The 64,368-nt window shown below is 48.3% G+C and overlaps 1 protein-coding gene across 1 annotated transcript; it reads right to left on the bottom strand.

Moving 5' to 3' along the window:
* Positions 1 to 7,109: 7,109 nt before the first annotated feature.
* LOC141264137 (uncharacterized) lies at positions 7,110 to 54,845 on the bottom strand. The gene is made up of 7 exons (XM_073676447.1): positions 54,657 to 54,845; positions 39,026 to 39,152; positions 37,957 to 38,085; positions 24,946 to 25,044; positions 24,522 to 24,689; positions 14,173 to 14,316; positions 7,110 to 7,845 (listed from the first exon to the last, which is right to left on the bottom strand). Exons 2-7 carry the CDS (start codon positions 39,104 to 39,106, stop codon positions 7,711 to 7,713), a joined length of 756 nt encoding a protein of 251 aa, XP_073532548.1. The 5' UTR covers positions 39,107 to 39,152; positions 54,657 to 54,845; the 3' UTR covers positions 7,110 to 7,710.
* Between the last annotated feature and the right edge of the window lie 9,523 nt (positions 54,846 to 64,368).

Genomic DNA, 64,368 nt, shown 5'->3' on the forward strand with positions numbered 1-64,368 from the left:
AATTTTACAATCAAAAAGTCAAATAGCGCTCCTTCCCTTCCGAGCCCTGCCGTGCGCCCAAACAGTATTTTTTCCCCAAATATTGGGTATCTGCGTGCCCAGGGGAAATTGCACAACAAATTTTGGGGTCCATTTTTTCTTGTTACCCCTGTGAAAATAAAAAAAATTGGGTCTAAATTAACATTTTTGTGAAAAAAGTTAAATGTTCATTTTTTTCTTCCACATTCAAAAAATTCCTGTGAAGCACCTGAAGGGTTAATAAAGTTCTTGAATGTGGTTTTGAGCACCTTGAGGGGTGCAGTTTTTAGAATGGTGTCACTTTTGGGTATTTTCTGTCATAAAGACCTCTCAAAGTGACTTCAAATGTGATGTGGTCCCTAAAAAAATGGTTTTGTAAATTTTGTTGGAAAAATGAGAAATCGCTGGTCAACTTTTAACCCTTATAGCTCCCTAACAAAAAAAAATTTTGGTTCCAAAATTGTGCTGATGTAAAGTAGACATGTGGGAAATGTTATTTATTAACTCTTTTGTGTGACATATCGCTCTGATTTCAGGGCTTAAAAATTCAAATTTTGAAAATTGCAAAATTTTCAAAATTTTCGCCAAATTTCCGTTTTTTTCACAAATAAACGCAAGTGATATCGAAGAAATTTTTCCACAATCATGAAGTACAATATGTCACGAAAAAACAATCTCAGAATCAGAGGGACCCGTTGAAGCGTTCGAGAGTAATTACCTCATAAAGTGACAGTGGTCAGAATTGTAAAAATTGGCCCGGTCATTAACGTGCAAACCACCCGCGGGGCTTAAGGGGTTAAACAATTTTACCACCTCAACTCAGCAAATTAACTTTCCCCTGTTCCCTCCTTCTAAATATTATTCAGAATCTGTTCCCTTCTATTCATCTCTCTGCACACCCTCCATGCACATGAGAACTGCACTCGATACTTGATTATTGCACTTAAACATACGTGCTGATGACCGGATCATGCAGCCTTATATGAAAATCTCTATTTAATATAATTGCTAGACCTATAGCACTTTTCACCTATTGTGTCCCCCCCATTTCATTGTAGAATGTAAGCAGCGAGCAGCCGGACCCTCACTCCTAATGTAACTGTTCATTGTCTTACCTTGTATTGAATTCATTGTATGTACATGTCTCCGCTTAATTGTAAAGTGCTGCGGAATATGTTGGCGCTATATAAATAAAAATTATTATTATTACTCTCCCCAGTCCCACAAGTTCGCTGCCTCGGGGTAACCCTGGACTCTGATCTCTCCTTCACACCTCATATCCAAGCCCTTTCCACTTCCTGCCGACTCCAACTCAAAAATATCTCCCGGATCCGCACATTCCTCAACCACGAATCTGCAAAAACACCAGTGCACGCCCTCATCATCTCCCGCCTCGACTACTGCAACCTCCTGCTCTGTGGCCTCCCCTCTAACACTCTCGCACCCCTCCAATCTATCCTAAACTCTGCTGCCCGACTAATCCACCTGTCCCCCCGCTATTCTCCAGCCTCTCCTCTCTGTCAATCTCTTCACTGGCTCCCCATTGCCCAGAGACTCCAGTTCAAAACCCTAACCATGACATACAAAGCCATCCACAACCTGTCTCCTCCATACATCTGTGACCTAGTCTCCCGTTACATACCCGCACGCAGCCTCCGATCCTCACAAGATCTCCTTCTCTACTCCCCTCTTATCTCCTCTTCCCACAATCGCATACAAAATTTCTCCCGTGCTTCCCCCCTACTCTGGAACTCTCTACCTCAACACATCAGACTCTCGCCGACCGTGGAAACCTTCAAAAGGAACCTGAAGACCCACCTCTTCCGACAAGCCTACAACCTACAGTAACCACCGCTCCACCATCCCGCTGCACGACCAGCTCTACCCTCACCTACTGTATCCTCACCCATCCCCTGTAGATTGTGAGCCCTCGCGGGCAGGGTCCTCGCTCCACCATACCGCTGCACGACCAGCTCTACCCTCACCTACTGTATCCTCACCCATCCCCTGTAGATTGTGAGCCCTCGCGGGCAGGGTCCTCGCTCCACCATACCGCTGCACGACCAGCTCTACCCTCACCTACTGTATCCTCACCCATCCCCTGTAGATTGTGAGCCCTCGCGGGCAGGGTCCTCGCTCCACCATACCGCTGCACGACCAGCTCTACCCTCACCTACTGTATCCTCACCCATCCCCTGTAGATTGTGAGCCCTCGCGGGCAGGGTCCTCGCTCCACCATACCGCTGCACGACCAGCTCTACCCTCACCTACTGTATCCTCACCCATCCCCTGTAGATTGTGAGCCCTCGCGGGCAGGGTCCTCGCTCCACCATACCGCTGCACGACCAGCTCTACCCTCACCTACTGTATCCTCACCCATCCCCTGTAGATTGTGAGCCCTCGCGGGCAGGGTCCTCGCTCCACCATACCGCTGCACCACCAGCTCTACCCTCACCTACTGTATCCTCACCCATCCCCTGTAGACTGTGAGCCCTCGCGGGCAGGGTCCTCGCTCCACCATACCGCTGCACGACCAGCTCTACCCTCACCTACTGTATCCTCACCCATCCCCTGTAGACTGTGAGCCCTCGCGGGCAGGGTCCTCGCTCCACCATACCGCTGCACGACCAGCTCTACCCTCACCTACTGTATCCTCACCCATCCCCTGTAGATTGTGAGCCCTCGCGGGCAGGGTCCTCGCTCCACCATACCGCTGCACGACCAGCTCTACCCTCACCTACTGTATCCTCACCCATCCCCTGTAGATTGTGAGCCCTCGCGGGCAGGGTCCTCGCTCCACCATACCGCTGCATGACCAGCTCTACCCTCACCTACTGTATCCTCACCCATCCCCTGTAGACTGTGAGCCCTCGCGGGCAGGGTCCTCGCTCCACCATACCGCTGCACGACCAGCTCTACCCTCACCTACTGTATCCTCACCCATCCCCTGTAGACTGTGAGCCCTCGCGGGCAGGGTCCTCGCTCCACCATACCGCTGCACGACCAGCTCTGCCCTCACCTACTGTATCCTCACCCATCCCCTGTAGACTGTGAGCCCTCGCGGGCAGGGTCCTCGCTCCACCATACCGCTGCACGACCAGCTCTACCCTCACCTACTGTATCCTCACCCATCCCCTGTAGATTGTGAGCCCTCGCGGGCAGGGTCCTCGCTCCACTATACCGCTGCACGACCAGCTCTACCCTCACCTACTGTATCCTCACCCATCCCCTGTAGATTGTGAGCCCTCGCGGGCAGGGTCCTCGCTCCACCATACCGCTGTACCACCAGCTCTACCCTCACCTACTGTATCCTCACCCATCCCCTGTAGACTGTGAGCCCTCGCGGGCAGGGTCCTCGCTCCACCATACCACTGCACGACCAGCTCTACCCTCACCTACTGTATCCTCACCCATCCCCTGTAGATTGTGAGCCCTCGCGGGCAGGGTCCTCGCTCCACCATACCGCTGCACCACCAGCTCTACCCTCACCTACTGTATCCTCACCCATCCCCTGTAGACTGTGAGCCCTCGCGGGCAGGGTCCTCGCTCCACCATACCGCTGCACGACCAGCTCTACCCTCACCTACTGTATCCTCACCCATCCCCTGTAGACTGTGAGCCCTCGCGGGCAGGGTCCTCGCTCCACCATACCGCTGCACGACCAGCTCTACCCTCACCTACTGTATCCTCACCCATCCCCTGTAGATTGTGAGCCCTCGCGGGCAGGGTCCTCGCTCCACCATACCGCTGCACGACCAGCTCTACCCTCACCTACTGTATCCTCACCCATCCCCTGTAGATTGTGAGCCCTCGCGGGCAGGGTCCTCGCTCCACCATACCGCTGCATGACCAGCTCTACCCTCACCTACTGTATCCTCACCCATCCCCTGTAGACTGTGAGCCCTCGCGGGCAGGGTCCTCGCTCCACCATACCGCTGCACGACCAGCTCTACCCTCACCTACTGTATCCTCACCCATCCCCTGTAGACTGTGAGCCCTCGCGGGCAGGGTCCTCGCTCCACCATACCGCTGCACGACCAGCTCTGCCCTCACCTACTGTATCCTCACCCATCCCCTGTAGACTGTGAGCCCTCGCGGGCAGGGTCCTCGCTCCACCATACCGCTGCACGACCAGCTCTACCCTCACCTACTGTATCCTCACCCATCCCCTGTAGATTGTGAGCCCTCGCGGGCAGGGTCCTCGCTCCACCATACCGCTGCACCACCAGCTCTACCCTCACCTACTGTATCCTCACCCATCCCCTGTAGACTGTGAGCCCTCGCGGGCAGGGTCCTCGCTCCTCCTGGACCAGTCAGCGACTTCTATTATGTAAGATTATTATTGTTTGTGCTTTGTACACCTCATTTTTCACATGTAAAGCGTCATGGAATAAATTACGCTATAATAATAAATAAAAATTATTATTATGTGGTGGAATGACTTTTGCATTTTTTTTTATCAAAATTATGTTAACTAAGTGCCTGATATTAATTTCATGTGCTATTGCTGTTTATTCATTATATATAGGGTATTTTCTTATGTTTCTTTCTTGGGTATAGCATTAAATATGTACACTACTGTGACCTAGTGATGAAATCTAGTACTGCAGGCTTGACACTGCGATTTATATTTATAATATATATATATATATATATATATATATATATATACAGTACAGACCAAAAGTTTGGACACACCTTCTCATTTAAAGATTTTTCTGTATTTTCATGACTATGAAAATTGTACATTTACACTGAAGGCATCAAAACTATGAATTAACACATGTGGAATTATATACTTAACAAAAAAGTGTGAAACAACTGAGAATATGTCTTATATTCTAGGTTCTTCACAGTATCCACCTTTTGCTTTGATGACTGCTTTGCACACTCTTGGCATTCTCTTGATGAGCTTCAAGAGGTAGACTACCTTCCCGGCTTCCCCGGGGGACTATAGACCGGTGGCCTTAACATCGCATGCGATGAAGTCCTTGGAGAGAATAGTACTTGCTCACTTGTGTCCGAGGGTGATGGCGCATACTGATGCTCTTCAGTTTGCGTACCGGCAGGGACTGGGTGTGGACGATGCTGTAGCGTCTCTGCTACAAACAGTACATTCCTTTTTGGACAATGATGGAACCACAGTGCGTGCTTTGTTCTTTGATTTCTCTAGTGCGTTCAACACATTACAGCCACTCTTACTGCGAGGAAAGTTGATTAAAATGGCGGTGGATGAGGGACTTGTGAATTGGATAATTGACTACCTGTCGGATAGGCCACAGTTTGTTAGGTGGGGGACGGCTACATCAGATAGTGTACTGAGCAGTGTCGGAGCCCCGCAGGGAACAGTGCTGTCGCCATTCCTCTTTACATTGTACACAGCTGACTTTCAGTATAAATCAGACCGTTGTCACCTCCAGAAGTACTCGGATGACTCTGTGATAGTTGGCGGTATTGGGAAGGACCAGGACGAAGAGGAATATAGAAGGGTGGTTGCGGACTTTGTAGTATGGTGCCAGGCTAACCATCTAGAACTAAATGTTAAGAAAACCAGGGAGTTGGTGATGAGCTATGGAAGGTGCAAGAAGGTATGCCTACCTGTTACCATTGACGGTCAGGATGTGGAGATGGTGGACAGTTTCAAATATTTGGGGGTTTACCTGGATAGCAAGCTAGACTGGAAGTGCCACATGGAGAAGGTCTACAAGAAGGGGATGAGTAGATTGTACTTCCTAAGGAAGTTAAGGTCTTTTAATGTGTGTGGCAAAATGCTTGAGGTGTTCTACCAATCCATTGTGGCTAGTGCCACCTTTGCGGCAATAATTTGCTGGGGTAACAGTGTGCGTGTTGCTGACGCCAACAAGCTCAACAAACTTATAAAGAAGGCTAGCGCGACGGTGGGCCTACAGCTTGGGACTTTTGAAGAGGTGGTAGAGGATAGGATTAAGAAGAAGTGCAGAGCTATAATGGGCAACAACACACACCCGCTTTATGAACTGTTTGCGAAACAGAAGAGCACATTCAGCAATCGCCTAATACAACTAAGGTGTAAAAAGGAAAAATACAGGAGATCGTTTGTTCCAACAGCTATGGGGGTGTTTAACAAATGTCTGAAAAGCAATGTCTAAAGCATTCCAAATGTTTTGTTATTATATGTGTCATGTTCGAGATCTGTGTTCTGCTGCTGTGATACCGCAATTTCCTCCGGGATAAAATAAAGTATATCTTATCTTATCTTATCTTATATAATAGTGTCAGCCCTGCAGTACTAGAATTTATCACTAGGTGACAGTATTGTAGATATATAATAGTGTCAGCCCTGCAGTACTAGAATTTATCACTAGGTGACAGTATTGAAGATATATAATAGAGTACAAGCCCTGCAGTACTAGATTTTATCACTAGGTGACAGTATTGTAGATATATAATACAGGGGGGGGGGGAAGACAAGGGCAAAATACACAAATACCTGAAAGTATATGAATAAATTGCACAGTGCATAAAAATAATAATAAATAATAAAGGGTATTTAGTTAACATAAATTTTGATCAAAATAATGCAAAACCTATCCCGCCATGTCACGGCAACCCTTATGGGACAGTCCTAACTCTAATATTACATCACATTATTTTGATCAAAATTTATGTTAACTAAATACCCTTTATTATTTATTATTATTTTTATGCACTGTGCAATTTATTCATATACTTTCAGGTATTTGTGTATTTTGCCCTTGTCTTTTTTTTTCCTGTCCAATGGCCTTATGTGAACATGCATTTACACTTTGCATGCACATCAATTTATGTTTCAGTTCAGACTCCCAGTTTTTTTCAGATATATAATACAGTATAAGCCCTGCAGAACAAGATTTTATCACTAGGTGACAGTATTGTAGATATATAATACAGTATAAGCCCTGCAGTACTAGAATTCATCACTAGGTGACAGTATTGTAGATATATAATACAGTATAAGCCCTGCAGTACTAGAATTCATCACGAGGTGGCAGTATTGTAGATATATAATAGTGTCAACCCTGCAGTACTAGAATTTATCACTAGGTGGCAGTAGTGAAGGAACAACACTAGCATTTCATTGTATAGTTTATTACACATCAGGCCGGTGATTATCAGGTCACATGACATTGCGGCGGCCGCGATGATTATCGGTAGTCCGTTATTCGAGGGTCGCTCCTCCGCTGTTCTGGGTCATCTGCAGCGTCTGTGCCTTACGGTATTTCCTCCTTTTTTCTATCACTGATGAGCGGGGTCATGCTGCTGTTTATGGATCTCCTGTTTATTACCTCGCTGTATTTGGAGCGTATAGTGGTGTCCGGGGTGAACGCTCCGATTATTCCTGACTCATTAACCCATTGATAACTGTCAGGTCTGGTGGATCCGTCGGCGGCCGCCTGCTTACTGATGGTTTCCCTGTGACAGGAGATGACGGAGAGAATCTGCTCACAATGTCAGTGATAGAAAGCTGGAGAGTCAACGGATGAAAGAGAAGAGAGAAGGCGGCGGAGCCCGGGCCGCGGAGCTGACAATCTACAGGAGAGCCGGATCTCACCAGCGCTACAGATCTGAGTACACAGAGATCCGGGACCCCCGGGAGCCGAGAACGGCCGGAGCCCCCAGACACAGAGAGGATATAAGTGATACAGAAGATCTCAGCACAGAGGCGGCGGCGGCTCAGTCCTCCTCGCTGGAGCTGTCCGGAGCGGCCCCCAGCGCAGATCTACAGCCAAGATGGCAGCAGCAGCTCCCCGTCCTGAGCTGTACGGGCTGCGGCCGACCCCGCGACCTGTGGCGTCTGATCACTGGGACCTGGAGAGAAAACCTACAAGCTTAGATACACGGCTCAGCAAACAGTATCACACAGGATAGGATTAGATACACGGCTCAGCAGACAGTATCACACAGGATAGGATTAGATACACGGCTCAGCAGACAGTATCACACAGGATAGGATTAGATACACAGCTCAGCAGACAGTATCACACAGGATAGGATTAGATACACGGCTCAGCAGACAGTATCACACAGGATAGGATTAGATACACGGCTCAGCAGACAGTATCACACAGGATAGGATTAGATACACGGCTCAGCAGACAGTATCACACAGGATAGGATTAGATACACAGCTCAGCAGACAGTATCACACAGGATAGGATTAGATACACAGCTCAGCAGACAGTATCACACAGGATAGGATTAGATACACGGCTCAGCAGACAGTATCACACAGGATAGGATTAGATACACAGCTCAGCAGACAGTATCACACAGGATGGGATTAGATACAGGGCTCAGCAAACAGTATCACACAGGAGAGGATTAGATACACGGCTCAGCAGACAGTATCACACAGGATAGGATTAGATACACAGCTCAGCAGACAGTATCACACAGGATGGGATTAGATACAGGGCTCAGCAAACAGTATCACACAGGAGAGGATTAGATACACGGCTCAGCAGATGGTATTACACAGGATAGGATTAGATACACAGCTCAGCAAACAGTATCACACAGGATAGGATTAGATACACAGCTCAGCAGACAGTATCACACAGGATAGGATTAGATACACGGCTCAGCAAACAGTATCACACAGGATAGGATTAGATACACAGCTCAGCAGACAGTATCACACAGGATAGGATTAGATACACGGCTCAGCAGACGGTATCACACAGGAGAGGATTAGATACACGGCTCAGCAGACAGTATCACACAGGATAGGATTAGATACACGGCTCAGCAGGCAGTATCACACAGGATAGGATTAGATACACGGCTCAGCAGACGGTATCACACAGGAGAGGATTAGATACACGGCTCAGCAGGCAGTATCACACAGGATAGGATTAGATACACGGCTCAGCAGACGGTATCACACAGGAGAGGATTAGATACACGGCTCAGCAGACAGTATCACACAGGATAGGATTAGATGCACAGCTCAGCAGACATTATCACACAGGATAGGATTAGATACACGGCTCAGCAGACGGTATCACACAGGAGAGGATTAGATACACGGCTCAGCAGGCAGTATCACACAGGATAGGATTAGATACACGGCTCAGCAGACGGTATCACACAGGAGAGGATTAGATACACGGCTCAGCAGACAGTATCACACAGGATAGGATTAGATGCACAGCTCAGCAGACAGTATCACACAGGATAGGATTAGATACACGGCTCAGCAGACGGTATCACACAGGAGAGGATTAGATACACGGCTCAGCAGACAGTATCACACAGGATAGGATTAGATACACGGCTCAGCAGACGGTATCACACAGGAGAGGATTAGATACACGGCTCAGCACACAGTATCACACAGGATAGGATTAGATACACGGCTCAGCAGACAGTATCACACAGGATAGGATTAGATACACGGCTCAGCAGACAGTATCACACAGGAGAGGATTAGATACACGGCTCAGCAGACAGTATCACACAGGATAGGATTAGATACACGGCTCAGCAGACTGTATCACACAGGAGAGGATTAGATACACGGCTCAGCACACAGTATCACACAGGATAGGATTAGATACACAGCTCAGCAGACAGTATCACACAGGATAGGATTAGATACACGGCTCAGCAAACAGTATCACACAGGTGAGGATTAGATACACGGCTCAGCACACAGTATCACACAGGATAGGATTAGATACACAGCTCAGCAGACAGTATCACACAGGATAGGATTAGATACACGGCTCAGCAGACGGTATCACACAGGATAGGATTAGATACACAGCTCAGCAGACAGTATCACACAGGATAGGATTAGATACACGGCTCAGCAAACAGTATCACACAGGATTAGATACACGGCTCAGCAAACAGTATCACACAGGAGAGGATTAGATACACGGCTCAGCAGCCGGTATCACACAGGAGAGGATTAGATACACTGCTCAGCAAACAGTATCACACAGGAGAGGATTAGATACACTGCTCAGCAGACAGTATCACACAGGAGAGGATTAGATACACGGCTCAGCAGACGGTATCCCACAGGATAGGATTAGATACACCGCTCAGCAGCCGGTATCACACAGGAGAAGATTAGATACACAGCTCAGCAGACAGTATCACACAGGAGAGGATTAGATACAAGGCTCAGCAAACAGTATCACACAGGATGGGATTAGATACACAGCTCAGCAGACAGTATCACACAGGAGAGGATTAGATACACGGCTCAGCAGACAGTATCACACAGGAGAGGATTAGATACACGGCTCAGCAGACTATCACACAGGAGAGGATTAGATACACAGCTCAGCAAACAGTATCACACAGGAGAGGATTAGATACACAGCTCAGCAGACAGTATCACACAGGATAGGATTAGATACACAGCTCAGCAGACAGTATCACACAGGATAGGATTAGATACACAGCTCAGCAGACAGTATCACACAGGAGAGGATTAGATACACAGCTCAGCAGACAGTATCACACAGGATAGGATTAGATACACAGCTCAGCAGACAGTATCACACAGGAGAGGATTAGATACACAGCTCAGCAGACAGTATCACACAGGATAGGATTAGATACACAGCTCAGCAGACAGTATCACACAGGAGAGGATTAGATACACTGCTCAGCAGACAGTATCACACAGGAGAGGATTAGATACACGGCTCAGCAGACAGTATCACACAGGATATGATTAGATACACGGCTCAGCAGACTGTATCACACAGGAGAAGATTAGATACACAGCTCAGCAGACAGTATCACACAGGATATGATTAGATACACGGCTCAGCACACAGTATCACACAGGAGAGGATTAGATACACAGCTCAGCAGACAGTATCACACAGGAGAGGATTAGATACACGGCTCAGCAGACAGTATCACACAGGATAGGATTAGATACACAGCTCAGCACACAGTATCACACAGGAGAGGATTAGATACACAGCTCAGCAGACAGTATCACACAGGATAGGATTAGATACACGGCTCAGCAGACAGTATCACACAGGATTAGATACAGGGCTCAGCACACAGTATCACACAGGAGAGGATTAGATACACAGCTCAGCACACAGTATCACACAGGAGAGGATTAGATACACAGCTCAGCAGACAGTATCACACAGGAGAGGATTAGATACACGGCTCAGCAGACAGTATCACACAGGAGAGGATTAGATACACGGCTCAGCAGACAGTATCACACAGGAGAGGATTAGATACACGGCTCAGCACACAGTATCACACAGGATAGGATTAGATACACAGCTCAGCAGACAGTATCACACAGGAAAGGATTAGATACACGGCTCAGCAGACAGTATCACACAGGAGAGGATTAGATACACGGCTCAGCAGACAGTATCACACAGGAGAGGATTAGATACACAGCTCAGCAGACAGTATCACACAGGATAGGATTAGATACACGGCTCAGCAGACGGTATCACACAGGAGAGGATTAGATACACGGCTCAGCAGACAGTATCACACAGGACAGGATTAGATACACGGCTCAGCAGACAGTATCACTCAGGATAGGATTAGATACACAGCTCAGCAGACAGTATCACACAGGATAGGATTAGATACACGGCTCAGCAGACAGTATCACACAGGATAGGATTAGATACACGGCTCAGCAGACAGTATCACACAGGATAGGATTAGATACACGGCTCAGCAGACAGTATCACACAGGATAGGATTAGATACACGGCTCAGCAGACGGTATCACACAGGAGAGGATTAGATACACGGCTCAGCAGACAGTATCACACAGGACAGGATTAGATACACGGCTCAGCAGACAGTATCACACAGGATAGGATTAGATACACAGCTCAGCAGACAGTATCACACAGGATAGGATTAGATACACGGCTCAGCAGACAGTATCACACAGGATAGGATTAGATACACGGCTCAGCAGACAGTATCACACAGGATAGGATTAGATACACGGCTCAGCAGACAGTATCACACAGGATAGGATTAGATACACGGCTCAGCAGACAGTATCACACAGGATAGGATTAGATACACGGCTCAGCAGACAGTATCACACAGGATAGGATTAGATACACGGCTCAGCAGACAGTATCACACAGGACAGGATTAGATACACGGCTCAGTAGACAGTATCACACAGGATAGGATTAGATACACGGCTCAGCAGACAGTATCACACAGGAGAGGATAAGATACACGGCTCAGCAGACAGTATCACACAGGAGAGGATTAGATACACGGCTCAGCAGACAGTATCACACAGGACAGGATTAGATACACGGCTCAGCAGACAGTATCACACAGGACAGGATTAGATACACGGCTCAGCAGACAGTATCACACAGGAGAGGATTAGATGCACCGCTCAGCAGACAGTATCACACAGGATAGGATTAGATACACGGCTCAGCAGACAGTATCACACAGGACAGGATTAGATACACGGCTCAGCAGACAGTATCACACAGGACAGGATTAGATACACGGCTCAGCAGACAGTATTACACAGGACAGGATTAGATACACGGCTCAGCAGACAGTATCACACAGGACAGGATTAGATACACAGCTCAGCAGACAGTATCACACAGGAGAGGATTAGATACACAGCGCAGCAGACAGTATCACACAGGATGGGATTAGATACACGGCTCAGCAGACAGTATCACACAGGAGAGGATTAGATACACAGCTCAGCAGACAGTATCACACAGGAGAGGATTAGATACACAGCGCAGCAGACAGTATCACACAGGATAGGATTAGATACACGGCTCAGCAGACAGTATCACACAGGATAGGATTAGATACACGGCTCAGCAGACAGTATCATACAGGATAGGATTAGATACACAGCTCAGCAGACAGTATCACACAGGATAGGATTAGATACACAGTTCAGCAGACGGTATCACACCGGATAGGATTAGATACACGGCTCAGCAGACAGTATCACACAGGATAGGATTAGATCTATGGCTCAGCACACAGTATCACACAGGATAGGATTAGATACACGGCTCAGCAGACGGTATCACACCGGATAGGATTAGATACACAGCTCAGGACACAGTATCACACAGGATAGGATTAGATACACAGCTCAGGACACAGTATCACACAGGATAGGATTAGATATACGACTCAGCAGACAGTATCACACAGGATAGGATTAGATACACAGCTCAGCAGACGGTATCACACCGGATAGGATTAGATACACAGCTCAGGACACAGTATCACACAGGATAGGATTAGATATACGACTCAGCAGACAGTATCACACAGGATAGGATTAGATACACAGCTCAGCAGACAGTATCACACAGGATAGGATTAGATACACAGCTCAGCAGACAGTATCACACAGGATAGGATTAGATACACAGCTCAGGACACAGTATCACACAGGATAGGATTAGATATACGACTCAGCAGACAGTATCACACAGGATAGGATTAGATACACAGCTCAGCAGACAGTATCACACAGGATAGGATTAGATACACGGCTCAACAGACAGTATCACACAGGATAGGATTAGATACACGGCTTAGCAGACAGTATCACACAGGATAGGATTAGATACACGGCTCAGCAGACTGTATCACACAGGATAGGATTAGATACATGGCTCAGCAGACGGTATCACACAGGATGGGATTAGATACACGGCTCAACAGACAGTATCACACAGGACATGATTAGATACACGGCTCAGCAGACAGTATCACACAGGATGGGATTAGATACACAGCTCAGCAGGCAGTATCACACAGGATGGGATTAGATACACGGCTCAGCAGATGGTATCACACAGGATAGGATTAGATACACGGCTCAACAGACAGTATCACACAGGATAGGATTAGATACACAGCTCAGCAGACAGTATCACACAGGATAGGATTAGATACACGGCTCAGCAGACAGTATCACACAGGATAGGATTAGATACACAGCTCAGCAGACAGTATCACACAGGATAGGATTAGATACACGGCTCAGCAGACAGTATCACACAGGATAGGATTAGATACACAGCTCAGCAGACAGTATCACACAGGATGGGATTAGATACACGGCTCAGCAGACGGTATCACACACGCTGTTCTCACCTCCTCACTTGAGCTGGACGCCTCGTACCTCCAGTCGGGGTTGCACCGGGGTGTGGTACAGCGCGGTTCGCTCTTTCTCGGTGTTTGCCGGCGCGGCTGGTTTCCCGCTGTCGTTCCTCTTTGTGATCCGGTTCTGGTTTTTCTCTATCAGGAGATAAAATCACAAATCTCAGGGATTTTCCTGTTTACAGAGATGCTGGAAAGTTTGTGAACCCCTCAGCAGTTCTCAGATTTCTGCATAAATTTGACCTAAAACAACATCAGATTTTCACACAAATCCTGAAAGTAGATAAAGAAATGAAGCGAAACCATCAGATTTTATCGCTCTACTATTAATGAATATGATCCAGGGTCACACATATGTGAGGGAAAAGTAAGTGAACCTTTTACTGAAATCAGAGTCAGGTGGGATGACAATCAGGAGTGAGTGGGCGACCTGTGTTATTAAAATATCAGGGATTTATCGAAGTGTCTCATGCCAGGAACAATGGGGGGGATGTCTGAGGAGCTCAGAAGAAGAGCTGGAAAAGGTTAGAACGCCTTCTCCAAAGAGTATGGCCTCCATCAACCCACAGTCAGTGCACAAATGGAGGAAATAAGACCCTTATTCCCCTCCCAGGAGTGGGCGACCATCAAATATCACTCCAAGAGCAAGGTGCATAGTAGTCCATGAGGTCACAAAGAAACCCAAGGTCACCTCTAAGCAACTAAAGGCCTCTCACATCAGCTAATGTTAATGAGTCTGGACACTGAGCAACAATAGTGAATATTGCAGGACTGCTAGGAGAAAGTCACTGATACCCAATAAGGACATTGTTGCCCGTCTGCACCTGGACAAGCCTGAAGGTACCGGAAAAATGATCTGTGGATGGATGAGACCAGAACAGAGATTTTTGGTTTAAATGAGAGGTAAAGCAAGAAAACAACCGCACTCTTAGATGTGTGACACACGGATCTGGGACGGTTTTTCAGCATCTGGTCAGGACGGCGCCATCACTGGTGGAACAAGGAATGCTGAATATTATCAGCAAATTCTAAAGGAAAATGTCCGGACGTCTGTCCACGAGCTGAATCTCAGGAGAACGTGGGTCCTGCGGGGAGACAACGACCCAAAGAATAAGTCGGAATGAAGGTGAAGTTCTGGAACTTATTCCTATAGAAATGTGGAAGGAGCCGGAGCGAGAAATTCATGGAGAAACCACGAGATCAGAGGAGAAGCTGATTTATAGGGAGGAACAAGATAGAATTCCTCCATCCGATGTGCAGGAATAATCCGCCATCACCGGGGACGGTCAGATGCCGCTATCGATACATGAGGCGTCACACCGGACACTGAGAGCAAGGGGTCACTTACTTTTACCACTCACAGACATGCGACATCGGATCAATGACGGCGTCTAACGTTTGGGACTCGTTTGCTTCATTCTGTTCTTTATTCACTTTTAGGATTTGTGTGAAAATCTGATGAAGTTTTAGGTCAAATTTATGCAGAAATAAGGAAACTTTTGAAGGGTTCACAAACTTTCAATAATCACTGCAAATCACTGGCTGCAGGAGGCGCCATCACCACCCCAATCCTCCTCATGAGTCCACTAGATGGCGCTGCTGCAAGAATTAAAGGTCCACTATCTGATAAAATGTGTTATAAGGGAATGAGGTGTGTGAGCCGGGCCCCGCTGGTCCCTGTAGGGACCACATCCCTCCGCTCTGTGCTCAGCCTCAGAGACCAGTCCTATAACAGCGGGACAGGGCTGACTGCACCCATCATCCAGGGGAAGATCCCTATCATGTGGTCGCATCAAAACCGCCTCATGCTGCGCAAGCAGCCGAACACGACCAGACGACCGCCGGCCCTCGGCCTCTACGGACTCTGGAAGCCGCAGAACATTCCCCAGAGGAGGGCGAGAGCTGACAGCCCTGCAGAGCATTGCACCAACACGATGTGCACAGAAGATTCCCCTGCAACTGCCCTTATTCTAGAAGTGCTGCAGTAGGGTCAGCCTGCAGACCATCGCTCCGCTACACCCTGCAGACCATCTCTCTGATAAACCCTGCAGACCATCGCTCCGCTACACCCTGCAGATCATCTCTCTGATAAACCCTGCAGACCATGGCTCCACTACACCCTGCAGACCATCCCTCCACTACACCCTGCAGACCATCCCTCCACTACACCCTGCAGACCATCTCTCTGATAAACCCTGCAGACCATCTCTCCGCTACAACATGCAGATCATCTCTCTGATAAACCCTGCAGACCATGGCTCCACTATACCCTGCAGACCATCCCTCCACTACACCCTGCAGACCATCCCTCCACTACACCCTGCAGACCATCCCTCCACTACACCCTGCAGACCATCACTCTGATACACCCTGCAGACCATCGCTCCACTACACCCTGCAGACCATCACTCCGATACACCCTGCAGACTATAGCTCCACTACACCCTGCAGAACATCGCTCCAATACACCCTGCAGACCATTGCTCCGATACACCCTGCAGACCATCGCTCCACTACACCCTGCAGACCATCGCTCCACTACACCCTGCAGACCATCGCTCCGATACACCCTGCAGACTATAGCTCCACTACACCCTGCAGAACATCGCTCTGATACACCCTGCAGACCATCGCTCCACTACACCCTGCAGACCATCGCTCCGATACACCCTGCAGACTATAGCTCCACTACACCCTGCAGAACATCGCTCCAATACACCCTGCAGACCATTGCTCCGATACACCCTGCAGACCATCGCTCCACTACACCCTGCAGACCATCGCTCCGATACATCCTGCAGACCATCGCTCCGTTACACCCTGCAGACCATCGCTCCACGACACCCTGCAGACCATCGCTCCACGACACCCTGCAGACCATGACTCCACTACACCCTGCAGACCATCTCTCCGATAAACCCTGCAGACTATCGCTCTGATACACCCTGCAGACCATCGCTCCGCTACACCCTGCAGACCATCACTCCACTACACCCTGCAGACCATCGCTCCACGACACCCTGCAGACCATCGCTTCACTACACCCTGCAGACCATCGCTCCACGACACCCTGCAGACCATCGCTCCACTACACCCTGCAGACCATCGCTCCACGACACCCTGCAGACCATCGCTCTGATACACCCTGCAGACCATCTCTCCGATAAACCCTGCAGACTATCGCTCTGCTACACCCTGCAGACTATAGCTCCGCTACACCATGCAGACCATCGCTCCGCTACACCCTGCAGAACATCGCTCCACTACACTCTGCAGACCATCGCTCCACTACACCCTGCAGACCATCGCTCCACTACACCCTGCAGACCATCACTCTGATACACCCTGCAGACCATCGCTTCACTACACCCTGCAGACCATCGCTCCACGACACCCTGCAGACCATCGCTCTGATACACCCTGCAGACCATCAATCCACTACACCCTGCAGACCATCTCTCCGATAAACCCTGCAGACCATCGCTCTGATACACCCTGCAGACCACAGCTCCATTACACCCTGCAGACCATAGCTCCACTACACCCTGCAGAACATCGCTCCACTACACCCTGCAGACCATCGCTCCACTACACCCTGCAGACCATCGCTCCACGACACCCTGCAGACCATCACTCTGATACACCCTGCAGACCATGACTCCACTACACCCTGCAGACCATGGCTCCACTACATCCTGCAGACTATCGCTCTTATACACCCTGCAGACCATCGCTCCACGACACCCTGCAGACCATCGCTCCATGACACCCTGCAGACCATCGCTCCACGACACCCTGCAGACCATGACTCCACTACACCCTGCAGACCATCTCTCCGATAAACCCTGCAGACTATCGCTCTGATACACCCTGCAGACTATCGCTCTGATACACCCTGCAGACCATCGCTCTGCTACACCCTGCAGACTATAGCTCCGCTACACCATGCAGACTATCGCTCCGCTACACCCTGCAGAACATTGCTCCAATACACCCTGCAGACCATTGCTCCACTACACCCTGCAGACCATCACCATCGGCACCAATGACAAAGTGAGTGGTAGATGGAGGGTCCTTAAAAATGATTTCAGGGACCTAGGTAGGAAGCTTAGGGCAAGGACCTCCAAGGTAGTTTTCTCAGAAATACTACCAATCCCACGAGCCACACAGGAGCGCCAACAGGAGGTTAGGGAGGTGAATAAGTGGCTAAAGAGTTGGTGCAAGGCAGAAGGGTTTGGGTTCATGGAGAACTGGGCCGACTTCGCGGTCGGCTACAGGCTCTACCGTAGGGACGGGATGCACCTCAATGGGGAGGGTGCAGCGGTGCTGGGGAAGAAGATGGCTAATAGGTTGGAGGAGTTTTTAAACTAGAGACGGGGGGGGGGGGGGGGGAACCAAGGAAATGGGTGGGATGTGAGGCAAGCAAGGGGGAAGGGGAGAAGTGAATATAATGAGGGTGGAGAGGGGGGTGGGGATAGTACAGTTAGATCCTTAGAGAAGAATAGGATGCTAAATAACCCCAAAGTTTTCTCTTGCATGCTGACCAACGCAAGAAGCCTGACCAATAAGGCGGATGAGCTGCAGGCGCTTATATCGGAGGAGAGGTATGACATCGTAGGTATAACAGAGACTTGGCTAGACGATAGCTACGACTGGGCGGTAAATTTATTAGATTATAGTTTATTTAGAAGGGACCGGAAACAGGGGAAAGGCGGAGGAGTCTGCTTATATGTAAAGTCATGTCTAAAACCCAGACTAAGGGAAGATATAGGAGAGGGAGAAGAGGGGGTCGAGTCCATGTGGGTAGAGATAGAGGGGGCAAAAAATAATAATAAAATATTACTGGGGGTCTGCTATAAGCCACCCAATATAACAGAGGAGAATGAGAATCTGCTATTAGGACAAATAGACAAAGTAGCAAAACATAATGAAGTGATTGTAATGGGGGATTTCAACTACCCGGATATTGACTGGGAAACAGAAACCTGTAGATCTCAGAAAGGAAAAAGGTTCTTGACAAATATCAAGGATAATTATCTCTCCCAACTAGTGCAGGAACCAACGAGAGGGAAGGCCGTGTTGGACTTAATATTGACTAATAGGCCTGATAGAATAACTGAGGTACAGATAGGGGGGCACCTAGGTAATAGCGACCATAATATTATCGACTTCAAAATGCCCTCCAGTAGGGTTATCAATAAGGGAACAACTAAAACATTAAACTTTAGGAGGGCGAAGTTTGATCAGCTGAAAGAAAACCTTCAACTTATAGACTGGGACAAAGTTCTTAATCAAAGGAATACGAATAGTAAATGGGAAACCTTCAAAAGAATTCTGAATACTCAGTGCGAGAGGTATATACCGTATGGGAATAAAAGGGCCCGAAATAAGAGGAAACCAATATGGTTGAACAAGAACGTAAAAGGGGCGTTAAATAGCAAAAAAGAGGCATTCAAGAGATTAAAACAGGAAAACAGTAAGGAGGCACTAATGTGTTACAAGGAAAAAACGAGAACCTGTAAAAAACAAATAAAAATAGCAAAGGAGGAAACAGAGAGACGTATTGCTAGGGAAAGTAGATCAAATCCCAAACTGTTCTTTACGTATATAAATAGTAAAAGGATTAAATCGGATAATATTGGACCGATAAAAAGTGATGAAGGCAAAATCATAGAGAAAGATGAGGATAAAGCTAATCTATTAAATAATTTTTTTTCGACAACTTTCACAAAGGAAAAAGAACTAACAGGAGAAATGAGAAGTGACAAACTCAATCCTCCACTAAGTATGACAAATCTAACCCAAGCTGGGGTACAGAAACGCCTCAGTAACATTAAAATAAACAAATCACCAGGACCTGATGGCATACACCCACGGGTACTAAGGGAACTAAGTCATGTGATAGACAGACCATTATATCTTATATTTAAGGACTCTGTTGAGACTGGGTCTGTGCCACTTGATAGGCGACAGGCGAATGTAGTGCCAATATTCAAAAAGGGAGCGAAAAGTGACGCCGGAAACTATCGGCCGGTGAGTCTGACGTCCGTTGTGGGCAAAATTTTTGAAGGCTTTATTAATGAGGCAATCATGGAGCATCTTGATGCTAATAATCTATTAACCCCGAACCAACATGGATTCATGAGGAATCGCTCCTGCCAAACAAACCTGATTGACTTCTACGAGGAGGTTAGCTCTCGAGTAGATCAGGGGGAACCAGTGGATGTCGTGTATCTCGACTTCTCAAAAGCGTTCGATAGCGTGCCACATAATAGGTTGGTATACAAAATGAGAATGATGGGGCTGGGGGAAAATGTCTGCAAGTGGGTAGCTAACTGGCTAAAGGATAGAAGGCAGAGGGTGGTTATAAATGGAATATACTCAGATTGGGTAAGCGTCACTAGTGGGGTACCACAGGGGTCTGTACTAGGCCCAATGTTATTTAATATCTTTATTAACGACATAGTCAACGGGATAAATAGTAAAATATCAATATTTGCAGATGACACAAAGTTATGTAAAACAATTAATACAAAAGAGGACAGTGCAGACCTACAGAGGGATTTGGATAAGCTGGGTAGGTGGAGCATTAAATGGCAAATGAGGTTTAGCGAGGAGAAATGTAAGGTCATACATATGGGAAGGAAAAATGGAAGTCACCAGTACTCACTGAATGGGAAATCATTGGGGAATTCAGAGATGGAGAAGGACTTGGGCATCTTGATTGATAGCAAACTAAATTGGAGTGCCCAAAGTCAGGCGGCTGCTGTAAGGGCAAACAGGGTAATGGGATGTATCAGAAGAGGTATAGCTGCAAAGGATGAGAACATTGTTCTTCCACTGTACAAAGCACTGGTCAGACCACACTTGGAATACTGTGCTCAGTTATGGGCCCCAATATATAGAAAGGATATAAATGAGCTTGAAAAGGTACAAAGGAGGGCAACAAAATTAATAAAGGGAATGGAGGGACTGCAATACCCAGAGAGGTTGGCAAAACTAGGACTATTCAGCCTGGAAAAGAGAAGGTTGAGGGGGGACATAATAAATGTGTACAAATATGTTAGGGGACAGTATAGAGACCTTGCCCGGGATTTGTTCAAAAGGAGGGATATTACGGTAACAAGAGGGCACTCACTAAGACTGGAAGAGAAAAGGTTTCAGCACCAGCATAGGAAGGGGTTCTTTACGGTAAGAGCAGTGAGAATATGGAATTCACTGAGTGAGGAGACGGTAATGTCGGATTCACTACACCAGTTCAAGCGGGGACTGGATGCATTTCTAGATACCAGGCAGATTTCTGCATATACTTAAAAATAGAATAAAATAGTAGGTTGATACAGGGATTTATTCTGACTGCTGGTTTCAGAGTCGGGAGGGAATTTTTCCTCAGGTGAAGATTGGCTAAATCATTTGGGGTTTTTGCCTCCTCTGGATCAACTTTAGCAATTACAGAACCTACAGGTCGAACTTGATGGACGCAAGTCTTTATTCGGCTTTACAAACTATGTTACTATGTTACTCTGATACACCCTGCGGACCATGACTCCACTACACTCTGCAGACCATCTCTCCGATAAACCCTGCAGACTATCGCTCTGATACACCCTGCAGATCATGGCTCCACTACACCCTGCAGACCATCACTCCGATAAACCCTGCAGACTATCGCTCTGATACACCCTGCAGACCATGGCTCCACTACACCCTGCAGACCATCACTCTGATACACCCTGCAGACCATGACTCCACTACACCCTGCAGACCATCTCTCCGATAAACCCTGCAGACTATCGCTCTGATACACCCTGCAGACTATGGCTCCGCTACACCCTGCAGAACATCGCTTCAATACACGCTGCAGACCATCGCTCCGCTACACTCTGCAGACCATGGCTCCACTACACCCTGCAGAACATCGCTCCACTACACCCTGCAGACCATGACTCCCACTACACCCTGCAGACCATGGCTTCAATACACCCTGCAGACCATGGCTCCACGACACCCTGCAGACCATGGCTCCACGACACCCTGCAGACCATTGCTCCACGACACCCTGCAGACCATGGCTCCACGACACCCTGCAGACCATGGCTCCACGACACCCTGCAGACCATGGCTCCACGACACCCTGCAGACCATGACTCCCACTACACCCTGCAGACCATGCCTCTGATGCAGTCTGCAGACCATTACTCTAAGGCTGGAGTCACACTAGCATATAAAAAAATCGGTCCCATGTTGATCCAGAAAAGTAGGACGAGGGTCGTGAGATTCTCCTCACCAGCATCCGCAGGACATCAGTATATAATGCGTTTTTAACATCATCTTTTACATTCTGTAATTCTCTATGTAATGTAAGCAATGTTATATTCAGAGATAGATTAAATAGGAAGGATGTCGGTGAGATATATAAATTAGTGCAGTGCGTGTGTAGTTTACTGTACATGTATTTAGCTAATAAATACGGAAAATAAATAAATGAAAAAAATGGCGTGGTGTCCCCCCCTATTTTTAATAACCAGCTAAGGGAAAGCAGACAGCTGCGAGCTGATATTAATCGGCTGGGAAGCTTTGTGGATATTGGCCCCCTCCCAGACTAATAACAGCAGCCCTCAGCCGCCCCAGAAATGGAGCATCTATTAGAGTCGTCATTTCTGACTCTTAGCCGCAGCTCTTCCTGATTGCCCTGGTGCAGTGGCAATCGGGGTAATGTGATTGTGGGGTTGATGTCCCAGGGGTTAGTCATGGAGAGGCGTCTGTCAGACACCCCCATTACTAACCCCGTAGTCAAAAGAAATAAACACACACAGACAAAAGTCTGGAGCAGCAGCCACGGCCGGGTCTCAGGCAACGCTCCCCGAGAACCTGCTGTGACGAGCGGTGACATCAGTAAGGTTACCGCAGTTCACAGCTGGAGGGTCTCACACTGTGCAGCGCGGGAGACAGAATGATGAGTGGTAACGTCTAGCTCTCAAGCTGCCCTCTATGTGACCCGGCAGCAGCAAACTGCGGTAATCTTAATGACGTCACCACTCGCCACAGCAGCCAGGTCTCGCAGAGTGCAACGTGAGACCCGGCAGTGGCTGCTCCAGTCTACTGAGCTTTGGTCTCTGAACAGGACTCCATACACTGGATGAAGAAGACGGGGAACATCGCAGAACCTCCATTTGGACTATGGCGGACTGCCGTGGATTTTTAGGCTGGGACGGGCCCAATAAAAATGGACGTTTCCAGCCTATTAATATCAGTACGCAGCTGTCTGCGTTGCCTTTGCTGGTTATCAAAAATAGGGGGTATCCCAAGCCATTTTTTTTAGGCTTGCCCCAATTTTTGATAACCAGCACAGACAACTCAGACAGCTGTAGGCTGATATTATCAGGCTGGGAAGGTCCATGGTTATTGGGCCCTTCCCAGCCTGATAATATAAGCCAGCCGCTGTCTGCTTTACCTTGGCTGGTTATGAAAAATAGGGGAAATCACACCTAATTTTTTTTAATTAATTAATTAATTGAATAGGTTTAATGAGGCTAAACACCCTTTAGCGCCACATGAAAGGCACTAAAAACTGTTAGTTTATTATATGTAAAGGGTTTACGACATTAAATTGTAACATTACATCTATCTATATATCTATTCTATTCTGACGGTTCAGGCTGTGAATTTACTGCACTTGGCCGATGAAATGTCGGTTTTCCTCTGAGATGGGTGCGTAAAAATCGGACGGCATACGCATGGTCCGTGTGAAGTGTGATTTCTTTCTCGCACGCATTGACTTCAGCTGGCGAGTGCGATCCGATTCTCACATGCTGCGATTTCTTTCTCAGTCTGATCCGAGCTGAGAAAAATCTTGCAGATGAGCACGGACTCACTGAAGAACATTGGTCGGATGTTTCCTCACATTGCACTCCTCCGTATTATACGCCAGGGTGAGCGAGCCCTAATACCGTGCATTCATTGAACTTTCCTTTAAACGCTCTGCAGAGCATTACTCCCCATCACTCTACAGCGCCTCTTCAGAGGATTATTCTTTAGACTATTGCTCCAAATTCCCTGTAACTTCCATGCAGAACATTTCACCAGCCCCGGATGTGGTGCCGATGGAGGGACATGTCCTCCTGTGTTTTGCTCACAAAGGATTTTTTAGACTGATACAATTGTAACGAACTTCAACAAACTAAGAACGTTTCATTCACTGTCCGCGAGCAGAGATCTTGAAATCAGCAAAAAGTGTAAAGTCTATTAGAAAGTTTCCTAACTTGCCATTACACAGGTAGTAAGCAGCACGGGCCCTTAGAATAGAAGAGTATACAGTATGGATCCCGTAGGTGGCGTCTCACCCCGGTCACTGTCGTCACTCTCAGACTAGGGGTCACACTTTGCTCGCAGCAGCCGAGGCACCGGTCATTAATGGAGTTCGGTTCGGTTCCCAGATCTGCCATTCCCTCTGGTGTGAGGAGAATCCTGTTCACCCTGTTGGAGATTTTCGGAGCGGCGGAAGCTTTACCCTGAGCACAAAGAAAAGAAAATCTCAAATAGGAGGGATAAAAGTCTCCTTGCTTTCATCTACATAATGTTTTATACTCTAGTCACACCCAGAGCTGCATTCACAATTGTGCTGCCTTGCTGTTAGCTCTCAGGCTGCAGAACGTCACCCCGGGTTATACACATGTCCCACAATGCAGTGCAGCATCACTATCACAGCTGGGTATCACCTGGTTCAGGTGCGGCCTCCCACTCCGGGGTCTTGTCTCTGTCACTTACTGGGGCTGTCACTCTGTCTCCACAGCAGCCGAGGCAGCGATATTCCCCGGTCCCGGGTGCTACAGGAGGTGGCGAAACTGTGACCACCCCCCCAGCGACCTGCGGAGACGGGAGAAGCTCATCAGCAACAGTTATATGTGTACTGTGTGTTATATGTGTGTGTTATATGTGTACTGTGTGTTATATGTGTGTGTTATATGTGTACTGTGTGTTATATGTGTACTGTGTGTTATATGTGTGTGTTATATGTGTATTGTGTGTTATATGTGTGTGTTATATGTGTACTGTGTGTTATATGTGTGTGTTATATGTGTACTGTGTGTTATATGTGTGTGTTATAAAGAATACACACACACTGCTCAAAAAAATAAAGGGAACACTTACACAACACAATGTAACTCCAAGTCAATAACACTTCTGTGAAATCTACCTGTCCAGTTATGAAGCGACACTGATTGTGAATCAATTTCTCCTGCTGTTGTGCAAATGGAATAGACAACAGGTAGAAATGATCGGCAATTAGCAAGACACCCCCTATAAAGGAGCGGTTCTGCAGGGGGTGACCACAGACCATTTCTCTGTTCTCATCCTTTTTGGCTGTTGTTTTGGTCACTTTTGCATTTTGCCATTGCTCTCACCCCTAGAGGTACAGTAGCATGAGGCAGTGTCTACAGTACAACCCACAGAAGTTGCTCAGGTAGTGCAGTTCATCCAGGATGGCACATCAGTGCGAGCTGTGGCAAGAAGGGTAGCTGTGTCTCTCAGCACAGTCTCCAGAGCATGGAGCAGATACCAGGAGATGTAGAGGGAGCCATAGGAGGGCAACAACCCAGCAGGAGGACCGCTACCTCCGCCTTTATGCAAGGAGGAACAGGAGGAGCACTACCAGAGCCCTGCAAAATTACCTCCAGCAGACCACAAATGTGCATGTGTCTGCACAAACGGTTAGAAACCGACTCCATGAGGGTGATATGAGGGCCCGACGTCCACAGATGGGGGATGTGCTCACAGCCCAACACCGTGCAGGACGCTTGGCATTTGCCACAGAACACCAGGATTGGCAAAGTCGCCACTGGCGTCCTGTGCTCTTCACAGATGAAAGCAGGTTCACACTGAGCACATGTGACAGACGTGACAGAGTCTGGAGATGCCGTGGAGAGCGATCTGCTGCCTGCAACATCCTTCAGCATGACCGGTTTGGCAGTGGGTCAGTAATGGTGTGGGGTGACATTTCTTTGGAGGGCCGCACAGCCCTCCATGTGCTCTCCAGAGGTAGCCTGACTGCCATTAGGTCCCGAGATGAGATCGTCAGACCCCTTGTGAGACCATATGCTGGTGCGGTTGGCCCTGGGTTCCTCCTTATGCTGGACAATGCCAGACCTCATGTGGCTGGAGTGTGTCAGCAGTTCCTGCAAGATGAAGGCATTGAAGCTATGGACTGGCCACCCGTTCCCCAGACCTGAATCCGATTGAGCACATCTGGGACATCATGTCTCGCTCCATCCACCAACAGATTGTCCAGGAGTTGACTGATGCTTTTAATCCAGGTCTGGGAGGAGATCCCACAGGAGACCATCCGCAACCTCATCAGGAGCATGCCCAGGCGTTGTAGGGAGGTCATACAGGCACGTGGAGGCCACACACAATACTGAGCCTCATCAGGAGCATGCCCAGGCGTTGTAGGGAGGTCATACAGGCACGTGGAGGCCACACACAATACTGAGCCTCATCAGGAGCATGCCCAGGCGTTGTAGGGAGGTCATACAGGCACGTGGAGGCCACACACAATACTGAGCCTCATCAGGAGCATGCCCAGGCATTGTAGGGAGGTCATACAGGCACGTGGAGGCCACACACAATACTCAGCCTCATCAGGAGCATGCCCAGGTGTTGTAGGGAGGTCATACAGGCACGTGGAGGCCACACACAATACTCAGCCTCATCAGGAGCATGCCCAGGCATTGTAGGGAGGTCATACAGGCACGTGGAGGCCACACACAATACTCAGCCTCATCAGGAGCATGCCCAGTTGTTGTAGGGAGGTCATACAGGCACGTGGAGGCCACACACAATACTGAGACTCATCAGGAGCATGTCCAGGCGTTGTAGGGAGATCATACTGGCACGTGGAGGCCACACACAATACTGAGCCTCATCAGGAGCATGCCCAGGCGTTGTAGGGAGGTCATACAGGCACGTGGAGGCCACACACAATGCTCAGCCTCATCAGGAGCATGCCCAGGCGTTGTAGGGAGGTCATACAGGCACGTGGAGGCCACACACAATACTCAGCCTCATCAGGAGCATGCCCAGGCGTTGTAGGGAGGTCATACAGGCACGTGGAGGCCACACACAATACTCAGCCTCATCAGGGGCATGCCCAGGCGTTGTAGGGAGGTCATACAGGCACGTGGAGGCCACACACAATACTCAGCCTCATCAGGAGCATGCCCAGGCGTTGTAGGGAGGTCATACAGGCACGTGGAGGCCACACACAATACTCAGCCTCATCAGGAGCATGCCCAGGCATTGTAGGGAGGTCATACAGGCACGTGGAGGCCACACACAATACTCAGCCTCATCAGGAGCATGCCCAGTTGTTGTAGGGAGGTCATACAGGCACGTGGAGGCCACACACAATACTGAGACTCATCAGGAGCATGTCCAGGCGTTGTAGGGAGATCATACTGGCACGTGGAGGCCACACACAATACTGAGCCTCATCAGGAGCATGCCCAGGCGTTGTAGGGAGGTCATACAGGCACGTGGAGGCCACACACAATGCTCAGCCTCATCAGGAGCATGCCCAGGCGTTGTAGGGAGGTCATACAGGCACGTGGAGGCCACACACAATACTCAGCCTCATCAGGAGCATGCCCAGGCGTTGTAGGGAGGTCATACAGGCACGTGGAGGCCACACACAATACTCAGCCTCATCAGGAGCATGCCCAGGCGTTGTAGGGGGGCTCATACAGGTACGTGGAGGCCACACACAATACTCAGCCTCATCAGGAGCATGCCCAGGCATTGTAGGGAGGTCATACAGGCACGTGGAGGCCACACACAATACTCAGCCTCATCAGGAGCATGCCCAGTTGTTGTAGGGAGGTCATACAGGCACGTGGAGGCCACACACAATACTGAGACTCATCAGGAGCATGTCCAGGCGTTGTAGGGAGATCATACTGGCACGTGGAGGCCACACACAATACTGAGCCTCATCAGGAGCATGCCCAGGCGTTGTAGGGAGGTCATACAGGCACGTGGAGGCCACACACAATGCTCAGCCTCATCAGGAGCATGCCCAGGCGTTGTAGGGAGTTCATACAGGCACGTGGAGGCCACACACAATACTCAGCCTCATCAGGAGCATGCCCAGGCGTTGTAGGGAGGTGATACAGGCACGTGGAGGCCACACACAATACTGAGACTCATCAGGAGCATGCCCAGGCGTTGTAGGGAGGTCATACAGGCACGTGGAGGCCACACACAATACTCAGCCTCATCAGGAGCATGCCCAGGCGTTGTAGGGAGGTGATACAGGCACGTGGAGGCCACACACAATACTCAGCCTCATCAGGAGCATGCCCAGGCGTTGTAGGGAGGTCATACAGACACGTGGAGGTCACACACAATACTGAGCCTCATCAGGAGCATGCCCAGGCGTTGTAGGGAGGTCATACAGGCACGTGGAGGCCACGCACAATACTCAGCCTCATCAGGAGCATGCCCAGGCATTGTAGGGAGGTCATACAGGCACGTGGAGGCCACACACAATACTCAGCCTCATCAGGAGCATGCCCAGGCGTTGTAGGGAGGTCATACAGGCACGTGGAGGCCACACACAATACTCAGTCTCATCAGGAGCATGCCCAGGCGTTGTAGGGAGGTCATACAGGCACGTGGAGGCCACACACAATACTCAGCCTCATCAGGAGCATGCCCAGGCGTTGTAGGGAGGTCATACAGGCACGTGGAGGCCACACACAATACTCAGCCTCATTGTGACTTGTTTTAAGGACATTACATCAAAGTTGGATCAGCCTGTAGTGTGTTTTTCTACTTTAATTTTGGGGGTGACTCAAAATCCAGGCCTCCATTGGTTAATAAATGTGATTTCCATTGATGATTTTTGTGTGATTTTGTTGTCAGCACATTCAACTTTGTACAGAACAAAGTATTCAATGAGAAGATTTCATTCCTTCAGATCTAGGATGGGTTATTTCAGTGTTCCCTTTATTTTTTTGAGCAGTGTATATGTGTACTATTTGTGTTATACAATGGTGTGAAAAAGTGTTTGCCCCCTTCCTGATTTCTTATTCTTTTCCATGTTTGTCAGTTAAATGTTTCAGATCACAAAACATATGTAAATATTACACAAAGATAACACAAGTAACACAAAATGAAGGTCTTTATTATAAGGGAAAAAGAAATCCAAACCCACAGGGCCCTGTGTGAAAAAGTGATTGCCCCCTAAACCTAGTAACTGGTTGGTCCCTTAGCAGCAACAACTGCAATCAAGCGTTTGTGATAACTGACAATGAGTCTTTACAACGCTCTGGAGGAATTTTGGCCGCTCATCTTTGCAGAATTGTTGTAATTCAGCCACATTGGAGGGTTTCCGAGCATGAACCGCCTTTTTAAGGTCCGGTCACAGCATCTCAATCGGATTAAGGTTAGGACTTTGACTCGGCCACTCCAAAGTCTTAATGTTGTTTTCCTTAAACCATTAAGAAATCAGGAAGGAGGCAAACACATTTTCATACCACGGTATGTGTACTGTGTGTTATATATGTGTATTATATGTGTCCTGTGTGTTACATATGTGTATTATATGTGTCCTGTGTGTTACATATGTGTATTATATGTGTCCTGTGTGTTATATATGTGTATTATATGTGTCCTGTGTTATATATGTGTATTATATGTGTACTGTGTGTTACATATGTGTATTATATGTGTTCTGTGTGTGTTATGTTTTTCATTTGTGTATTGTATCTTCTACACTGTGTTCCAAATTATTATGCAAATAATATTTTCTCAGATTTTCCCAAATTACCTATATGAATTGCAGTCATTGTAATTTTCCAGTCAAATAACTATTAGAGTACAATTGAAAGGTTTTTGTACAAACTGCCTATGATAACAGTATATTTAAAAAAAAAAATAAAACACTCAAACTGCACTCAAACTGCATGTTCCAAATTATTATGCACAGCAGAGTTTTCAACCTTTTCATTTTAATAAAAGAACAAAAAAATGGTCATTTTTGAAATTATAAGCATTAGCAGGTTATTACACACTGAAATCAAACAGTTTTCAACTCAAAACTTTATTCTAGGTGATGTTACCTAGAATAAAAATGACCATTTTTTTGTACTTTGTGTATTAAATGTATACTATGCTTGCATGTGCTTTATATGTGTATATTATGTGTACTGTGTATATGTAGCACCCTGTGGATTCGGCTGCTACAGGGGTATTGCACCTCAACCCAGAGGTGTGATATTCCACTCCCGGGTAAGGATGGAGTGTGGAACTGAGCTCGGTAGGCTGCATGCACTACACACATCCCATTTCCGAGGAACAGACCAACGGTACTCCCACTTAGAAATGTGCAGGTACGACCGAGTCTGTTCCTGGCTGGAGTGGGAGGGGGGTGGTACATCCCAAGTAGTGTAGGGGCAGATAGGGGGAGCAGCCTGGGTAAAGATAGGAGCTCATTGGGTGCTGGTCACCTGAGCTCACACATAGAGGGTGTATATAAGGTGGGCACCAACTAAGAACAGGGTCAGTTGCAGAGAGAAAGTCAGCGAGCGGAGGAGAAGAGAGACCCAGAGTGAGAGAGGAGAGAGAGAGACCCAGAGGGGGAAACAGAAGAAAAGGACTCCAAGAACCCAACTTAAATCCCCGGGTGAAGAGTCGGCACAGGGTACCGGAACCCAAGCTGGTGGGGGCAAAAACACTCCCCAGCCAGAGACCGGAGACCGTGGGCAGCGTTTGTCACGGTCACCCACCACATCCACCACGAAGGCATACCACGAGGAGGGTCAGGGAACCCAAGGCCAAGGGTCTCCCAACAGAAGGCCCGAGGGAGCTGGACCTGGGTGGATCAATAGTGGGGACGGCCAGAGAAAGGACAGAAGGAGAGCTCAGGGTCACGCTCCGGACTTATTTGGGGGTTGGCTGGATCCAGAACCTGGTGGACGCAGCACGGCTCGGGAGGTCACTCGAAGCTGGAGTGACCAGAACATCAGCAGTGAGTAAACATCCTAAACTGCATAACCCGACTCTGTCTCTGATTGCCGTCTACACTGCATCACCACAACCCCCATCCTCTGCACCTGATCCCCCTGAGGCTATACCCCACCCGTTGGGGGTTATATCACCAAAGCTGCACCTACACCACCAGCCTCAGCGGACCCTGCTGCAGCGGCGGCCACAGTGACCGCAACACAACGGGTGGCGTAGTCGACATTAAGAACTTAGTAACATCTGTAGGACTGCCACATACAACTGAGTTTGACACCCTGGGCACGGACCGGGTCACAGCCACTCGGAAGACTACAACTCCCATCTGATCCGGCTCCGGGTATTCCCCCTAAAGAATATGGCCCAGGGGGCGCGTCAACTTTGGCGTAGTCGGCAGGATTACGTGCCCGCAACAACCGGGTACTGCGTGCCTGAAGAAAAGAACATCGTTACCTCAAAAAGAAGTCTCCTGCCGGTTCCGGAGGGTCCCCGCCATCGGACCCCATCACCAGTCGATTCCCGCCGGTTGTCCGCCATTAACAGCTTTTTCCCGCCATCTGCAGAGTTTCCCGCCACTGGGAAGCGGTTACCGCCATTTCCAAGGATTTCCCGCCTTGCCAGAGCGGACGCCATTATGGGCGTGCCAGAGGGTGGCGAGAGGCCACCTCCCATCGTGGGCCAGGACCGAAAATGGCGCCAAAAGTGGAAACCGCCCCCACCAACAGAGACTGTGATGCTAGAGGTGTCTGTCAGCGTGAAAGAACCGCCCCTGGAGCTGACAGTCACCCAGTGGCCCCGGGACCGCCCTCGAAATGGGAGGAGACGAAAGAAAAGAACGAAAATGGGTGCCGCCTGGAGCAGTCTGGAGCGAGCGCACCCGGAGGCAGGAAGCCTGGAGAAGAGTAGCAGAGAAGCTCACCCGGAGATGGCGAGAGAGCAGAGCAGCACCGGCCCGCTGGCCAGGAGCCTGCTGGAAGAAGAGCAGAGCAGCACCGACCCGTTGGTCAGGAGCCTGCTGGAAACCACGACCCCACTAGGCCTAGTGGAGGTCCTTGCACAGCTCCCCCGAGACCGGGAGTGTGCACAGACTGCCCTGGAGGGCCTCGCACGGAGGATGGCCCGGGTACAGCGAGAGACATTGGCGGAGTGGAGCCGAGAGATGGCCCAGCAAACCAAGACCCGGAGCACGCCAGCCAAGATGAGGAGACAGACCGCCTCTGAGGATGGCGCGGGAGGACCCAAGGCCGGAGACGGCGCCGAGAAGGGAGCCGAACGCATGGAGGCAGGTAAAGGGGACGTCTATACCCCAAACCGGAACACCGCTTACCTGCCCCAGCTCCCCGTCGCAGAGCCCGAAAGTCCCCCTGCTGTGCCCGAAAACGCCATGTCACCGACGCAGACTAGGCCCCAACCGGAAGCCGCCGCCGCGACCCCTGTGACGCCATGCGCACCGACCCCGAGCGTGGCAAAACAGGAAGTAACACCAGCCTGGTCGCAGGGCCTAGAATTTCCGGGCGTCGCATCACCAACAGTGCCCCCTACCTCCGCGGAGCCTCCGGCCTGGCCGCAAGGCCAGGTAGCCCAGGGCGCCGCCGTCCTAACGGTGCCCTTCACCTTCCAGGTGCCCCAGGCCTGGCCGCAAGGCCTGGGCAACCCGGGCGCCACCACCACCGCGCCCGCACCCGTAAAACCAAGGGTGCCGCGTCTGGGAGAGGACTTGTTTGCCCAGCACACGTGGCCGGACGGGCAGCCTTTCATCTGGCCCCAGAAATATTATGAACTGGAGCACCAGAGGAGAGTTGGGGCCATGTGTGCACCCCTGATTCCGGCTCCGAAGCCCGTGATAAGGATCTCGCCCCCGCTTGAAGAGACCCAATTTGAGTGGGACCCCACCGGAGAAGACCTAATGGGGTTCACTCAGGAAACCAGGGCAGCTGCAGCGGAGCGTGCTGAGTGCTGCCGACAGCAGCTCGAGGAGTTTGCGAGGGAGCGGAGAGAGAGGCGGGTCCGGGAACAACAGGCCCAAATAAGGAGCGCCGAGCAGAAGAGCCGAACCAGGAGGGACCCCCGTGCAGCGCACAGTCCCCGCACCACCGGGACTGTAATTAAGTTCAATATGCAGCATGGGTGGGGCTTCATCCGAGACCACAACACCCCCGGCGACGTCTTTGTCACGCGCAGAGATGTGGAGTCCCATCTGCCGGAGGGGCACAGAGGTCGTGACCTTTATATCGGGGACGAGGTCACCTTTACCCGGCACAAGTGTGCCAAAGGACCTTACGCCCTCCATGTGCATCGCCTGACAGAGGAGGAGCTGCGATGTGAGGAGGAAGAGCAAGAGGATCCGGACGGGTCTGAAGCTGAGATCCCCAAAGAAGGAGCAGGAGGAAGACGTTGTTGAGTACAGCGGAGTAGGTGCTGTAAATAGTTACCCGATCGGGGTATAAAGAAACTGTTATTGCTAATATAGTCCCCGTTGGGACCAGCTGAGTGAACTGTTTACCCGTTTACCCTTAATCCCACAGGCTGAGGACTGTGAGCAGCCATTCCCTTTTCCTCCCTAATACCTGGCCGAGGACTGAGAGCGGCCATATCCCTGTATATAGTTGCGCGTCCTAAAGCGCCCCCTACCGGTTTTATAGGAAAACCATTTTTCTAGAAAGACTGTCGCACTTTACCCGGTCACACGTTGCACAGTGACCGGAGGAGGAGCCAGAGGCGACGAGAATGTTTAATATGAAAAGTTTTATGCTAATATATGATGTTTTATATGTTTTATATGTTTGTGAAAAAAAAAAAAATGTATGTTTGTGGTGTTGTTTATGTCTTTCAGCCCGAGGACGTGCTGTGATTTACCAGGGGGGAATGTAGCACCCTGTGGATTCGGCTGCTACAGGGGTATTGCACCTCAACCCAGAGGTGTGATATTCCACTCCCGGGTAAGGAAGGAGTGTGGAACTGAGCTCGGTAGGCTGCATGCACTACACACATCCCATTTCCGAGGAGCAGACCGACGGTACTCCCACTTAGAAATGTGCAGGTACGACCGAGTCTGTTCCTGGCTGGAGTGGGAGGGGGGTGGTACATCCCAAGTAGTGTAGGGGCAGATAGGGGGAGCAGCCTGGGTAAAGATAGGAGCTCATTGGGTGCTGGTCACCTGAGCTCACACATAGAGGGTGTATATAAGGTGGGCACCAACTAAGAACAGGGTCAGTTGCAGAGAGAAAGTCAGCGAGCGGAGGAGAAGAGAGACCCAGAGTGAGAGAGGAGAGAGAGAGACCCAGAGGGGGAAACAGAAGAAAAAGACTCCAAGAACCCAACTTAAATCCCCGGGTGAAGAGTCGGCACAGGGTACCGGAACCCAAGCTGGTGGGGGCAAAAACACTCCCCAGCCAGAGACCGGAGACCGTGGGCAGCGTTTGTCACGGTCACCCACCACATCCACCACGAAGGCATACCACGAGGAGGGTCAGGGAACCCAAGGCCAAGGGTCTCCCAACAGAAGGCCCGAGGGAGCTGGACCTGGGTGGATCAATAGTGGGGACGGCCAGAGAAAGGACAGAAGGAGAGCTCAGGGTCACGCTCCGGACTTATTTGGGGGTTGGCTGGATCCAGAACCTGGTGGACGCAGCACGGCTCGGGAGGTCACTCGAAGCTGGAGTGACCAGAACATCAGCAGTGAGTAAACATCCTAAACTGCATAACCCGACTCTGTCTCTGATTGCCGTCTACACTGCATCACCACAACCCCCATCCTCTGCACCTGATCCCCCTGAGGCTATACCCCACCCGTTGGGGGTTATATCACCAAAGCTGCACCTACACCACCAGCCTCAGCGGACCCTGCTGCAGCGGCGGCCACAGTGACCGCAACACAACGGGTGGCGTAGTCGACATTAAGAACTTAGTAACATCTGTAGGACTGCCACATACAACTGAGTTTGACACCCTGGGCACGGACCGGGTCACAGCCACTCGGAAGACTACAACTCCCATCTGATCCGGCTCCGGGTATTCCCCCTAAAGAATTTGGCCCAGGGGGCGCGTCATATATTACATGTGCTTTATATGTGTATATGATGTGTACATTATATGTGTATATTATATGTACATTATATGTGTATATTATGTGTACTGTCTATAGTAAGTACCTGAAAGGGATGATATTTTTATGCGATACTGTTCTCACCTTTACAGTGTCCATTTTAGGACATGATCAGATATCAAAATCAAACATCAGAATGATGTCAGTTTGAGGCTAAATACCCTGTCTGAGAACTGATTTTGACAAATGATTTTGAAGAGTGATTCTGACAAGTGACTTTTACAACTGTAATAATAATTAAAAAAAAAAAGTACATGCGGATTGTGCATGCGGATTGTGCATGCGGATTGTACATGCGTTTTCCTGCCAGGGACAAGCGGATGTGAAGCGTTCTTCACTTGCATTTCCGCATGCGGGTTGACAAGCGATTTTAGCATCACTTGGAAAAGTACTTGACAACTTGGTCACACTATATAAATCCATACAACCGGCATATATAGTGTGACCGTAAAAGAATGGTAAAAAATAAAAAAATAAATCTATACTTACCATTTGATGGCCTCCGGTGTCCTTGTCCTCTCATGCGGGCAGCTCGCGGTGGACTGAAGGACCTGCCGACGTCAGCGGTCGCGTGACCCGTCACATGACTATGACGTCAGCGCAGGTCCTTCAGTCCATCGCGATCTGCCGGCATGAGAGGACAAGCGCACCGGGAGCCATCAGAAGGTAAATATAACATTTATTTTTTATTTTATTCTTTTTTTTACAGTTTCTATGGTACCCGGGTCTGGAGGAGAGTCTCCTGTCCTCCACACCCGGGTACCATCCGCACATTGAACGCATGTATTCCGCATGTGCTTATCTGGTGCAGCGGAATACATGCGTTCTAATGCAAGTCAATGGCGGCGAAAACGCAGCGCTTCAGTAAAATAATAAGTAGTGCTGCGTTTTTTTCTGCAATGATAATCCGCAGCAGAAATTTCCGCACCATGTGCACAGCACATGCGGATTATCATTGGGGAACATGGCAGACTTTCTACCAAGCGTTTTTTAAGCGTTTCTGCAGCGTTTTTGCCGCTGCTGAAACGCTTAAAAAATGCATCGTGGGCACACAGCCATAAACTCAGTTGTAAAAACCTAGGAGTTCTATTTGATTATATGATTTTCAGTGCAAACTTGTCTAAAACTCATTGGGACTTATGCACAGACTGCAAGCAAGCCAAATTCAAATGATGTTTGATTTTGATGTGTGAGTCTGATGTGTGACTTTCTTCAAACATCAGAATCACAATGACTTTTAGTCACCCTGAGTATTTTCATGGTTAATCTCATCACTCGACTGGATAGCGCAATGGTAAGGCATCAGCCTCTGAAGCTACAGTGTTAAGAGTTCAAATCCTGATAGGAATACTTTTTTTTACATAGCCAAAGTAAATTGGGAGGCACTAATTTACTACATATCTATTTCCAAGTGACTTTATATTTGCATAATTTCATAAAGGGGTCTAATGATAAAATGTCTTTATTGTAAATTTTTATTTCCATCCACCCAAGTACTGGCTGCAAACTCCCAATTTACTTTTGCTATGTAATTTACCATGCAAATAGACAGAGTGTCTGAAACTCTTAACACATCAAGATGACAATCAGAGTGTCAGATATTAAAAGTAAAACACCCCTGTAGTTTGTCTGCTTAATAGCCATAATAAAAAAAAAATTATATCTAGCAGGATTTGAACTCTGACACTGTAGTTTCAGATACTGATGCCTTACCATTACACTATCCAATCAAGTGATACTAAGTAATAGCTTTTCTTATGATATCAACCATGAAAATACTCAGGGTGACTAAAAGTCATTGTGATTCTGATGTTTGAAGAAAGTCACACATCAGACTCACACATCAAAATCAAACATCATTTGAATTTGGCTTGCTTGCAGTCTGTGCATAAGTCCCAATGAGTTTTAGACAAGTTTGCACTGAAAATCATATAACCAAATAGAACTCCTAGGCTTTTACAACTAAGTTAATAGCTTAGTGTTTAGTGCACTGGCTTTGAAACACAGAATTTTGGGTTCAAGTCCCATCAGCGAATACGTTTTTTTATTATTATTACAGTTGTAAAAGTCACTTGTCAGAATCAGTTCTCAGGGTATTTAGCCTCAAACTGACATCATTCTGATGTTTGATTTTGATATCTGATCATGTCCTAGAATGGACACTGTACACCTTCCTGTGCTGACTCTTTGCTGCTCTTCCAGTAATCATTTACAGGCTGCAGTGTTGATGTCACATCTACAGTGCGTGTAATCGCTGCAGCCAGTCACTGGGCTCAGCGGTTCCTGCTTCCACACTGGCAGATGCAAGCAGTCACCAGGAGCAGCAGCAGGGAGGCAGCACTGGAGCAGGGAAGGTGAGCACAGTTGATGTTGTTATCTTCATTAGCGGCAACTATTAAAAAATATTCTGGACCGCCCCTTTAAGTATTTACAAGATGCTAAACAAAATTTGATCAATGGATTTAGGAGCTGAATTCCCAGAAGAGTTCACCTATAATATTCCTTTCCTATTGGCTCAATGATATTTAGAGGATAGATACAACTGTAGCTAGTAATCTCCTTAGCATTTCTGTAACATGCACCCTCTACCTGTCATTCTGTTATCAGCCACTAGGGAGCGATGTCCTCAGTGCGGCCCCTTATAGTGAACTCACCAGGAATGCCAGAGACCGGTGGCCGGGGTTGTAAGACCAGATGCTTTTCTTCCTCCCACGTTGGATCATGCGCACCGGCTGCCTGTGGCCTCGTTTCTTCACCGCCTCCACCTGCCCGGACATTTTCATCTGTTAGACACAAGGAAAAAAGCAAATATATATATATATATATATATATATATACCAAATCCTGCTGACACTGAAGGAGTCTGCGAAGTTTATTTGTGTCTTCGGCTTATTTAAAAGCTATGAGTGACCACAAAAATGTTTTTTTATTTAGGAGAATGCAATACCCTCAGTGCCCTGCAGGTGTCACTGTTACTGCACTCTTATCTGGGAACCACACAGATCCAGAATTCAGACCCCCTCCAGTGCCAGGGTGTCACGGGTGTATCAAGTGTGAAGTCGATCTGGATCCGGCTGTAGAAGGTCACTGCGCTTGGCATTGCATATGCCTTCTTGATCCTCTCATCTCTGTAGTGTAGTGATATCCTTCTTCCTTCAGGACCCAGCAGCGACCTCCACCTTCTGCTGCTAATTGACACAACCTTGCTTGGTAGTTAAATTCAGTGTATCCAGAGAGTCGCCGGTGATAGCTCTATGTTCCTCTGTCCATGCCTGGAGTACTAGTAGTCGGCTAGTTTCTTCTTGGACTTCGCTTGGAGGACAGTTGGCGTTATCTCTCTGGTGTCTTCTCAAGCTAAGTGTATCCCCTTTGTTTGTTTACCTTGTTGTCTTTAGTTACAGTGGGGCTTGACTAGTGTTCACCCCGTCCCTTCCCTACCTAGGGCCTAGCTCTAGGATCATTTAGGGATTAGGTTTCCTGCTAGGCAATAGGTGCGGAACCTATATAGGGATGATAGGGTAGTCAGGGTGATATTATATCTGCCTAGGGGTCTCCACTCCCCCTTTCCCTAGTTGCTGGGCTCCCTTCCCCCTCTTCCCGTCGTTGTACACTTGTTCCTTCCCTCACCTTGCGTGACACAGGGCTGACCCACCCAACCCTCGGCCTTGGTTCTTGCCCCTTCCCGGGTGGTCTGCATACCGCCACCATGGGTAGATCACCCACCTGACCCCTACTGGGACTGTTTCCATCTACAAGCACACTGAGTGCGGTCAGCAGCAGAGTCATGGATGTGAGGGTGTTCATGGCGGCACAAGTCCAGAACTCGTTGAATGTTTCGAGTCTTGAGGTTCTGTAAAAATAAAAAGAAGAGATGATGATGCTGCTTCACAGATGGAGGATAAAGGTCAGTGTATACTGCAGGGAATCGTATACATGGTCAGTGCCGCGCTGCCCCCCAGGGTTCACACTGCACAGCAGCACATTGTGGGCGGGTCTGCAGTGCATTGTGGGCGGGGCTGAAGTGTGATTGATAGCTCAGCTCACAGCTCATTAGGTCTCCAGGGTCTATTGAACAAAAATGTAGCTGGTCTGCTGCTCCCTACGATCCCCACCATGTCAGCCTGGCAGTCGTACCGCTGCCATCCTTGTCCTGTTCTAAGGGAAATACCTCGGCCTCGGCCATAGATCAGGACAATCCTGGCGGCATAATGTTTCACACACAGACAGTTCTGCTGATGATAGAGAGTCAGGAATGGGGGGCAATGCGGACCCCCTGCCCTGTGCACCTATTCACAGCCAGAAATCTGCTGAAATTAAGATCTATTGGCAAAACATGGCTCCATCCACTCATCTATGAGAAATGAACCAACCCAATATGGCTCTGTATGAAAATATAGAATTACATCCTCATAGACGTCATAGACCCCGTAACGTTACAGAGTGGGGGGGCCGAGTGCGGAGAAACAGAGGGCAGAAAAGTCACCAACTTTCTGCTGACCCCATAACTGCAGAGGTTAGACCTCCTGTGGTTTTAATGTAAGAAGATGGACATACTGCCCAAGTTTCTCCTTGAAGAAACAAGTATATTATTATGTTATGTGATGTATAATGTGAATTGTGATGTGCGTTAAAGGTGTTAGAAATGTTGATAGTGTGTGTAGCTTGACAGTAGGGTCAGTAAGAGTTAATGTTTGGGACTAGCCCAGAATGGGCGTGGCTAAGTTGAAGGGAACATAACAATTTCCTGTCAGAGAGTCAGATAGGGCCTGGAGTGCATAGAGAAAGGACCCAAGGTCCACTGTGAGCACTGCTGAATTCTAGGGTGACACTAAGTGAGAGGAGACCGAAGGGAAGAGATAGTGAGATCTGAAGCAGAAGTGACTGAGACAGAGTGATTTTCCGGAGACGTGTCCTGGGAGGGGACGACTGGCAGAAAGGCCCAGAATTTATAACTACAAGAGGCTACGGGCCTGGACAGGTCTAAGTACGTGAGACGAAGAGTGTCAGGAAGTCTCAGATCGTCAGCACTAGAGAAGCTAAGGATTGGCGATACTGGCGCCATAGCTTCCCTAAGGGGAGAGAAGATGCAGATCCGCGGCTTGAGGACTCTTGATAAACAGGACTGTAGAGTTGAGCCAGGTTATGGTGAAGTAGTGAAAAATCAGTGGAAACGGGACAAATGGAGATAGTGAAGAGTTAAGGTGAATAGAGAGAAAAGAAGGAAGGAAACTGTGTGGAAAATTTTGAATGTTGGTCTCCTTTATTGAACTATCCAACATCTGGTCCTGACAAACCAGCAATATCGGTTACATGTGGCCTGTACCAGTGGGCGTAGCACCCTCACAGCACAAGACCACTCACCCAGCCAGGACCCTCACCTTCATGTAACGCGTCGGGGTGACGCGCCCCCTGGGCCATATTCTTTAGGGGGAATATCCGGAGCCGGATCAGATGGGGGTTGTAGTCTTCCGAGTGGCTGTGACCCGGTCCGTGCCCAGGGTGTCAAACTCAGTTGTATGTGGCAGTCCTACAGATGTTATCAAGTTCTTAATGTCGACTACGCCACCCGTTGTGTTGCGGTCACTGTGGCCGCCGCTGCAGCAGGGTCCGCTGAGGCTGGTGGTGTTGGTGCAGCTTGATAGGATAACCCCCAACGGGAGGGGTATAGCCTCAGGGGGATCAGGTGCAGAGGATGGGAGTTGTGGTGATGCAGTGTAGACGGCAATCAGAGACAGAGTCGGGTTATGCAGTTTAGGATGTTTACTCACTGCTGATGTTCTGGTCACTCCAGCTTCGAGTGACCTCCCGAGCCGTGCTGCGTCCACCAGGTTCTGGATCCAGCCAACCCCCAAATAAGTCCGGAGCGTGACCCTGAGCTCTCCTTCTGTCCTTTCTCTGGCCGTCCCCACTATTGATCCACCCAGGTCCAGCTCCCTCGGGCCTTCTGTTGGGAGACCCTTGGCCTTGGGTTCCCTGACCCTCCACGTGGTATGCCTTCGTGGTGGATGTGGTGGGTGGCCGTGGCAAACGCTGCCCACGGTCTCCGGTCTCTGGCTGGGGTGTGTTTTTGCCCCCACCAGCTTGGGTTCCGGTACCCTGTGCCGACTCTTCACCCGGGGATTTAATTTGGGGTCTTAGAGTCCTTTCTTCTGTTTCCCCCTCTGGGTCTCTCTTTCTCCTCTCTCACTCTGGGTCTCTCTTCTCCTCTGCTCGCTGACTTTCTCTCTGCAACTGACCCTGTTCTTAGTTGGTGCCCACCTTATATACACCCTCTATGTGTGAGCTCAGGTGACTAGCACCCAATGAGCTCCTATCTTTACCCAGGCTGCTCCCCCTATCTGCCCCTACACTACTTGGGATGTACCACCCCCCTCCCACTCCAGCCAGGAACAGACTCGGTCGTACCTGCACATTTCTAAGTGGGAGTACCGTCGGTCTGCTCCTCGGAAATGGGATGTGTGTAGTGCATGCAGCCTACCGAGCTCAGTTCCACACTCCTTCCTTACCCGGGAGTGGAATATCACACCTCTGGGTTGAGGTGCAATACCCCTGTAGCAGCCGAATCCTCAGGGTGCTACAGGGGCATGCCTACCTACCTTGCCCACAGCCAGGGGTGGATTAAGAGTAGCAAGGGCCCCGGGCAGTTTAGAAGGCGCGGGCCCCCCCGACACACACACCTGATTTATCACGTGACATGTCACATGATCCCCTGTGATAGATCATGTGATAGTTCACGTGAAATTAATTTGGCACAATATTAATTATAAAATTTTTTTTTAGGCTGTGTCCCCACTATGCGTTTTTTAAGCGTTTCCGCAGCGGCAATTCCGCTGCAGAAACGCTTAAAAAACGCTTGGTAGAAGGCCTGCCATGTTCCCCAATGATAATCCGCATGTGCTGTGTACATGCTGCGGAAATTTCCGCTACGGAAAAATCCGCATTACCAATTATTTTGTGGAAGCGCGGCGTTTTCGCCACCATTGACTTGCATTAGAACGCATGGAATCCGCATCCCTGCATCTGTACATGCAGAATCCATGCGTTTCAATGTGTGGATGGTACCCGGGTGTGGAGGACAGGAGACTCTCCTCCGGACCCAGGTACCATAGAACCTGTAAAAAAAAGAATAAAATAAAAAATAAATATTATACTTACCTTCTGATGACCCTCGGTGTCTTTATCCGATACGTCCTGGCTTGCCGGCAGCTCGCGATGGTCTGAAAAGGACCTGCCGTGACGTCATTTAGTCATGTGACGGGTCACGCGACCGCTGACGTCGGCAGGCCATCAGAAGGTAAGTATATATTTTTTATTTTTTACCATTCTTTTACGGTCACACTATATAAATCCATGCCGGTTGCCGGTTGCATGGATTTATATAGTGTGACCGAGTTGTCAAGCACTTTCCAAGTGATGCTAAAATCACAACCCGCATGCGGAAATGCAAGTGAAGAACGCTTCACATCCGCATGTCCCTGGCAGGAAAATGCATATACAATCCGCATGTACAATCCGCATGTAAAATCCGCATGTGTTTTTTCTGCCAGGGAGATGCAGAAACGCTCAAAAAAAAATCCGGAACATTTCTGTATCGTGGGCACATAGCCTTACATTAATTGTATGACTCAATTAATTGTATTGTATTAATTGTATGACTCAATATTGAGCACACGTAGCCATCTATACACAGCGGGAGGCCGCACGTAGCCATCTATACACAGCGGGAGGCCGCACGTAGCCATCTATACACAGCGGGAGGCCGCACATAGCCATCTATACACAGCGGGAGGCCGAACGTAGCCATCTATACACAGCGGGAGGCCGCACGTAGCCATCTATACACAGCGGGAGGCCGCACATAGCCATCTATACACAGCGGGAGGCCGCACATAGCCATCTATACACAGCGGGAGGCCGCACGTAGCCATCTATACACAGCGGGAGGCCGCACGTAGCCATCTATACACAGCGGGAGGCCGCACGTAGCCATCTGTACACAGCGGGAGGCCGCACGTAGCCATCTATTCACAGCGGGAGGCCGCACGGCGCCCCCCCCCAGGGACAGCAGGATGCCGCACGGTGCCATCTATACACAGCAGGAGGCCGCACGGCGCCATCTATGCACAGCAGGAGGCCTCACGGCGCCATCTATGCACAGCAGGAGGCCGCACGGCGCCATCTATGCACAGCGGGGGGCCGCACGGCGCCATCTATGCACAGCGGGGGGACGCATGGCGCCATCTATGCACAGCGGGGGGCGCACGTAGCCATCTATACACAGCGGGAGGCCGCACGTAGCCATCTATACACAGCGGGAGGCCGCACGTAGCCATCTATACACAGCGGGAGGTCGCACGTAGCCATCTATACACAGCGGGAGGCCGCACATAGCCATCTATGCACAGCGGGAGGCCGCACGGCGCCCCCCCCAGAGACAGCAGGAGGCCGCACGGCGCCATCTATACACAGCAGGAGGCCGCACGGCGCCATCTATGCACAGCAGGAGGCCTCACGGCGCCATCTATGCACAGCAGGAGGCCGCACGGCGTCATCTATGCACAGCGGGGGGGCGCACAGCGCCATCTATACATAGTGGGAGGACGCACAGTGCCCCCCCCAGAGACAGCAGGATGCCGCACGGCGCCATCTATACACAGCAGGAGGCCTCACGGCGCCATCTATGCCCAGCAGGAGGCCGCACGGCGCCATCTATGCACAACGGGGGGCGCACGGCGCCATCTATGCACGGCGGGGTGGCGCACGGCGCCATCTATACATAGTGGGAGGACGCACGGCGCCATCTATACATAGTGGGAGGCCGCACGGCGCCCCCCCCCAAAGACAGCAGGAGGCTGCACGGCGCCAACTATACTCAGCAAGAGGCCGCACGCAGTCACGCACACACACAAACATATACATACACGCATAAACACATTTGAAACACAAAAATACATATAAACAGACATCACACAATGATATCTGTCTGCACACACACATACATACACACACATACATACATACACACACACACACGCAGGTAGCCATCTATACACAGCGGGAGGCCGCACATAGCCATCTATACACAGATGGCTAAGCACACACATACATACACACGCATAAACACATTTGAAACACAAAAATACATATAAACAGACATCACACAATGATATCTGCACACACACTCACACACATACACACACACATACACATACACACACATACATACATACATACATACACACACACACACACGCAGACTCACCATCCCCCAGCTCCATTCTTCCTGCCTGCTCTGACTTCGTTGCAGCAGTGCAGGCCGGGCGCGTGACGTCACAGCTAGGAGACACGGCCGCGCACAGGGCCGTGTCTCCTAGCAATGACGCGGCCGGGCCAGCACAGGGAAGTTAACTGCTGCAGTGCTGGCCCGGCCGATGAAGAAGTAGCAGCGGCCGCTGCTGGGAGAGCGGTCCGGGGCTCCCCCTCCCGCCACTGCTACCGATATGTGCCGCGGCGGCCCGCACATATAATGAGGGCAATCCGGCATTAGACACCCCGCCCGGAGCCGCGGGCCCCCTGCAGGCTCGGGGCCCCGGGCGGTCGCCCGGATTGCCCTCATGATAATCCGCCTATGCCCACAGCTATCGCCCTGTGCCACATTACATTAACATGAGCACAAATACTGTGCCTACAGATGTAATGGAAGACAGGGGAGCCCATGGAGGTGGATGTGGGGGGCACATACTTTTCCCCATTAATTTATATGGATGTACAGTGGTGTGAAGACGTGTTTGCCCCCTTACTGCAAACGCTTGATTGCAGTTGTTGCTGCCAAGGGCCCAATCAGTTATTAGGTTTATGCGGCAATCACTTTTTCACACAGGGCCCTGTAGGTTTGGATTTCTTTTTCCCTTAATAATAAAGACCTTCATTTAAAAACTGCATTTTGTGGTTACTTGTGTTATCTTTGTCTAATATTTACATTTGTTTTGTGATCTGAAACATTTAAGTGTGACAAACATGCACAACCCCAAAACATATGTGAACCTCCACATCTGACTGTAGGTACTGTGTTCTTTTCTTTGCAAGCCTCATCCCGTTTTCGGTAAACAGTAGAATGATGTGCTTTACCAAAAAGCTCTATCTTGGTCTCATCTGTTCACAAGACACTTTCCCAGAAGGATTTTGCCTTACTCACGTACATTTTGGCAAACTGCAGTCTAGCGTTTTTATGTCTGTCAGCAGTGGGGTCCTCCGGGGTCTCCTGCCATAGCGTTTCATCTCAAACACATGTGGACGGACAATTCGCACTGACAGTGATGCACCCCGAACCTGCAGGACAGCTTGAATTTCTTTAGAGCTTGATTGGGGCTGCTTATCCGCCATCCAGACTATCCTGCGTTGCAGCCTTTCATCAATTTTTTTTGCCGTCCACGTCCAGGGAGATTAGCTACAGCGCCATGGGTTGTAAACTTCTTTATTATGTTGCGCACCGTGGACAAAGGAACATCAACATCTCTAGAGATGGACTTGTAACCTTGAGATTGTTGATATTGTTCAACAATTTTGGTTCTCAAGTCCTCGGACAGTTCTCTTCTCCTCTTTCAGTTCTCCGTGCTTTGTGTGGCACAGACACACGATACAAAGATTGAGTCAACTTCTCCCCTGCTAGCTGGTTTCAGGTGTGATTTTCATATTGCCCACACCTGTTACTTGCCACAGGTGAGTGTGAACGTGCATCACATGCTTGAAACAAAGTTCTTTACCCACAATTTCAAGGGTGCCACTGCCAACACTTTCGGCCATGAATGTATCACACAGTGATGTACATTGCCCTTACAATGAATATTGCTGGTCTTTCAATAATCGTTGTGGTGTTTTCCTAATAAATGACAATACGACTAGAATCCCATGGATCGATGACATCACGGCTTTATGTAATGACATCACTACATGACGTCACGATTGCCCCTTCTGTAAGCCCAGTTCTCATATATGGTGGGAGCTGCTGGGCCCCCGTTCTGCACGTCTGTGCGGAGTTCTTACATCGGGGGCATCGTTCTGCCCTGTAGTGGGGGCGGCTCGGGGTTGTCCTATGTGGTTCACGACTCGATGTTTAGCTTTTTATTTTTGTTTTCCGCGTTCTTTTTCTAAACTGTTTCCAGATGATTCTCTCAGTTGTTCTTATATAAAGTATCTGCTTCAATTCCTCCCCATTTTGAAGATCTCTGCTTCCTCTCAGTGACTGGTGATAGTCTTAGTTTCACACAGCTGCAGTTTTGTCACAATGTGTCAGTGTGGACGAATGCTGTAATTTGAAGATCCTGAGTCCTAGTGCCAAATCTGTAACAAGCTATCAAGCTCCCCCTCACCCACTAGAGTGGACGGTGCAGCACACAAGAGGTTAATACTGGGTATATACTGGATTATATCCTGCCAGGACTCATCCCACAGACATGGACCCCGGTCACAAATCATTTCCAGACACCCACCGCCCCAGATTTCCACTCTTTCCCTATATTTATTAGAAGCTCTGTGGGGCTTCGGGTGGCTCCCACTGTATGGATGGGCCCCCGCCAGCTCCACGTCCTCAGCCCCCTTGTGGTTATGAGCCCCCGCTTCAACCTGACCACAGACAGCAAAAAGGCTGAGCAAAAACAGAAACGTCTCTGAGTATCCAGTGTCTGAATACCTTTAAGGACACGCCTGCCCCCCAGCTGATGATGTCACAGGGTACTGCATGTGATGTCATCACTCTGCATTACTAGTTCATCTCATGTGATGTCATCACTCTGCATTACTAGTTCAGCTCATGTGATGTCATCACTCTGCATTACTAGATCATCTCATGTGATGTCATCACTCTGCATTACTAGATCATCTCATGTGATGTCATCACTCTGCATTACTAGATCATCTCATGTGACGTCATCACTCTGCATTACTAGATCATCTCATGTGATGTCATCACTCTGCATTACTAGATCATCTCATGTGATGACATCACTCTGCATTACTAGATCATCTCATGTGATGACATCACTCTGCATTACTAGATCATCTCATGTGACGTCATCACTCTGCATTACTAGATCATCTCATGTGATGTCATCACTCTGCATTACTAGTTCATCTCATGTGATGACATCACTCTGCATTACTAGATCATCTCATGTGACGTCATCACTCTGCATTACTAGATCATCTCATGTGATGTCATCACTCTGCATTACTAGATCATCTCATGTGATGACATCACTCTGCATTACTAGATCATCTCATGTGATGTCATCACTCTGCATTATTAGATCATCTCATGTGATGTCATCACTCTGCATTACTAGATCATCTCATGTGATGTCATCACTCTGCATTACTAGATCATCTCATGTGATGACATCACTCTGCATTACTAGTTCATCTCATGTGATTGCATTACTAGATCATCTCATGTGACGTCATCACTCTGCATTATTAGATCATCTCATGTGATGTCATCACTCTGCATTACTAGATAATCTCATGTGATGTCATCACTCTGCATTACTAGATCATCTCATGTGATGACATCACTCTGCATTACTAGTTCATCTCATGTGATGACATCACTCTGCATTACTAGATCATCTCATGTGATGACATCACTCTGCATTACTAGATCATCTCATGTGACGTCATCACTCTGCATTATTAGATCATCTCATGTGATGTCATCACTCTGCATTACTAGATCATCTCATGTGATGTCATCACTCTGCATTATTAGATCATCTCATGTGATGTCATCACTCTGCATTACTAGATCATCTCATGTGATGACATCACTCTGCATTACTAGTTCATCTCATGTGATGACATCACTCTGCATTACTAGTTCATCTCATGTGATGACATCACTCTGCATTACTAGATCATCTCATGTGATGTCATCACTCTGCATTACTAGATCATCTCATGTGATGTCATCACTCTGCATTACTAGATCATCTCATGTGATGTCATCACTCTGCATTATTAGATCATCTCATGTGATGTCATCACTCTGCATTACTAGATCATCTCATGTGATGACATCACTCTGCATTACTAGTTCATCTCATGTGATGACATCACTCTGCATTACTAGATCATCTCATGTGATGTCATCACTCTGCATTACTAGATCATCTCATGTGATGTCATCACTCTGCATTACTAGTTCATCTCATGTGATGTCATCACTCTGCATTACTAGATCATCTCATGTGATGACATCATTTTTCCATTGATTTCTGCATCGGTCATTTAAAGCATCAGTGTTATGTCTTGGTACCCCACCCCCTCCCACACACACACACACACACACACACACACACACACACACACACACACACACACACACACACACACACACACACACACACACGAGAAGCCCCCTGGACCCAGCTTCTGGGGTGGTGGAGGGGGGCACATACTTTCTCGTTCACCCCACGACCATTCATATTCATAACCTGCGCAAGAATAACAAAAGCTATGATATCATTGGCTGCAGTTGCCCATGTTTATTATGTCTTATACTCCAGTCACATCCAGAGCTGCATTCACAATTCTGTAGGCAGAAGTCACTCCGGACCTTAGCTCTGTAACACTGGCAGCTGACGTACCACAATGCAGAATTGTGAATGCAGCTCTGGATGTGACTGGAATAAAAGACGCAAGATAAGCAGGATCAGAGGAAGCAGAAATAACCAGATCTCATGGTGACGTCCCCCATGACACGGGGCCGGGGGTCTATGTCTCCCCCATAACGGGACGTCTCCTGTGTGCAGGTTGTTGTATACAGTGTTAGGGTCACACTAGCGTATGTGAAATCGGCCCCGTGTCATCCAGGGGAGCCGGGCGACTCTCTCTCGTACAATCCGTTTTCTTACTCCGCAGCTATTAACCGTTTACAGTTCAATATGTTACAGAATTGTGATGTTTCCGTAACAATCTGACGCCGCTCTCTGGTCCGTGTGAGGCGATTATACACACTCAGCCGAATACAGAGCCACGGCCCCGAAGAACACCACGGTCAGTGGATCCGACAAAAACCATACCGCACTCGTCCGATGTATATACTTGTGTGAACGCGGCCCTATATAGAGACCTGTAATAAAGCTGACCGAGACCTCCAACATCCACAACCCCCAAACCCACCATGAAATAGTATCACACGTCATGGGATTAGATACACAGCTCAGCAGACAGTATCACACAGGATAGGATTAGATACACGGCTCAGCAGATAGTATCACACAGGATAGGATTAGATACACGGCTCAGCAGACAGTATCACACAGGATGGGATTAGATACACGGCTCAGCAGTCAGTATCACACAGGAGAGGATTAGATACACGGCTCAGCAGACAGTATCACACAGGATGGGATTAGATACACGGCTCAGCAGTCAGTATCACACAGGATAGGATTAGATACACAGCTCAGCAGATAGTATCATACAGGAGAGGATTAGATACACGGCTCAGCAGACAGTATCACACAGGATGGGATTAGATACACGGCTCAGCAGTCAGTATCACACAGGATAGGATTAGATACACGGCTCAGCAGACAGTATCATACAGGATAGGATTAGATACACGGCTCAGCAGACAGTATCACACAGGATAGGATTAGATACACGGCTCAGCAGTCAGTATCACACAGGATAGGATTAGATACACAGCTCAGCAGACAGTATCACACAGGATAGGATTAGATACACAGCTCAGCAGACAGTATCACACAGGATAGGATTAGATACACGGCTCAGCAGACAGTATCACACAGGATAGGATTAGATACACGACTCAGCAGACAGTATCACACAGGATAGGATTAGATACACGGCTCAGTAGACAGTATCACACAGGATAGGATTAGATACACGGCTCAGCAGACAGTATCACACAGGAGAGGATTAGATACACGGCTCAGCAGACAGTATCACACAGGATAGGATTAGATACACAGCTCAGCAGACAGTATCACACAGGATAGGATTAGATACACAGCTCAGCAGACAGTATCACACAGGAGAGGATTAGATACACGGCTCAGCAGACAGTATCACACAGGATGGGATTAGATACACGGCTCAGCTGACAGTATCACACTGGATAGGATTAGATACACGGCTCAGCAGACAGTATCACACAGGATAGGATTAGATACACGGCTCAGCAGACAGTATCACACAGGATAGGATTAGATACACGGCTCAGCAGACAGTATCACACAGGATAGGATTAGATACACGGCTCAGCAGACAGTATCACACAGGAGAGGATTAGATACACAGCTCAGCAGACAGTATCACACAGGATGGGATTAGATACACAGCTCAGCAGACAGTATCACACAGGATAGGATTAGATACACGGCTCAGCAGACAGTATCACACAGGAGAGGATTAGATACACAGCTCAGCAGACAGTATCACACAGGACAGGATTAGAAAAACAGCTCAGCAGACAGCATCACACAGGAGAGGATTAGATACACGGCTCAGCAGACAGTATCACACAGGAGAGGATTAGATACACAGCTCAGCAGACAGTATCACACAGGATGGGATTAGATACACAGCACAGCAGACAGTATCACACAGGATAGGATTAGATACACGGCTCAGCAGACAGTATCACACAGGATAGGATTAGATACACGGCTCAGCAGACAGTATCACACAGGAGAGGATTAGATACACAGCTCAGCAGACAGTATCACACAGGATGGGATTAGATACACAGCTCAGCAGACAGTATCACACAGGATAGGATTAGATACACGGCTCAGCAGACAGTATCACACAGGATGGGATTAGATACACAGCTCAGCAGACAGTATCACACAGGATAGGATTAGATACACAGCTCAGCAGACAGTATCACACAGGATAGGATTAGATACACGGCTCAGCAGACAGTATCACACAGGATGGGATTAGATACACAGCACAGCAGACAGTATCACACAGGATGGGATTAGATACACAGCTCAGCAGACAGTATCACACAGGATAGGATTAGATACACAGCTCAGCAGACAGTATCACACAGGATAGGATTAGATACACGGCTCAGCAGACAGTATCACACAGGATGGGATTAGATACACAGCACAGCAGACAGTATCACACAGGATGGGATTAGATACACTGCTCAGCAGACAGTATCACACAGGATAGGATTAGATACACGGCTCAGCAGACAGTATCACACAGGATGGGATTAGATACACAGCTCAGCAGACAGTATCACACAGGACAGGATTAGAAAAACAGCTCAGCAGACAGTATCACACAGGATGGGATTAGATACACAGCTCAGCACACAGCATCACACAGGAGAGGATTAGATACACGGCTCAGCAGACAGTATCACACAGGAGAGGATTAGAAAAACAGCTCAGCAGACAGCATCACACAGGATAGGATTAGATACACAGCTCAGCAGACAGTATCACACAGGAGAGGATTAGATACACGGCTCAGCAGACAGTATCACACAGGAGAGGATTAGATACACAGCTCAGCAGAGAGTATAATACAGGATAGGATTAGATACACGGCTCAGCAGACAGTATCACACAGGATGGGATTAGATACACAGCTCAGCAGAGAGTATCACACAGGAGAGGATTAGATACACGGCTCAGCAGACAGTATCACACAGGAGAGGATTAGATACACAGCTCAGCAGAGAGTATAATACAGGATAGGATTAGATACACAGCTCAGCAGACAGTATCACACAGGATAGGATTAGATACACGGCTCAGCAGACAGTATCACACAGGATAGGATTAGATACACAGCTCAGCAAACAGTATCACACAGGATAGGATTAGATACACAGCTCATCAGACAGTATCACACAGGATAGGATTAGATACACTGCTCAGCAGACAGTATCACACAGGAGAGGATTAGATACACAGCTCAGCAGACAGTATCACACAGGAGAGGATTGGATACACAGCTCAGCAGAGAGTATAATACAGGATAGGGTTAGATACACAGCTCAGCAGACAGTATCACACAGGAGAGGATTAGATACACAGCTCAGCAGACAGTATTACACAGGATAGGATTAGATACACAGCTCAGCAGACAGTATCACACAGGAGAGGATTGGATACACAGCTCAGCAGACAGTATCACACAGGATAGGATTAGATACACAGCTCAGCAGACAGTATCACACAGGAGAGGATTAGATACACGGCTCAGCAGACAGTATCACACAGGATAGGGTTAGATACACAGCTCAGCAGACAGTATCACACAGGAGAGGATTAGATACACAGCTCTGCAGACAGTATCACACAGGATAGGATTAGATACACAGCTCAGCAGACAGTATCACACAGGATAGGATTAGATACACAGCTCAGCAGACAGTATCACACAGGAGAGGATTAGATACACGGCTCAGCAGACAGTATAATACAGGATAGGATTAGATACACAGCTCAGCAGACAGTATCACACAGGATAGGATTAGATACACAGCTCAGCAGACAGTATCACACAGGTTAGGATTAGATACACAGCTCAGCAGACAGTATAATACAGGAGAGGATTAGATACACGGCTCAGCAGACAGTATAATACAGGATAGGATTAGATACACAGCTCAGCAGACAGTATCACACAGGATAGGATTAGATACACAGCTCAGCAGACAGTATAATACAGGATAGGATTAGATACACGGCTCAGCAGACAGTATCACACAGGAGATGATTAGATACACAGCTCAGCAGACAGTATCACACAGGATAGGATTAGATACACAGCTCAGCAGATAGTATCACACAGGATAGGATTGGATACACAGCTCAGCAGATAGTATCACACAGGATAGGATTAGATACACAGCTCAGCAGACAGTATCACACAGGATAGGATTAGATACACGGCACAGCAGACAGTATCACACAGGACAGGATTAGATACACAGCTCAGCAGACAGTATCACACAGGATAGGATTAGATACACAGCTCAGCAGACAGTATCACACAGGATAGGATTAGATACACTGCTCAGCAGACAGTATCACACAGGATGGGATTAGATACACTGCTCAGCAGACAGTATCACACAGGATGGGATTAGATACACGGCACAGCAGACAGTATCACACAGGACAGGATTAGATACACAGCTCAGCAGACAGTATCACACAGGATAGGATTAGATACACGGCACAGCAGACAGTATCACACAGGACAGGATTAGATACACAGCTCAGCAGACAGTATCACACAGGATAGGATTAGATACACGGCACAGCAGACAGTATCACACAGGACAGGATTAGATACACAGCTCAGCAGACAGTATCACACAGGATAGGATTAGATACACAGCTCAGCAGACAGTATCACACAGGATAGGATTAGATACACTGCTCAGCAGACAGTATCACACAGGATGGGATTAGATACACTGCTCAGCAGACAGTATCACACAGGATGGGATTAGATACACGGCACAGCAGACAGTATCACACAGGACAGGATTAGATACACTGCTCAGCAGACAGTATCACACAGGATAGGATTAGATACACGGCTCAGCAGACAGTATCACACAGGAGAGGATTAGATACACGGCTCAGCAGACAGTATCACACAGGATAGGATTAGATACACTGCTCAGCAGACAGTATCACACAGGATAGGATTAGATACACTGCTCAGCAGACAGTATCACACAGGATAGGATTAGATACACGGCACAGCAGACAGTATCACACAGGACAGGATTAGATACACAGCTCAGCAGACAGTATCACACAGGATAGGATTAGATACACAGCTCAGCAGACAGTATCACACAGGATAGGATTAGATACACTGCTCAGCAGACAGTATCACACAGGATGGGATTAGATACACTGCTCAGCAGACAGTATCACACAGGATGGGATTAGATACACGGCACAGCAGACAGTATCACACAGGACAGGATTAGATACACTGCTCAGCAGACAGTATCACACAGGATAGGATTGGATACACAGCTCAGTAGAGAGTATCACGCTGGATAGGATTAGATGCACAGCTCAGCAGAGAGTATCACACAGGATAGGATTGGATACACGGCTCAGCAGACAGTATCACACAGGATAGGATTAGATACACAGCTCAGCAGACAGTATCACACAGGATAGGATTGGATACACAGCTCGGCAGAGAGTATCACGCTGGATAGGATTAGATACACGGCTCAGCAGACGGTATCACACTGGATAGGATTAGATACACGGCTCAGTACCACGCTGGGCTTATGGGGGTCTTTGCAGGGAAGATATTGGGGTGTTACCTCGGATCCCTTCTGCTGTCCCCGGGGTGAGGAGCGCTGCTCTGGATCCGGCTCTGGAATGTCAGACGGTTGGTTCTGGCAGGAGGAGGATGTGGTCCATGGGTTACAGTACAGCCCCCTCCATCTGCGCGGCTCCACCTCGCTCCACACAGTATATGGTCCAGCCGTCCTTTGTAGTGACTCACCCTGACTCACGCCCCGGGGCGGACGGACACTGGGATAATCCCTGCAGGACCCGATCCAGGACTGGACCAGAGATGAGGAATCGGAAGAAATGACCCGGAGTTCAGGGAATTTCCACCAGAACCACAGAATAATCAGAATCTGACCGGACGGCGCGTTATTAAAAACAAACAGGCATGGATGACCTCTACATACAGTGCGAAAGTATTCACTCCCCCAAATCATCACATCCATCTGAAACACAAATGACACTTTCACTGCAAACCAAGTAAACTATTGTTCACTTCAACCAATGTGGTTGCATAAGTCTGCATACCCTTACACTAATACTTGGTTGCAGTCCCCTGTGAATTTCTGGCAGCATTCAGTCGTTTTGGGTCGGGGTCTATCAGTGCGGCACATTTAGAATTGGCGATTTTTGCCGGCTTCTCCTTGCAGCAGCTCCACATCTGTCAGATTGCGGGGGCATCTCCTGTGTACAGCGCCCTCTTCAGGTCACCACAGATTGTCACTTGGGTTCAAGTCTGGGTTTGGGCTGCGCCATTCCAAAACATTCATCTTCTTCTGGTGATGCCAAGATGGTGTTCTTTTGGTGATTTGGAGGTCGCTTAGGGTCATCATTGTGCTGAAAAGTGTTAAAAAGCTGAAGATGAAAAGAAATTTCAGAGGACTGAAGGTTTTGATACAAAATGGATTGATATTTGGACTGTTCACAATTCCCCGACTGACAAAAGCCCCAGTTCCAGCTCCCAAAAAACAGCCTCAAAACACAATGCTACCTCCACCATGTCTCACTGTGTGGATGGTGATCTTCTGGTGATGCGCAGTGTCTGCTTTGCACCTTTTGGAACTAAGGCCACAAAATTCAACTTCGGTTTAATCAGACATTCCCCAAGTTTCTGGCAGATGTAATGGAGGTTTTTGCAAAACATAGCTGGGCTTTTATGTTCTTCTTTTTAAGACAAGACTTCTATCTTTCCCCTGACCTCACAGGCCAGACATATGAAGAACATGGGAGACTGTTGTCACATGCAGGACACAACCAGGACTGGCCAGAAATTCCTGCAGCTCCTTTAATGTTGCTGTCACCCGTACCAATGTTCTTTTTGTTTTTTCATCAATTTTTGAGGAATGTCCAGTTCTAGGTAGGTATTGTTGGGCCACACGTCTGGCCACATTTGCAATTTGTATAGTCACGACACATCCCGAGTAGACTGTGTCCGACTTCGCCCAATACATGCATTGAGCCACACTGCGACTTCTAGTTGGCATGTGACCCCATGTATGCAAATCACACACTCGTGATTGTGTGTCTGTTGTTCACGCCGCCAGCAGTGCGCAATGTGAGGATTCAGTCTGCAGTCACATAGAGTGACATAGAGACACTGCAGACTTGTAGCCTAAGGCTTTAATGGTGGAAAAAGTCCTGAGATGATTCTTCTGGGTGAGATTTTTTCATGGGAAAACCGGGGATTTAATATCCACTGTATAGTGATGTGCGGGGGATGGGCTGCACTGGACGGTACCTGACAATGTAATAATGTGACTGCAGCTTATAGCACCGCTGTACTGGGGGGAGGCTCCTTTTCTCCATCATATAGTGCTAATCCCCCCAGTGTGGCATCCATCGTGTCATCACAGGGTTAACCCCCATCTGGTCACAGACTCAGCCGCAGCTTTCACAAAATCATGAAGAAATTGTGATGAGAACGAAATAACCCGAATAAAAGTCAGGAAATAATTATAAGGTCTGATGACGGAGCGCTGACCACAGGACGAGGGGCGGCAGCCGCACACAGGGCCGCGGGCCGCTCTCACTGCCCCTCCCCCACCAGCTGTAATAATGTCTCTGATTACTGTTACATTGTATCATTTCCTGCATTTTTATTATTCTACAGCTACAATGTATCAGGTGGAGGGGAACCCCGGGTCATAAAGCTGCTACAACCCCAAAATCTTCAGAATCTAGCCCATTAGGCTCCTCCCTCTTATTTAGACCCCTCCCCAGGATCTTCTCTCCATACATTGGTTTCCTGCGGAGCTTGTGGTTCTACACAGCAACCAATCTGAAAAAGCTGAGCTACAGGGTAAAGTATGGAGGACAACTTCAGATTCTAAAAGACAATGTAGCTATGATGTAGATGGAGTTACCGGTCACTTCTTCAGAACTTACGACCTATTGGAGAATCTCATTTTCGGGGGTTCCCATTCGTTTTACACCCGTTCTCCCCTTCCTCATCATGGCGCCACCTACTCTCTTGATCTCTGGGTCACTGAACAGCAGCGCAGCGGGAGGGTTTCCTATTGAGGCCATTCCAGATTATCAAATGTTCTGGATTATCAGATGATGTTATTAAGACATGATGCTGTGATCTGTGGTACACGGCCGCCCCCTGTCTGATCCTCCTCCGCTTCGCCCCCTTTTCGGGATGTCAGGATCTGTCTGATATGATCCAGCGGAGGCGCCAAATAAAATAGAAATGATCCTTGAGTTCAGCGTTCTCGCCCGTGAAGAAAATCCAAAATAAACTGGGCGAGAGGAAGCGTCGTCTGCACGGGTGCGGCTGAGCCGGCCGGCCAGATTCCAGCAGATATCTGATCACCCAGCCGGGGAAAGATGGGCGACTCCCAATATCTCACCCCCATCTGCCAGTTTGGAATCCTTCTCCATATTGGATACTTAGTCACCAATCAGGTGTCCAGGAAAGCGGCTGATTCTAAAGGCTTTATTAGAAAAGTCTGAATATTCCCAGTTCTGAGATATTCCTGCAGCTCCACCAATAATATGACGGTTACATCTGATTAACCCTTCAGGAAACCTGGAAAGTTGGGTGACAGCTCCTGAGTACAGTGGCCAATTTACTGCAAACCAACAGCTCCCCCTACTGTTTGCTCTGGGTATTGCATGTGCTACCAAATTAAAAAAAAATGAGGCTCCAATCATTTCTTGTATTACAAAGAACAGGACAAATAATTAACAAATAACTTACAGTTATCTGTCACAAAGTGAAAGTACAATAACCAAACATAGATGAAAAAGTGCTGCGATTTGATTGTGATTTAGAAGGTTAGTATGGTAGCAGAAAACATGGCTGCAAAATCAGCGCCACCTCTGTGCACAGGTTATGTACGGTACTGCGCTCTGCTCCGTTCACTTCAATGAGGTAGATACAACTAGACGTAATGAATGCAGACGTGTAATACTGGCTCTGTAAGAAAACAGCCTTATTTCACTCCTATCATACAGAAATGCAGTGATGAATGCTGCAGACAATCAGCGGCCACTAATGGGCTGCAGTTCACACACTTCATTTGGTCAAACCTCAGGTGTCTGCAGCAAGTTTGAGACCCGCAGCTCTTTAACAGCCGCTGATTGCACTTTCAGGGCATGACAATGCCACGAGGCCTGGTAGACCCGGTGCCAACATTGCTGGAACAGTGCCGATACAGGAGGGGAGTATCTGTTATTTTACTATGGGAAATATAATATTTAGGGAGGGGTGTCCGAGTAGTGGACAATCCCTTTAACAACAATAACTTGTAGCTTTGGTGTAAGTTTTACAGGACATTCAATTCCCATTATGACCAGCAGGGGGCACTAAATAAACGCCAGTACAATGAAGTATTACACAAAAATCAGAGGGTGTGGTGGGGACATCACAGAACAATCTGGGTTGCAGATATTGATGTGATTAGGTGGTGATGAAGCTCATCAGTGGCATCACTGGCACCAAAGACTTATTGCCCCAGTGTCCCAGATCTCCAGCGAGCATCACTGTGATCATTGATATGACTCGCCCCCAGGGCCATGGGGTACTCAGCAGCCGGGTCTCTGGATGCCGGTCCGTGGCCCAGGGCGGTCACCCAAAAGGGGAATTATTTACAGTATAGGGGATTTGTATAGTGTTCGTGACACCACCTGTGGTGCCTGGTAAGGACTACCAGGGCTGCGACAGTCCTCTGAGGCAGATGTTAGGGCAGATTATGATGGAACGGCTCCCCACAGGTGGAGCGGGCCTCAGGGCAGCGTAGAAAGTGAGGGTTGCGCTGGGCGTTGTAGTGCAGGGAGGGAAAGATGACGCAGCTGAAATAATGGACGGAGGCAGTGCGGTGCAGTCATCCGAGTCTTTACTCACAGTTCTTCAGACATCCACAGGTGCACTGTACAGGTGTCAGCCTCCCACGTCGCGCTGCATTCACCAGGCAGGGGTTCAGCTCTTCCCCAGGCAGGTTAGGAGCACCTGACAGGACCCCACTTTCTTGTATTCCTAGCTAGACCGTCTTCACGCTGGGTCTTGCTCCCTCCTGCCCTGCGCTTCCCACTCACAATCCCGCTCGGGAGCTCTGAGATCCCTCCTGTCTTGCTGGAGTTCCCGGACCTGCTTGACCCTCACGGAGATTAGAATAAGGCTGCAGCAACTGGTCTATGAAAGCCAGAAGCCTCCGGTTTTTCCAGCTGAGACTTGGAGTTACACGACTGGTCCAGGGGCCGGTCCCCTTCTTGCGGCCTATGATCCCTCTGTCTTCTGACAGATTCGGGGCGTACGGGTGCTGTCCTGCACTCGCCGTACCCCCTGGGATCCCTTCTTTAGATTGGAGCCTACTCCTCTGCTCCCCTCCTGGGCCTCTAGGACTGGGCCCTACTTATGGAGCAGAGCTCCTAAAGAGACTCTGCTCCCTGACTGACTTCACCCACTGACTAACCTTTCTGTTCTGCCACCCTAAGATGGCTTCCCTTTTTATATCTCCTTCTATGATGCTCCGCTAAACTACTTCCTCCACCCACACCCACTACTGGTTCCCCCTACCTCTGGGTTCCCCCCACTCCAGCCAGGGACAGGGCTCAGCAGGAAAACACATTGCATCTTGCCCTTCCAGCCGGCCTAGAGCAGTGTAGTGTTGGGTGCAGGTGTTGGGGTTCCGGGCAGCACTCCCTCTTTACCTGAGAGAAGGAGACACCACACCTCTGGGTGAGGTGCAGTACCTCTGTGGCGAGTGAACTCTCAGAGGCGCCACAGATACACTTAAATCCCTGCCCCACCGGCTCCCCGCCCCACCACTCTCTGTCCTCTACGCCCCAAGTGGTGTATGGCTTCAGTTTACAAGACGTCAGCGACCTGGCGCAGGCAGCACAATGATGTCAGTGTATTGCGCTGCTGGCTGCGTGAAGCTCTTGGGTCTTCAGTACAGGGCAAAACAGGACTCGGAGCACAAGGGACTAGATTAGGTGGGTATAAACTTTTTTGGGGGGTTTGCAGGGGGTGCAGCAAAGTTTTAAAAACGCTTGGTGGGAAGAAAGGAAACACATTTTGCTCCTAGTTAGGCGCTAACCAAGCAAAAGAATGCAAAAAAACGCTTCACAGATAAAACTCTTCCAAAATTCCCCATAGAAGGAGAGTTTCCCTGAAGCAGTTTCCACTAGAAAACTCAGCTAGGACTGTCTGCACATAGTCCTAGCCGCGGATCTGGATGGTGCACCGATCTACAACAGAGCTGGATTATGCCAGGCAGCACATGGATCAGCATGGAATAGCTGACCTGAATATGTTTAACCCCTTTACAACCCAAGGTGGTTTGCACGTTAATGACCGGGCCAATTTTTACAATTCTGACCACTGTCACTTTATGAGGTAATTACTCTGGAACGCTTCAACGGATCCCCCTGATTCTGAGATTGTTTTTCGTGACATATTGTACTTCATGATTGTGGTAAAATTTCTTCGATATCACTTGCATTTATTTGTGGAAAAAAAAACGGAAATTTGGCGAAAAATTTTAAAATTTTGCAATTTTCAAAATTTGAATTTTTATGCCCTTAAATCAGAGCGATATGTCACACAAAATAGTTAATAAATAACATTTCCCACATGTCTACTTTACATCAGCACAATTTTGGAACCAATTTTTTTTTTTTTAGTAGGGAGCTATAAGGGTTAAAAGTTGACCAGCGATTTCTCATTTTTCCAGCAAAATTTACAAAACCATTTTTTTAGGGACCACATCACATTTGAAGTCACTTTGAGGGGTCTTTATGACAGAAAATACCCAAAAGTGACACCATTCTAAAAACTGCACCCCTCAAGGTGCTCAAAACCACATTCAAGAAGTTTATTAACCCTTCAGGTGCTTCACAGGAATTTTTGGAATGTGGAAGTAAAAAATGAACATTTAACTTTTTTCAAAAAAATGTTACTTTAGACCCAATTTTTTTTTTATTTTCACAGGGGTAACAGGAAAAAATGGACCCCAAAATTTGTTGTGCAATTTCCCCTGGACACGCAGATACCCAATATGTGCGGAGAAACCACTGTTTGGGCACACGGCAGGGCTCGAAAGGGAAGGAGCGCCATTTGACTTTTTGAATGTAAAATTTGCTTGAATAATTAGTGCACGCCATGTTGGGATTGGGGAGCCCCTGATGCGCCTAAACAGTGGAAACCCCCCATAAGTGATACCATTTTGGAAACTAGACCCCTCAGGAAACTTATCTAGATGTGTGGTGAGCACCCTGAACCCCCAAGTGCTTCACAGAAGTTTATAACATTGAGCCATAAAAATAAAATTTTCACATTTTTCCCACAAAAATGTTTTTCCGCTCCCAATTTTGCATTTTCATAAGGGTAACAGGAGAAATTGCACTATGCAGTTTGTTGTGCAATTTCTCCTGAGTAAGCAGATACCCCATATGTGGGGGAAAACCACTGCTTGGGCCTACAGCAGGGTTTGGAAGGGAAGGAGCGCCATTTGACTTTTTGAATGTAAAATTTGCTTGAATAATTAGCGGATGTGCCCCTGATGTGCCTAAACAGTGGAAACCCCCCACAAGTGACACCATTTTGGAAACTACACCCCTCAGGGAACTTATCTAGATGTGTGGTGAGCACCCTGAACCCCCATGTCCTTTACAGAAGTTTATAACATGGAGCCATGAAAATAAAAAAATCAAACTTTTTCCACAAAAATTTAGCCCCATTTTTTTTATTTTCACAAGGGTAAGAGAAGAAAATGGACCCCAAAAACTTTTGTGCAATTTCTCCTGAGTACGCCAATACTCCATATGTGGGGAAAGTACAGAGTTTGGGCGCACGGCAGAGTTCAGAAGGGAAGGAGCTCTGTGTGACTTTTTGAACGCAAAATTGGCTGGAATCGAGAGCGGACGCCATGTCGCGTTTGGAGAGCCCCTGATGTGCCTAAATAGTGGAAACCCCCCACAAGTGATGCTATTTTGGAAACTACACCCCTCAAGGATTTTATCAAGGGGTATAGTGAACATTTTGAACCCAGAGGTACAACACCGGATTTGATAACATTAGGTCATCATATTGAATAAGTTGTCATTAGTCTTGAGTACAAGTGCTCGCTACTTGAGTTTGCATCGGGTGCTCAGGTATGCACCATGTATCAAGGGTGCTCGAGTGACATGCTCGAGTCCCCGCCCGCATGTTTCATGGTTATTAGACACCCAAAAAAAAACATGCGGGGATCGCTCATGCATGGCAGACAATCCCCGCAAGGTTTTTTTGTCTGCGAAGCATATGGGTCGGCGACTCGAGCATGTCACCTGAGCACCCGCTATACTCAGTGCATACCCGAGCACCCGATGCAAACTCAAGTAGCGAGCACTTGCGATCAAACACTAGTCGCCATATCGTCATCTTTTTTTTTTTTTTTTACTTTTGAAAAAAATCCCAACCCTAACCCTAGCACAACCCTAACCCGAGAGTTTATTTTTTACGCCGTTCCTCGTGCAGTATAACTGATTAGACGACTTTATTCTTTGGGTCGGTGCAATTACAGTGATGCCAGATTCATATCAGTTTTTATGACTGACAGCTGTCACACACTAAAAGACGCATTTTTTTTGTAAAATCTAGTTTTTGCATCGCCATATTTTGAGAGCTATAATTTTTCCATATTTTGGCCGACAGAGTCATGTGACGGCTTGTTTTTTGCGGGATGAGTTGATGTTTTTATTGGTGCCATTTTCAGGCACATGACTTTTTTGATAGCTTTCTATTCCGATTTTTGGGAGGCAGAATAAACAATAACCAACAATTCAGGAATTGTTGTTTTTTTTTTTGTTTTTTTTATTCTGTTCCGCGTGTGGTGAAGTTGATAAGGCAGCTTTATTCTTCGGGTCAGTACGTTTACATCGTTTACATTTATATTGTTTTTCTATGTTTTGGCGCTTTTACATAATAAAAGCTATTTTATAGAAAAAATTATTTTTTTGCATCGCTTTATTCTGAGAGCTATAACTTTTTTATTTTTCGGATGATGGACCTGTATGGCGGTTTGGCTTTTGCGGGACGAGATTACGTTTTCAGTGGTACCATTTTTATTTATATTCGTCTTTTTGATCGCGTATTATTCCATTTTTTGTTTGGCGGTATGATGATAAAGCAGTGTTTTTGCTTTGTTTTATTTTTTTTACCGTGTTCACTGAAGTTGTTAACTAGTGGAACAGTTTTATAGGTCAGGTCGTTCTGGACGCGGCGATACCAAATGTGTGTACTTTTATTGTTGTTTTTTTTTTCATAATAAGATTTATTGATGGGTACATTATATCTTTATTTTTTGTGGATTATTTTTTTTATTTTTTTTTCACTTTCTGATACTTTTTTACTTTTATACTTTGTCCCACTATGGGATTTTCACTTTTTTTATTCTGATCGCCTTCATAGTACAGGAATGGAGCACCATCCCTGTGCTAAACAGGCTGTTAGCACTGCAGATGCAGAAGATACTTTGGTCACGCACTGCGCATGACCAAAATATCTTCCTGCTGTCTGGTGACACGGATGTTGTCATGACAACATCGGGTCATCATGGCAACATCCGGGAAGCCGCGGCAGACAGCGCTGGAGGCCGGAAGAGGAGGTGAGTATTGCGATCACCTCTCCTTGCCACCGCAATGCTGCGATCGACTTTGATTGCAGCATTGCAGGGGTTAATGTGCCGGGAGCGGTGCGGGACTGCTTCCTGCACATAGTACCGGGTGTCAGCTGTGACAATCAGCTGACATCCGGTGGTGATTGCGCCCGCATAACCTGTGTGCGGGCGCGATCGCAAAGACGTACTAATACGTATCAGGCTCTTAAAGCCCAGGGCGCAGATACGTATTAGTACGTCTTGGGCTTTAAAGGGGTTAAAGGCACGTGGAATAGCATGGAACAGCAGAGCTGAATATTTCAGAAGACATGTGCTACAGTGTGGAAAAGCAGCCAGATATATCAGAAGGGACACTTTCAGCAGTGCAGCAGAGCCCAGCGGAAAGGCAGAGCTGGGACTGTCAGGAGGGACATTTAGAGAAAATATCAGGGTCCTGCAATGTGGTAGAACAAACACCAAACTATGTGAATACTCAGGCAGTGTGCTGCCACCTGAGCCAATTAAAAAGACCTAGGAGCATGACAAGAGGTGCACACAGGGCTTCCATGGTAGTCCAGGGAGCACATAAGCAGAGCGGGCTGGCAGTTGGAGGAAGAGGAAGGAGGAAGAAGAAGGAGGAGGAAGGAGGAGGAGGAAG

Source organism: Phyllobates terribilis, unplaced genomic scaffold (assembly GCF_046119375.1).
Source record: "Phyllobates terribilis strain yellow unplaced genomic scaffold, ASM4611937v1 Scaffold_4__5_contigs__length_816908805, whole genome shotgun sequence".
NCBI classification, from domain to species: Eukaryota; Metazoa; Chordata; class Amphibia; order Anura; family Dendrobatidae; genus Phyllobates; species Phyllobates terribilis.

Excerpts from the sequence above, each read along its gene's own strand:
- LOC141264137 (XM_073676447.1), bottom strand. The coding sequence starts at position 39,106 with ATGAACACCCTCACATCCATGACTCTGCTGCTGACCGCACTCAGTGTG. Across the intron at positions 25,045-37,956 it reads ACCGGTCTCTGGCATTCCTG|GTCGCTGGGGGGGTGGTCAC; the intron begins GTGAGTTCACTA and ends CCGTCTCCGCAG. Across the intron at positions 14,317-24,521 it reads GAGTGACGACAGTGACCGGG|AGAAAAACCAGAACCGGATC; the intron begins GTGAGACGCCAC and ends ATCTCCTGATAG.